This window comes from Marmota monax, unplaced genomic scaffold (genome assembly GCF_021218885.2).
Source record: "Marmota monax isolate L192 unplaced genomic scaffold, Marmota_monax_Labrador192_F-V1.1 WCK01_AAM20220418_F8-fsc00186, whole genome shotgun sequence".
In the NCBI taxonomy this organism is placed as follows: domain Eukaryota; kingdom Metazoa; phylum Chordata; class Mammalia; order Rodentia; family Sciuridae; genus Marmota; species Marmota monax.
The window spans coordinates 2,781,050-2,853,138 of NW_026694725.1; the positions used below are offsets into that span (position 1 = coordinate 2,781,050).

Sequence of the window (72,089 nt, forward strand, 5' to 3'; positions counted from 1 at the left end):
TTTTTGAACTGCAGTGAAAACAATTGTTTAATTTTTCAAGATTCTTTTTTTCTTTTTTCTGTCACATTTCTACCATTTTTGAAACTAAGTATTTTGCATATATCAGTTTATTGAGAACTGGGATGTCTGAATAGTATGTTACAGTTTTATTGTGTATTCTTTTAGTTTTACTTTTTTCTGTTCTTTTTAATTAAAAAATTAGTTTATATATATATTTTTTACTATCACTTACTGGTTTCTCTTTCTTTATTTTCTTCTGCTAACAACCAACCTCTATTAATTCCTATTTCACTCTTCCTATCATTTTTACTTCTATCTTCTTTCCTCCTACCTCATAAACATAACATCCCACACCACTTCTATTCTTTCGTTGTCCACCATTTAAAATTATAAAACACTTTTGCAAATTTACTATTTGTATTGTAGACAATAATTGAACACATATTTTCTGCTCATTGCAACAAAATTATAGACATCTTTTTCTAAATATTATTTTTTAGTTTTAGGTGGACACAATATCTTTATTTTACATTTATGTGGGTTCTGAGGATCGAACCCAGTGCCTCATGCATGCCAGGTGAGCACTCTACCACTGAGCCACAACCCTAGCCCCAACTGTAGACATCTTAATAGGAAGTAATTTTTTAAGGCTGTATACTGTTTGCATTGGGCGCTGTTATTATTGGTCTCCCCCTTTAAAAGCAAGGTACTAAAACCCTTCAGAAATGGTTTAAGTCTAAAGAGAAGAAACTGTATTACCTCAGGTCCATACTGCCAGATGGGCAGACACATAAACAACATAAAAAACTAGGTAATAACAAAAACTAAGATGCTCCAATAATAAAATCCATTGACAACACAGTAGAAGAAATGTCAGAGAAGGAGTTTAGAATGTGCATAATTGAACTGATCTGTGACATAAAAAATGATGTAAGGAATGGAATCAGAGATGAATTTCTGGAAGTGAAAGATCATATCAATAGAGAGAGATCCTGAAAAGAAATCAAGCAGAAATCCTCAAAATGAAGGAATCAATAAACCACATTAAGAATTCAATTGAAAGCATCACAAACAGATTAGATTACTTGCAAGATAGAGTTTCAGGCAATGAACACAAAATATATAATGTTGAAAATAAAGTTAACCATGCCAAGAAGATGGTAAGAAACCATGAAGAGAACTTCCAATAATTATAGGTAACATGAAAAGACCAAGTTTAAGATTTATCAGGATAGATGAAAGCACAGATATTTAAACCAAAGGAATGCACAATCTTTGCAATGAAATAATATCAGAAAACTTCTCAACTAAAGAATGAAATAGAAAATCAAATACAAGAGACTTATAGTATCCCAAATGTAAAAAATTAAAACAGACCCACACCAAGGCACATTATAATGAAAAGGCCTTACATACAGAATAAGGAAATAAAAAAAGTGAAAATCAGCAAAGGGAGAAACTACATTGAATGAATAGTCAATCAAAGGATAAACTAATTCAAATTAAAAATGAGAAATAAACCAAATGACCAGGAATACAAATAATATCCCAGTAATATCCTTGAATGTTTATGGCCTAAACTCATCAATCAAAAGACATAGACTGGCAGATTGGATTAAAAACAAGATCCAATAATATGCTGTCTTCAATGAACACTCCTCTAGGCAAAGACATCCATGAAATGAAGGTGAAAGGATGGGAAAAAACATATTCCTCACCTGGATCATGTAAACAAGCAGGTGTTTCTACCCTCAGATAAGTTAAAGTTGACCTAAATCCCAAGTATATCATAAGGGACAAAGAAGAATATTTCATACTGCTTAATGAAATTACATATCAATAAGACATAGCAATTATAAATATTTATACTCCAATGAAGCATCTATGTACATTAAACAAACCATTCTCAATTTCAAGAATGAAATAGATCACAACACAATAATACTAGGTGACTTTTGCTTTATTTATTAATTAATTAATTTATTTTAGTATTAGGGGTTGAACTAAGGGGCACTTGACCACTAAGACAAATCCCCATCCTCATTTTGTATTTCATTTAGAGACAGGGTCTCACTGAGTTGCTTAGCACCTTGCCAACATCATTATAAATGGAGAAAAGTTGAAAGGATTCCCTCATAAACTGGAACAAGACAAGGATGCCCTCTTTAACCACTTTTATTCAACACTGTTCTTAAAACTCTAGCCACAGCAATTATACAGGAGAAAGAAATTAAAAGGATACAAATAGAAAAAGAAGGACCCAATCACTATTTGCCAAAGACACACATGATTCTATAATTAGAAGGTTCAAAAAATTCCACCAGAAAACTTCTATAACTAAAATGAATTTAGCAATATAGCAGGACATAAAATCAACACCATAAGTCAAACACATTTCTTTACATCAGTGATGAATCCACTGAAAGAGAAATTAGAAAAAGTACCCCATTCACAATAGCCTCAAAAAAAAAAATGGGAATCAATCTAACAAAAGAAGTGAAAGACCTCTACAATGTAAACTACAGAACACTAAACAATGGAATTGAAGAAGACCTTAGAAGATGAAAAGATCTTCCATGCTCATGGATAGGCAGAATTAATATTGGTAATACTACCAAAAGTATTATACAGATTTAATGCAATTCCTGTTAAAATGCCAATGACATTCTTTATAGAACTAGAAAAAGCAATCATAAAATTCATTTGGAAAAATAAGAGACCCAGAATAGCCAAAGCAATCCTTAGCAAGAAAAGTGAAGCAGGAAGCATTGCTACTAGACCATAAATTATACTACAGAGCCATAGTAACAAAAATTGGATGGTACTGGCACCAAAACAGACACACAGACCAATGGTACAGAATAGAAGACACAGAGACAAGCCCACATAAATACTAGACAAAGGAACAAAAACACATTGGAGAAAAGATAGCTTCTTCAACAAATGGTGCTGAGAAAACTGGAAATCCATATGTAGCAAAATGAAATTAGATCCTTATCTCTCACTGTGTACAAAGCTCAACTCTAAGTGGATCAAAGACCTTGGCATTAGACCATAGACCCCGTGCCTAATAGAAGAAAAAATAGGCCCAAATCTCCATCATGTTGGCTTAGGAACTGAATTCCTTAACAACACTCCTAAAGCACAAGAAGTAAAATCAAGAATCAATAAATGGGACGGAATAACACTAAAAAGCTTCTTTACAGCAAAGGAAACAATCAAGAATGTGAAGATAGAGTCAGCAGAATGGGCAAATCATTGCCACATGTACCTCAGATAAAGCAGTAATCTCCAGGATCTACAAAGAACTGAAAATACTTAACCCTAAAAACAACAAACAAACAAACAAACAAACACTCCAATTAATAAATGGGCAAAGGAACCGAACAGGCATTTCACAGGAGAAGAAATATGATTGGTTAACAAATATAGGAAAAGATGTTCGACATTTCTAGCACTTGGAGGAATGCAAATTAAAACTCAATGAGGTTTCATCTCACTCCAGTCAGAAAGACAATTATCAAGAATACAAGGAACAGTAAATGTTGGTGAGGATGTGGGGAAAAAGGTGCACTCATACATTTTTGTTGTGACTGTAAATTGGTGCATCTGCTCTTGAAAGTATGGAGATTCCTCGGAAAACTTGGAATGTTTTGTACCACCATTTGACCCACTTATCCCACTCCTCAGTTTATACCCAAAGGACTTAAAATCAGCATACTATAGTGATGAAGCCACATCAATATTTATAGTATCTCAATTCACAATAGCTAAGCTATGGAAGCAATGTAGGTACCTCTCAACATATGAAAGGATAAAGAAAATGTGGTATATATACACAATGTAATATTATCCAGACTTAAAGAAGAATAAAATTATGGCATTTTTTGGTAAACGGATGGAGCTGGAGAATATCATGCTAAGTGAAATAAACCTTTTCCAAAGAATTAAAGGCCAAATATTTTCTCTGATATGTGGATGCTAATTTGCAATAAGGTGACAGGGGGTTCTAGGGAAGAATACAGTTACTTTGGATTATACAGAGGGGAGTGAAGGGAAGTGAGGGTGTATGAGGGTAGGAAGGATAGTAGAATGAATCAGACTTTAGTACCGTATGTGTATATGATTAAATGATTGCTGTAATTCTACATCATGTACACCCAGTTGAATGAGAAATTATACTCCATTTATGTATTATGTGTCAAAATGCATTCTACTGTTATGTATGACTATTAGAACAAACAAAAAAAGAAAAAACCTCATTCAATTAAATAAGAAATTAAAATAAGCAAAGCTGATAAAATAGCACAAATACTCAACGATCTTACCTTAAAGGTGGTAGGTAATACAGTAGCTATAACCCTTTGAATTTGTAATAACCAATATATACCAAACAAACAAAAAATTTTCATATTCCTTGACTGTAGTTTTTTCCTCTGGGGAACTATCTTGACAAAAGTATTTTAAAAAGTAAAAAGCATTATGAGCCAATCTACTCATTGCCACCTTATTTCTGTTAACCAGTCTATGTAAAACAGCAAACCTTGTTGTCTTCTAAATTCTTTTCCCTGTTTTTTTTATGGCATTTATTAACACTTGACATTTGTTTATTATTAGTCCCTCTCAGAACCCCTAGCATTTAAGCCCCAGGAGAGTTTGCCAACTTTGTTCAGTACAATATTTTCGGTTGATAGTTGTTAAATGAAGAAATAATTCCAAACGTTTAGCATAAAGGGAATTGTTTTCAAAATTATGATTTATTCACTTAACACAATAGAATGAAACTATTAGGGATACTTTAAGAATAACAACATGTAGAAGTACAAACACTGAAATGATAAGTTTAAAAAAGAGAAATAAATTCTTATGTATACACAGGCATGCAACACATGATGTTTTGATCAATGCTGGATGGCATCATATATGATGTCGATCCCACAATGGAAATGAAAATCTCCTATTGCCAAGTGACATTATAGCTACACCACAGTGCAGCACATTACTCATGTCTGTGCTGGTAATGGAGGAAACAAACCTAGTGTCCTGACAGTTTTATAAAAGCATAGCACATTAAATTATGTCTAGTACATAATGCTTGATAATGATAGTAAAGGACCCTCTACTTGTTTATGTATTTACTTCACCATTATTTTAGAATGTATTCCTTATTGAAACATCTACTGCATATGTATTATTCCTATTAAAATTCAAAAGCTTAAGAAAACACACTACGAAACAAGTGTCTTCCAAACTAAAATTATTAGTAATTTTCCAGGATTATATTTCTGTGATCCTAATAGCATTATGACCATCACCTTTAAGAAAAAATAATTAAAGGTGTCCAAAGACTTGGCTTTCCAAACCATAATACCCTGATTAATAGATTGGACATTGATAACCTAAAATAATAATAACAACAATCTGCCAACAAGACAAATTTAACTGATGTTTTATGTATTCCATCTGATTTTCAAAACTATTATACAAACTGGATTTGCTTTGCTTATAATAACTTTGCGTTGTGCTTGCCTTGTAAAATATCAGTACCATTACCTTTTAGTATTTTGCAGAAGTACTAGCGCTAACAAAACAATCTGGGTAAATTTGAGATAATACACCCTCACCTACAGGACAAATAGAATATAATGCTGACCCTCAGTACTAATACTGACCCCAATTAATGAAAAGGGGTAACTGTAAAAATTATAGGCATTAAAGCTAAAACTATTACTTCCATTTCAAGAGTGGTAAAAGTGACCTCAATGTTTTAAACCAAATCTTGGAGACCAAAGCCATGAAAGTATAAGGAGTAAGGAAAGAGCCGCCAATGCCAATATTTAGGCCCTTGCATTCTAAAGTCATCCAGGATCCAGGGAATGACAGAACCCTTCTAAAGGCTGTGCAAACCTGGTGAATCATCCAATGTTCTGCTCAGAGGCGATCATGAGGATCGTGCACATCAGTAAGTCAATTAGTATACATTAGGCAAAGAGGAGGATTATTGAAGAGAGAAATATGCCTGATACTTCCAAGGGAAGCCAGGTGTGGTCAGCAAGATCCTGACCCTTCCTGGCAGACAGTACAACTAATAGAGAAGACAAAGAAGTCAAAAGGCTTTTCACAAGTTCCTACAAGGGACCTTAGAGGAATCTCAGGTGACTTTAATAGTAGATAGGAACAAGGTCAATTGTTGATCAGTTTGCTCTTAAACACCTGTTGGGAAAGTATAACCAAAACACAGCCAACATGGATGTATCAAAGGAAAGAAGGTCCTTTAAGAATATCTTCTTTTAATATAACACGAAATGCACAGTTATGTCAGCCTTACCAAAAATAAGTAGAGAGGCTATAGAGAAAGAGGTCTGATGCATGAGTGTCGGATAATAACTATCAAAGGAGACTCTGCTAAAATCATGTTTTCCTTGAATTAATGTAAGTCTGATCATGATTTTTTTTTAAATCCACATCCTGAGATGTGTAAAGGCAAATAAAAACTAAAGTTTACTTGCTAAACTTTTGGTTATAGCCATTATTGGGAACTCTGGTAAATCTATGTCTGCTCCTATTGCTCAACCCTCACCCTCTGAATCTTCTAATAAAGTCTACATCTTCCAGATTGCAACAATTGTATGTTAAGAAGATGGTAACACAACAATTCCAGCCCATCCCCACAACTGAAACCAGTTTTTCTTTGTCAGTTCATGGAGAGGCCACAAAGGAGGAACTGAACACCACCAAGAACAAGGTGAGGAGCTCATGGTGGGTCCTCCCCAACAGCTTCAGCTTGAGATGACTGCACACCAACTTGAGATGACTGTTGACTGTACCTACTGAGAAACCTGACCTAGATACACCAGATAAAAAAGGACTGGAGAGTACAGAGGGCCATTCCAGAGACATGTATGAACACAGATTTGCAGGTGTGTGGCCTGCAGAGGAGGATGTTGTCAATGTACTGGGTTGGATTTCACTTCCCATCCCGGGTAGTGAAGAGTGGCCTGGGAGGTCTGCTTCTGCAGACCCTCAGAGGTAGCACCTTGGCGATAGCCAGGCATTAGTTGCCATCACATTTTCTTTCTGGAGTCACTTTAAGTGTGGAGGTTTGGAAAGACCCAAGGATGATGAACCACCTCTTTTTTGTAGGAGAGAAATTCCAAAGGAAGTACAATGAAGTAGAATATTCTCTGTGTATTTCAAGTTCATCCAATCCTGGGGAACCAGTTACACCAACTTTGTAAATGTCTATAAAGAAATAAACCCTTCTCAGCAGCAAGTACCCACTGTCATTGTGAATCACACAGTGATTGGGACCGAGGCTCTGTGGAAGAGGAAGACTTGTTTCAGCTCTCTGGACTGTGGCTTCAGTCCCAAGACATAATTCTTGGTTGGACGAGAAACCCAGAACAGCAAAGGTCTATCTGAGGCAGTGCCACGTGCTGACTTGCCATCTGAATTGACTGTTGAAGCAAGGAGGATACTGGCAGCCAAAGCCCTGGAAAATTTAAATGAATTTGTAGAAAAGGAGCAAGTGAAAAGGAAGGTAGAAATGTGGCAGAAAGAACTAAATTTCCAAAATGGAGTATGGGAAAGAACATGTGGGTGGTAGAGCTCCTTTCATCCTGACTGCTTTGTTGTGGTCTTTGGTGGAGCAACTAAAGGAGCCTGTAATCACCAAAAAGGATGTGGACACGTTGGTTGACAGACACGCAGGTGCCACTGAAACCCTGTTCTTTTTAGAGAAGGGACAGCACCAGATGATCCTTTGAGTGTTGCAGTGCATAGTGAACGCACCAAATGATCCTTTGAGTGTTGCAGTGCATAGTGAACCTATAGACAATTCCCATGGAGGTGGAGGAAGCTTGCCTTGACCACACTGTTAAGGTTTTCACTAAGGTTAATTTTGATTCTGAAAATGAACCAATAGTTTATAATACCCTGAAGAAAAGATTTAAGCACATTTTAGGTGGGGAAAAAATGGCAAAAGACAGCCCCAAGCCAGGCCTCTTGTGAAGGTGAATTTCTCCTCATGATGAATATGTCAGGCCTAAATATCAAGATAACACTTCTGTTAAAAAAAGATAACATCTCTGTTCATCTGTGAATAAGCTGAAGTTTGTGGAGCTACTTTTTCTCATAGTACTTTATTTTTAATGCTATTGTCTTGTGCTGAGAATGATCATTCTTGTTTGGGGAAATTATTTGTTTAAAATATCCTTGAGCTACATCTTAGTCTTGAAAAATTGCCATAAAGTTGGTGCCACTTTCTTTTATTTATTCAACTGAATTAACATTGTTGTATTAACATTTTAAGTATGTGTGTTTGCCCTAATTGTTTTTGACATTCTGAAAAAAAGTAATCTCAAAACAATTATTTTCTTGATAGAACTTTTCCTAGAGATTTTACCAAGTAGATAATTTTAGTAGTAAAATCTTACTGTGTATGTATCCCACTGGAAAGTCACAAAGGGTCTTACACTGTTTCATATTTGTTACTAAGAAGGTTATTGATACATTTTTAAAGGACTTCTAAAAATGTTGTTTGAAATTTCTTGATCTGTTTTTGTAAATGTGTCAGAGTTTCAAAGTATATTATTTTTCAAAGACATTTTGTTTTACTTTAGTGGATAGGCTGTAATTTTGTCTCAGGCCACTTGTCTCAGGCCTCTGTCTTTGGCTGCTTTTTTGCTGTGAGAATTATAAATTTTCATTTTTTGGGGGTACCAGGGATTGAAACCAAGGTCTGAGCCACATCCCAGCCATTTTTTATATTTTATTTAGAGCCAGGGTCTCACTGAGTTGCTTAGCTCCTCGATTTTGCTGAGGCTGACTTTGTATTCAAGTTCCTCCTGCTGGAGACTTTTGAGCTGCTGGGATTACAGGCATGCACCACTGCTCTGGTTATAACTGGGATTTTTTACTTGTAGAAAGTGGGCTTGCTCTCTGTCAGGCTTCTAGATGACCTTCCCAGCCTTGGCTTTCAGGCCTATTCCCACTCTCCTAAGTTGCTGCTGAGCAAAATCATATTTTACAAGAGAAGGGGGATCAGAAGTGGGCAGTGTGTGGGCTGGGGATGTGGCTCAAGCAGTAGCACGCTTGCCTGGCATGCGTGCGGCCCGGGTTCGATCCTCAGCATCACATACAAACAAAGATGTTGTGTCCGCCAATAACTAAAAAATAAGTATTAAAAATTCTCTCTCTCTCTCTTTCTCTTAAAAAAAAGAAAAAAGTGGGCAGTGTGGGAAATTGTAAGGAACAGGACTTGCCTGTGTCCCTCCAGGGACTCCACAGAAGATACAGTCATGCCAGCCCTGTTGTCCCCAGATGCCACAGCCATTCTGTAAAGGCGACACAGCCAGAATCAGCCAGGACTGGGCCAGCCTGCTTGTACTAATACACCATCCACACAGACAATGACCTGGAATGGGCCCTATACTCCCCAATCTGCAGTTCCATAGGCCCACTTGTCTCAGGCCTCTGTCTTTGGCTGCTTTTTTGCTGTGAGAATTATAATTTTTTAGTTGAATTGGCCCCCAGGTTGCATTCACTGTAACTGGCTTCAGATAACGGTGACGTGACTACCTAAACTTGTTTCTTGCAGGTCAAACTATCACTCAGCACTTGAAGCCACAACTTTATTGAAATTAAATTAATATGTAGGAGTAGCAAAGGCCAAGCCACATCAAGGACACAAGCTTCTTCAGTAAAATTGATATTAATAAGGCCAAACAAACTAACAAAGGTATTACTTAGTTTTCAAGATGGAATTTCTGGGGAAGCAAGACTAATTTAAAATGAATGAAATTTCTCCGACACCTTCATTTCTGAATTATGGGTCTAGAAAATATATTGTGTTGTCTTTACAGAATGGCTGTGGCATCTGGGGAGAGCAGGGCTGGCATGACTATACTTTCTGTGTAGTCCCTGGAGGGACACATCAGAAAATATTTTAGTCATTATGGGTCTTACTATCTCTAATGGCAAAGGCTAATGTCAGTGTTCTTCCATATTGTTAAAAGTTTCTTAGGAAATCAAATCCAACAGCAATAAACAAACAATCTAGACCACTCCTGAAATGTCTCATTTTTCAAGTGCCCACCCTAGGAAAGAAAGAGAGGAAGCAGTTAAATTTTATCCAGAGGTACATTAGATTTTTACCCCCCTCCCCCAAAATGCTTGTCTTTGCTTCCTTCATTCTCAAGTTGGCAAGTGACATCACAGTGCTTTTTATCAGCTCTTTTTCTTTCTTTTTTTTGACCAAAAACCCCCAGTTACTTGCCTGTGTGTCCAAAATACTTGTTTCAGATTATAGAATAGTCATGTTTTGACCACAGCACTGCACATCTGAAAATCCAGGTATATTAACTTGAAAGGAGATATGATCAGTCTATGTACAAGTATTGTGTTTATTTGAATAAAAGTGAAAAGAACAACAACAAAACAAAACAGATTTGCAAAAGTGTCTGATGTGTATAGGACATAGTTTGTTATTGCTGACAGTTGCTATTGCTCTTTCCTAAAATGACTGTAAGTGTATATCTAATGAGGTCCAATAATGAAGGTAGACCTCCAAGTGTGGAGTCTTTGTAGTCTAAAGTAAGGCCTTTGCACTTTCTAATATAGCTAAATGATTCCCAATTCTGAATTACGGAAGTGCATGGGAAGTTATCAAAAAAATAACTGTACATATGGTTCATAAATGTCAGAACTGTTAAAGTAACTTTATGTATATTATGGTAGGAAAATACATTTTATTTTTAAATAAAATATTTAAGTTGTAAAAGTAAAGAAAGCCAGACTCAGGTAGTCAAAGGTCAAATACTTTCTCTCATATGGTAAAGATAGAGGGAAATAATGTTCAAAAATAGAGGATCCATGAAAATAGATGAGAGTTCAGTGGAGCAGAAGAAAACAATTGAGGGGGACAGTGGAGGCACATAAAATGTGAGGAACTGCAGGATGAAATTGACAAAATTATGCTATGTACATTTATGGATAAACTAGAGTGAATTCAACCTTTATGTGTATCTATAAAGTACTAAACAAAAAACAACAAAATATAAGGGAGGACAGTAGAGTGGAGTCAGGGGAGCGGGGGAAGGGAGGAGAGGAGGGAGAGTGGAAGGACTGGGGATGGGAATAGAGCAAACTATATTAAATGCAAGTGCAAATTTGTCAAAATAAATCACACTATTATGTATAACTCTAATGCATTAATAAAAACAGAAGGGGATGGGGCTGTAGCTGAGTGGCAGAGAACTTGCCGAGCATGTGTGAGGCACTGGGTTCGATTCTTAGCACAGTATAAAAAAATAAATAAAATAAAGGCATGCTGTCCATCTACAACTATAAGAATATTAAACAAAATAAAAACAGAAAAAAACTCCTAAAGAAAATAAAGGAATCACAAAACAGAGTAAATAAAATCTTGATTTAAAATTATTCAGTTAGAATACAAATGTGGAAACATTCATTTGTTTGCATGCAAATAACTGAATATTGCTATAGATAACAGTGAGTCTGTAGAATAGAGAATTGCAGAGTTTGGCTCACTTACTCAGTCCTTTACAACTCAAATAAATATGTGAGAATGGTCTGGGATGGGAATAATTCACAGTAAATACATCCACTTAGAAATCTTTTGTAATTCTGGATGTTAGAATCATTGGCTGTTTAAAGAAAGAGAGCCAGAGAAAGGAGAACAATGAAAAATGATAAAAACAATAGAATTTAATGAGTAATAGTTCAATTGTATGGAGAAACATGAGATTCAGAGAATTGTGGAATAATAAGAAAGGAGAAGAGGCTGTTAGAGTAAAAGACTATTAGGCAGTAGTAGAATTTAGTTATTGATATTATATAAAATATCAGGCAAAATTAGAAACATAGCCATTTTCCATCCACCTGATCCACCCAATCAGTAAATATGGGTTTTAGTCAAGCATGAATGGATGTTTTTGAATATTAAGGTTGTTTCTAAGTTAATTTTTGTAAGACTAAGTTCTTATTTCAGCTCTGCATTTCAGTTTTATGCTGTTCAAGAGAAGAATAGACATCTGTCCATCTCAAAGAAGCAAGTGTGTAGTGTGTGGGTGATCCTATGTGGGATCCATTCAATTTGAACACTAAATTTTCAGAGGTTGCTGTGGGTGAATGCATTCACATTAAGACAATGGCACTGGTATTTGAGGCTCAGAGTATTTATTTTTAATAAGGGATACACATAGAAACTTTCCAGTAATGAAGAAGACAGAACTCTCTTTTATCAGTAAATAATATCATAAGGAGCTCTCTACAGACTTAATTGCTCCCAAAACAACAACAACAAACAAAACAAAAAGCACTACATGGTGTTAGGCTCAACATCATCATATCCAGGGTACTCTTGTCTCAGGACCAATAAGGATGTTGTGTCTTCCATGTTAGAATTGTCAGCTTCTTTGAGGGTCTGAAGAGAACTACCTGAAATAGTAAGAGGATCCTGGTTTCAGTGGTGACAAAAACGACAGTCCAGTGTCCTCTTGCAGAATGAAAAGACTAGTAGAGTGGCTACAAAATATCTATGGGTAACCAGAATTTTTCTGGAAGGAGTGATAGAGCTATATCTTATTGACTATGTCCTGTGCAAATGTCTTGATTTCAACAATGAGAAGGAGGATGGGTTAAAAATGGTGAGGAGTGGCAAAGAGATGCAAGTTCTCTCTTCCACACCAGGCTGGTCTGATTCCTTAAGCACTCCAGGCAGAAGACGACCTCCCTCAATTCCTCTGTACCTCAATAACAGACTACTCTTGACTTCAGTGTATTCATGACAACAATTTGAGTCCTTTGGAAGATGCGAAAGGATGGCAGCTCAAATGAATTCAACAGTTTCCTTTTTCTATGGCCCACATGACCATGCACAAGTGGAAAGCCCACTTCTAAAATATGACACCATATATTATTTCAAACAATAAGAGAATTATTCTTTCTAGCATGTAAATTTCAATATATCTATTTAAGGCTATTGTACATTATATGATTAAAGTGTGAAGTGTTAATAAAAATAATGAGTTGCAAGCTTCCGTAAAAATAAATTTTTACATATGCAAGGTTGGCTCAGCATATGCAAATCAATAAATGTAATCCATCACATAAATAGAATTTAGAACAAAAATTACATAATTAACCAAATAGATGCAGAAAATTTTTCATCAACAAAATTTAGCAATCTCTGAAGACACTAGGGATAGAAGAAAATTATCTCAATCTTATCAAGGCTATCCATGACAAACCATACATCACATCATAACGGATGGTGAGGAAATAAAAGCATTTCCTTTAAAATAAATCTAGAGTAGGATAAGTATTCTTACCCCCACCTCTCCTATTCTATATAATTTTATAATATTAGCTATATCAGTTAGAAATTAAAAGGATACGAGAAAAAGAAGTTGTCAAATTATCTCCATTTGGAGATGATATGATTCTATGCATATAATCTCCACCAGAAGAGTTTTAGAGCTGATAAATAAATAGAGCAAAGTAGCAGGATCAACAAACAAAATTAATAGTTTTGCTATATGACAGTAGTAAACTCAACAAAGGAAGAAAAGTATTCCATTGAAAATAACCTAAGACAAAACAAAAACATGAAAATAAACCTAGTGGAGAAGTTGAAAGACCTCTAAAATAAAAATATAGATCACTAAAGAAAGAATTTGAAGAAGGCTATAGAAGATGGAAAGGCATCTGTTGTTCTTCGATAAGCAGATTTAATATTGATAAAATGATTATACAACCAAAAGCAATCTATAATTTTAATCAGTCCCAATCAAAATATCAATGACTTTCTTTACAGAATTAGAAAAATGAGTCCTAAAATTCATGTGGAAGAATAAAAGATCCAGAGTAGCCAAAACAATACTGAGCAAGAAGAACAAGGCTGAGGCATCACAATTCCCAAGCTCAAATCATGCTGTGGGTATGTGCTAACAAAAAGAGAATGACATTTTTATAAAAACCAACATGAAAGTCAATGGAATAGAAGACAGAGAGATAAACCCACACAGGTATAGTCATCTGATCGTGACAAAATCAGTAAAAACACACATTGGAAAAAAGATGGATGTTATGGTTTGGATGTAGTGTGTCTTCCAAAAGCTCATGTGAGACACAGTGCAAGAGGAAAAACAATTGGATTGTAAAAGCCTCAATGCAATCATTGCATTATTCCCCTTATGGGGATTAACTGCCTGGTAACTGAAGGCCAGTAGGGTGTGGCTTGAGGGGGTGGGTCCACGAAGGCATGGCCTTTGGGTATATATTGTGTATCTGGCAAGTGGAGTCTCTTTTCTTCCGGATCATCTGCAGGCTGTTTCCCTCTGTCACACTCTTCCACCAAGATGTCCAGCCACACCTCCAGCCTCAAAGAATGGAGCCTGCTGTCTATATATAGAGACCTCTGAAACAGTGAGCCCCGGAATAAACCTTTTCACCTCTACAATTGTGCTGGTTGGTTTTTTTTTTTTAGCCACAGAAGTGAAAAAGCTGACTAAATGGACTTTTTAACAAATGGAACTGGGAAAACAGGATATCCATATGTAGAAGAATGAAAGGGGCTCCCTATATCTTACCCTGCATAAACATCAACTAAAATGGATCAGAGGCCTAGTAATTAGACAAGAATTAGACAAGTAATTAGACAAGAATCTTTACAATTGCTAGAAGAAAACATAGGGCCAACTCTCCAAAATACAAGCACAAACAGAAATAAAACTCCCAAAGCTCAAGAAATAAAACCAAGAACCAACTGGGGCAGCTTCAAATTTAAAAATTTCAAACATAAAATGAAACAAGATGATAAAAAGAGAGCCTAAGGAATGGGAGAAATTCCTGCCATTTATTCTTTTGATAGAGGATTCATATCTATCATATATAAACATCAAAATAACCCAAATAACCCAGTCAATGGGCTAGTAAGCTAAACAGATATTTCTCAGAAGATGACATAAAATGGCCAAGAAATACATAAAAAACTGTTCAACATTCTTAACAATAAAGGAAATGAAATAAAAACTACACTGAGGTTTAATCTTACCCCAGTTAGAATGTCAAGATTCAAGATAAATAATAATTATTTTAGGTTATTGTGAATGGAATAGATTTTCTGATTTTTTCTCAGCATATTAATTATTGGGATATTGATAAGGCATTGATTTTTGAATGCTGATTTTATATCCTACTTTCCTGAATTTATTAATCAGTATTAGCATTCTTTTGATGGAGATATTAAGTATAATACATAAAGGATCCTTTCTTCAGAAAACAGATAATTTATCCTCTGTTCATATTTATATCTCTTTAATTTCTTCTCTTGTCTGATTGCTCTGACTTTAGTTTCAATAACTATATTGACTAGGAGTGGTGAGAGTGATTATCCTTTTCTTGTTTCTGATTTCAGAGGAAATATTTTCAATTTTTCTTCATTCAATAGGAAGTTGGCTTTGCATTTGTTATACATAGTCTTTATAATGTTGAGATAAGTTCTTTCCATCCCTAATTTATTCAGCAGTTTTAATATGAATGGATGCTAAAACTTATCAAAAAATTTTCAGCATCTATCAAATTGATCATGTGATTCTTATCCTTAGATGTATTTTTTTGGTGAATTAAACTTATTGATTTGCATATGTTGAACTACCCTTGCATCTAACTTACATGAAACCCACTTGATCATGGTGTACTACCTTGTTAATGTGTCTTTGAATGTGCTTTAGAAATATTTTAATAAAATTTTTCAGACTATGCTTTTCAGGGATATTGGTCTGTAGTTTTCCTTCCTCAATGTGTCTTTATCTTGTTTTGGTAAAACAGTAATATTGGCTTTATAGAATAAACTTGGAAGTATTTCCTCTTTTTCTATTTCATAGAGTAATTTGAGAATGATGGGTATATTTCTTTCTTAAATATTTGGCAGAACTTCTTTTTTTGTTGGAAGGCTTCTAATTGCTACTTCAGTATCATTTTTTGATATTGATCTGTTTAGGTTTTCTACATTTTGTTGGTTTGATTTCTACCTAGAAATTGGTTAATATCTTCTAGATTTTATAGTTTTAGTATAAATTTTCAAAATAGTTCCTAATGAGCCTCTGGACTTCTGAAATGTTTGTGATGATATCTCTTTTTCTCATCTCTATTTTTTTTGATTTGGGTCTTCCCTCTCTTTTGGTTAGTTTGGCTAATGAGAGAGCTGTAGTAACAAAAACAGCATAGAACTGGCATCAAAATAGACATGAAGATCAATGCAATAGAATAGAAACACAGAACAAGCCCAAACAGATATTTTCATCTGATACTTACCAGAGGAACAAAAAACATACATTTAAAAAAGAGCCTTTTTTTTCTTTTTTAAAATGGTGCTTGGAAAACTGGATATTTGTATATAAAAGAATGAGACTAGTCCCCTATCTTTCAACTTGCACAAAGGTCAACTAAAATGAACCAAAGACCTAGGTATTAGACCAGAAACTTTGTGATTGACAGAAAAAATAGGCTCACTATTCCAACATATTGACACAGGCACCTTATCAAGACCTCTGAGGCTCAAGAAATAAAATTAAGAATCAACAAGTGGGATGGTATCAAATTAAAATACTTCTGCACAGGAAAGGAAAAAAAGGGAACAATAGGGAGCCTATAAGATGGAAGAAAATCTTTGCCAGCTATTCTTTTGACAGAGGATTAATATGCAGAATATATAAATAACTCAAAAAAGTTAAAACAATTAATCTAATTAATAAATGGGCAGTAGCGCTAAAAAGATATTTCAAAAAAAGTAATACAAATGACCAAGAAATATATGAAAAGCTGCTTAACATCTACACCAATCAAGGGAATGAAGATCAAAACTACATTTTTATAATGGCAATCATCAATAATATAAATAATAATAAATGATCATGAGGATGTGGGGAAAAGTGTACTCATTCATTTTTGGTGGCACTGCAGATTAGTACAATCATTTTGGAAAACAGCATGAAGATTCCTGAAACCATTTCATCACTATCTCACTCCTTGGTTTTATCCAAAGAACTAAACTAAGCATACTGGAGTGATACTGGCATATCAATGTTGATGGAAGAACAATTTACAACAGCCAAGTCATGGATACAGCCTGGGTGCCTGTCAACTGATGAATGGATATAAAGAATGTGGTGAATATGCACAACAGAATTACACTCAGCCATAAAAAAGAATTAAATTATGGCATTTGCATATAAATGGATAGAACTGGAGAACATCATACTAAGGGAAATATACCAAATTAAGAAAGTCAAAAGTTAAATTTCCTCTCTTATATGCAGAACTTGGAGCAAAACAAGGCTTGAATGGGAAAAAGTGGGTGGAACTCTGGAAGGAAATTGACTCATGAAAGAAAAAGAGAGACCAGTGGAATAGAGTAAGGGGGTTGATGCGGAAGGAGGAAGGATGTGAAAAACGAGGAACTGTGGAATGAAATTGACCAAATTATGTTATATATATATATAAATATAAATATACTGAGGTGAAGTGTGTGTGTGTGTGTGTGTGTATATATATATATATATATATATATATATATATATATATATATATATATCACTGATTCATTAAAAAACTATGTTATATGTATTTATGAATGTCAAAATTAATGCCACTATGATGAATAATTATAATGCAATAATAAAACACTAAAATGCTCTCCAAATTACTTCTCACAGGCTTAAAGACCACCATACTTGTTGTTCAAACATAGGTCTTGGTTTGCTGTGTGAAAATTGGAACAAAGCTACAAAATCTCTGCAGCTCATCCAGAGATGTCTCTATCCCATGGCCTGTGTGTGCAGACAGAGGACACAATATGTACTGCCTTTCAGAAGAAATAAAACAGCTTCAATAAACAGAAAAAGGGAAGAGATGACATCTTCTTGGTTTACAAGGCTACTTAGATTCTTGTGTTAAAGGAAAACTGATAATTGAAATGTCCAAATCCATCTTTACCATGACAATAATGCAAGACTACTGGAGAGATAGCTATCCACTTACCTGTCTTAGAACACCTGGCACCACTTCCCTCTTCTGGGAAAAACCTGTTCTCTTTCATTCCAAAGGAAGAAGGAATTTCAGGAACTGGTAACTCTTCAACATCATCATAACCATTGCTTGTGGCAACTGCATGCTGTCCTCGAGGTTCTGAAAACAGGGAATAAGAAGGAAGAGCAAGATATTTCTTAGTCTAGGTGATGTCTTCAGTCTCTTTTAATGCAGAGATTCTAATAGCTGAGAAATACAGGCACCATATTCCAAGGCTGTCCCAAAGGCATACATTTGACTCTTTGTATTCTTGTAAAGCATGTAAATCATCTAAATATTTCAATGTATGAAGTTCAATAATATTTTACTAACATGCCATGCCAAAAAAATCAATAAAAATTATGTTGTAAGTTTGAGGCACTCTTTTCAGGCATATGATAGAGGGCTGAAAAAATATGTACATTTTAGTGACTGAGGAGAACCCAGGCTGTTAATGTGGCCTCTGAAGCAACGGAGACACAGTGATGTCCAATAGAAAAGCCTGGCTTTCTCTCTCCTGCAGATAGGCTATTCTACCAATTTCAATCCCAGGAGGCATGGATTTCAACCTCCTTTAGTGCTGTGCTGTTCTTACGATTCAATCTTGAAAGAGCACTCCTGGACATGCTTTATCCTTGGAACTCTCCACTTTCACAATTTGGGGAAAGTCCAGGATGTTCTCTTTTCTTAGGTCCTTTGTAGAGAAGAGCTCCCAATGATTGATAAATACAGGCACCAAACATTCCTTGTGTTCCAGGGATTATAAAGTTCATTTTTTTGGTCTTAGTATTCACATAAACCACAAAATGGTTCATACATCCCTGTATTTCAGGGTCAAATCCATATTTCCCAAAGTTCTCTTACGCCATGGAATTTGTAAGATGATCAGGTTCAAATTTTCTTTTTTAGATTATGGCCTTGGATTTTATAATGATGTATTTGAGGTATGTCTGTGACCATACAGAAGAAGCTATGGAAACCAATAAATTAGAATCTCATCTTTCCCTTTCTGAGATGACAGAGTGGGTGGAGAGAAAAAGTAGTTGTGAACCTGAAGGAAGAGATCCTTCCCATCCTAATCAACAAAGTTCTTCTCAGATGATAACCTGTTCCTCACCCCCACCATGTAAGGGAAGACTTGTCTCTACTACATAGGGCAGATTCAGGGTCCCCTCATTTTCCCCTATGTAATAAGGTAGCTTACTTACTGAGCCATTAGAAATGGTTCCTAGTTGGGAGAAAACATAATAGACAAACACAGTAGGAGGTTCAATGTCATAGTTCAGAAGAAATTTTGAAGCTTCATACTTGTAGAGAGAGGCCTTGGAGCTCCTGCCATTGAGGGATGCTGATAATTGTTATAGTGGTCCAGGAATATCTCTAAAAGTTCATGTTTTAAATGGTGTTGGAAAAGGTAGAACCTTTAAGGTGTGGAGACTAGTGGGAGGTATTAAGTTGTTTGGAGCATGCTCTTGAAAAGGATTATAGGATGCCAATCTCTTCCTCTTTCTATTAAAGCAAAATAAATCTTTCTTCTTTATAATTTGATTATTTCATTCATTTTATTTCAGTAATAGAAAGCTACCAAATATGCCATATGAAGTTGGGTTAGTCATGTGATCTTTGCTTACTGAAGATTCCCATACTGATGGAAAACTCATACAAACAAAGGAGGCTATGGAACACACCTGAGCTGTTCAGCAGGCTCTCCTTCTCTGGATTTATGGGGTAATCTATCTCCTGGTACAGGACTTCATCAACAGCATCTTCAAAAGTGGATAAGGCTATGGAAAGCAGAATGAGTTCAGGCATTGCTCATGGAAGTCGCTGCCTTACCAACAGACAAAATCTTCTCCAATGCACACTCTTGGAGAGACTACTCTGGGCTTCCAGGATCCCTTTCTTTAGTCTTGTAATTCATTGGGATAGAACTAGATTTCTGCCCATCCCTTGATCTTAAACCCAGTCTCCACTAGCACTGTCCACATGGGAAATCATCGTATTTGAGGGCTCCATTTTTTAACCCAGGACAAAATCATGTCTTTTAAGTCTCCAAGTCCATGGTAGAGAAGGCAGTTTCTTATACAATGAGAATAAGACTAAAATGTGTACTTTAAAAAGCCCCACAATTGGTCCAATATTATCTGTGCATACTTTCATGTCACAGCATTCCCAAGCTCCACCTTGGCACTGTCGTCTCCATCTGAGCAGTTGAATTCCCAGGATGATGAGGACAAGAAAGAGAAGGGTTACCAGGACCATGCAGAGGATCCCAGGTAAGGAGAAGATGCCAGGGACAGTGGCTGAGGCTGAACTGGTGCCTGAAGAAGAAAAAGGTCATGAGTCTTTAGAGAGGACCATAAGCTCAGGAGAATTCAGTTATCATGGTCCTTGCTTCAGTCCTCAGGACCATGAAGTCCCTAGTTCAGAAATCATATATCATGAATCTCAGGATATTACCACCCTAGATCCTGCTCTGGGATGTGTCAACTATCTTCTGAGTCTGATTTTAAGAGATTTCTATAAAATAAATGTGGATGAGGCTTTGGAGCTCTCTGACTGCTCTAATTTAACACAAGTGATGGCGTCTTCTAACACCTGAACATCAGAACTGTGTAGACTCCATAGTGCAGAACACTGAAAATCTGCTTATCTCCCCCATTACCTGGTTCAGAGCAAAAGGACCACTTACTTCTCTGGTTGGGGTGAGCTGTTGTCCTTTCACCTGGGGACAAGAGAAGGAAAATGGAATCACTACACTGTGTTGGTCTGGGAATGTCTCTGGGTCCCACTCACCAAAACTGGCACATAGTTTTTTCCCAGATGCCAGGAATTTGGGCACATCAGAGCCAGAGCATAGGGTAGCAGGGCAGCCTGGGAAGCCCTCTGGATGCAAACACACTCCTTCAACCCTAGGCCCCCCACCTTGTCCTGCTACTCACCAGAGCACCTCACACCAGCGTCCTCCTCATGCTTGCAGTCACTCTGTCCCCAGGGTGCTGCAGCACAGGCCCACAGGGAGGGCTCCCTGCCCCTGCACTGCACCTCATCCAGCCAGATGCTTCCATTTCCAGGGCCAAATGCAGCCTCCCCTGGGGCTTCCAGGGCAGAGCCACAGCCCAGCTGCTGACACACCACCTCAGCCTCTGCCAGGCTCCAGGAGTCATCACACACAGTGCCCCAGGTGCCTTCATGCCAAACCTCCACTCGCCCTGAACACTCGCTGTCTCCTCCCCTGAGTTGGAGCTTCTCTTTGTCTGAAAAGGCAGCAGCCCCTCCTCTTACTCCCTGATGGGAGGAAAGGAGCCCTTGGAAGCCATGGGGAAGCTGGGAGGGGATGAGGTACCTGTGCAGGGTACAGTGGCTGGACAGCTCTTGGGTCTGTTTCCTGCAGGAGCAAACAGTGGGGTAGCACTGTAAGTGGCAGCTACGGAGATCCTGCCCCAAGACAAGGCTGTCTAAGGTTCTGGTCTCAGTTCAGGTGACAGGTGGAGGTAACAGGCTTTAGAAGTAGTCTAACAGGCTGGGTTACTGAGACATTCCCTGGAGCATATCCCTATCAGCAGCTAAAATTTTTATCAGTTTACTTGTTTTTTCTGTGCCTACTGCATGAGCAAACACAAAAATGATCATGCACATGCTTGTGTGTGTACACTTAAACACACACAGACACACATAACACAGAAAATTCCACTATAAAGGGACCTTGCCTCATTCTCCCTCTGTTCCTGCAAACAGGATAATGCCTGGTGTGTTGAATGTATTCATTAGAAGTATGTATGGGTGACTTTCTATGAATGCTATGAACAGTGGTTTGATAAATATTTGCTGATTAAATGAATATATGAGTAAAAATCTGCTGAAAAATATTTTTTTGAATTCATGCTAATCAGAAAGGTAATAAAAATGTAAGTTAATGACAATGTTTTGTGGTAATAAATATTAGACATTTAAAATATAAGTAGTGAGTAATCCCAAAAGTAATTTGTACTCAAAGCACTCATATTGTTAATGAAAAATTACAATATTGAAAGCATTTATTTAAATTAATTAAAACTATTTTTTAAAATAAATTAAAAGTATTTTGTACATAAATAAAACAAGTAGAATTCAAAGAAAAGTTAATAAGTGGATAATAGTTAGCTGGCAAGATAGAAACATTGTATAAACAGGTAGTACACTGAGGAAAATTAACTGATGAAAGGACATAGAGGTAACATCTAATCAAACAAAAACAAAACAAAAGAATACATATAAATGCAAAATAACACAGAGAAAACATACATGGCATTTTTTCTAAAATACCATCAGGGGTACACATTATCCCCATTATTCTGTCAACCTCCTATGCTATGCTGAAAACATTTCTAGAAATGATGGCAGGACCTCTCTTTGGTGGCTGCTCACTTTCATGATTCGATGTTTAACTATCTCTCAATATGTGGAGTCTATTGCAAGAAAAAACATCATCAGTACCTAATTTTATAATTTATTATCACTTCAGCCTCTACAGGTAAAGGAAAAAAATAAGGTGAGGAAAAGGAAAAGAGTAAGTCTTTTGAAACACCATTATTTATCATCACATTCTCCCTGGTTTTCAGGCTATTCCTAGCAGAGATTTGTGGGCTGTGTTCCTTTTTTGATTTTTGAGCTACACTGTGTTCTTTGAGTTTAGATTAACGGTTGAGTTATAAAAAATTCTTAGTGTTTTCTATTAAGATACAAAATATTAATTGAAAACAATTGCTCCTACAAAGTAATATGACAACATCTGTTCAAAAAGTAGATATCCTGTGATCTTACAACCATTGGCAGTCATCTTGTAGTAATAAACCTAAGAGTTTGGTCTTACTTGTGCAAGGTTATTTGTTACAATTTTGTTTATAGATGGGAAAAATATAAAACTATTATGAATAAATAGGAAAATTATTATGCAAACGATAATACTAATCTCTTAAAAATGTGACATTATGAAGGGTTTTTTTTTTTTTTACAAAATAGTGAGCTCTACTTGAGGAATATCCATAATATATTGTTAAGAAAGCCAATGTAAAAATAGTAAGCATAATATAATACCAATATTGTAAAACCAAATAAAAAGACACAATAAGATAAATACTTTTATCACTATATGAGGTTAGATACGAATTTATGAAAATGGAGGATTGGGAAAATAATAACTACCAGTCCATTAATCCTATTTACATTGTGGGAATAGACAAGGGGTTATGCAATGTTACTAATGTATCTTTTAAATTTTAATATGTCTTCCTTGATTTCAATGAGTAATTAAGGTTTTGGCAATTCAGTGTAATAGGAAAAATATTGTTTAACTACACCAAAAATAAACTAGAGGGAAGAACATAAATCTCCTAGTGTCAAGCATGTGGCCAATTCTGGGAAAAGAGCAAAAAAGACAGCACAGCTTAAGAGAAGGTAGGATGGCTATCTCTTCATGCTTCCAGTGCTCATTGCCCAGACAGAATGCATTACTCATTCCCTGGGGGTCCTCACATGGAGAGGTTCTTTAGTGTTATTTAAATTTAGAGTGAACCCAAACCCAACACATAGTAATCTGCACCCATGAGTCACATCCCCAACCCCTGGAGTGGCTCACAGCCTCTTCCCTCTTCCATGAGAAGTCCTTTAAAGTCTGAGAACAACAAGCTGACTACATAGTCCCTGGAATTTCTGCTAATTAGGCTAATTAAAGACTCCTGAGACATGGTTTACTGTTGTTTCCGCATCTGGGAGCCACAAAGAAATGTGCCAGTGTCACTTCTAAAGGCAGCTCACCTGCCACACAGCAACTCACTAGTCAATTTGGTAATCAAATGAGCATATTTCCAGCATTAAATAGACAATATGTTATAGACAACAAAGACCACTGAAGATTGCTGTAAGAGTTCAAGCAAGAAGTGATCTTTCCTGAACTAAGATGAGAGTAGAAAAGAAGGAGTAGAGGGATTTAGACACAGAAACTGCTACTACATTGGAATTGGAGGGAGAGTAAAATGGAGATGTGAATGTAGACTGAGAATAAGTAACTGAGCAACAACAGTGGCATTAACTGGGGTGGGGAATAGAACAGGGAGAAAAAGGTAGAGGCAGGGCTTGAAGGGGTGAAATAAAACACTCTAATTTGAAAACCAAATTTGAACTGCCCATTATATATTCAAGGGAGGGCCCATTGGTAATGAAATATATGAGTTTGGATTTAAGGTCAGAGATCAGGTATGGAGTTTTGTACTGGGAGCTATCAGTGGAATGATATCATCATTGAGAGAAGGGATGGAAAAGAGCTAAGGAAGAATACAGAGTCTAAAATTTAGATATTGGACAAAGAAGTTGCATCACTCCAGGAATAATAATTAGTAAGTTAGAGTGACCATAAGGAAAAAACAAAAAAGAATATAGCTGAAAGTTACTATTTTCCAGGTAAGTTTGAAGCAAGACCATCATTTGTATGATGTAGTTTAAAGAGCAGTGTGAAGGAGATCAGGGAATTTGTAAAATGTCATGTTAGAGAGAGGGTAAGAGCATACATGAGAGAATCACACCACTATATGAGGACAGTGTGGAGGATCCATCAGAGATTGGGTCACATATTCAGAGACTAGCAGGATAATTTCACAACATAACAAGATACAGTACTTGTCCATGATTCAGCAATCCTTGTCAATCTAGTACAGGCAAGAAAGAGTTAGGTAGTTGACAAAACCATTCTTGTCTTGGATTGATAGAAGAGACCAGGGGAGGTTCTGAGTGGGGAGGATTATAATGGGGCATTGTGTTGTCTAATCAGGGTAAGAAGAACATGTACAATCATGAGGAGAGTGGAAAACTGAAAAACATTTGGAATCTGTGTGAGGATGAAATATCTAGAAAAGGAGCATCAAGAATATGTGCCATAGGAGAAGAGGCAACATTCAAACAAGGGAACAAAGCAATCAAGATCTCAAGCTGGACAGTTAGTGATGGTCAATAGTGTGGCCATACACAGAGCTGGGATGCAAGGGAGTAGAGTGCTTCAAAGGGAGAAATTCAGGAATGGAGAGGCCAGGATGTTATCTCAGTATGTTCAAGGATCCTGGCAGCACCAGGAACAGGAGACAAAGGAGCCTGGTGAGCCTGCTACTGCATCTTTCCTGGGTGAGGGGGTGTGACCAGGCTGGAGAGTGACACCAACAGAAGTGGTAGCTGGTGCCACCTCATGGGCCATATTTCAAGTAGCTGAACACAAAGAAAAAGAAAATAAATTGTTGAAAATGACAAAGGAAAGCAGGAATATTTTTATTCTAAGATTTGGCCCAGAAATATCCTTTTGAAAGGGAAGCACAGAGCCTCCAAATGATAAGGACATCATTGTTTTCAGTGGACAGCCAGGTTTTTATCAGAACATGAAATTGAAGGGGGCATTACAGGTCTTAAGGAATTGGAAGACGGATTGCCTCCAATTCCAACAGGCCCCATGGAATGTTTTCTGGGCGAGGGATGAAGTGGGCATATTAGTTTGCAGTAGCATATGGATAAAGGCTCAGAGGAGGTAATATCAACCAAGACCACTGGGACTCTGAGGAGATCAGTTCAAGAGAAAAATAAGGGGAGACCAGTCCCCTCATCTCACAGGAGTTTCCCATGATGTGGCAGAGGAGATTAACAAAGAGCTTTTCAACAAGATTGTTACTGGAGCCATACATTGGAGAGGCCTCAAGCTCTTTTTACCCTTCCAAGTAATCAGGCATCACTCTCCCACCCTCTTCCTACTCTGCTCCTGATGGGAATTTATCAGTAACTCTAGGTCACCATGCTTCCCGCACCTCAGAATTAACACTGACTAAATGCTCTCAACCTAAATATAATTCCTCTTTTCCTCAAATTACCCATTTCCACAGCACCTTCCACTTCATGACAGTCACATTACGGCTGGTGTGTGTAGTCATGCTCTAGGGTAAACTCAATGAGGACAAGGACAGTATTTTATTCTTGTCTCTTCTCCAGCACAGAATTAAGTTTCTACCTACAAGTCACAACAATCTGACCTGAGAGTTTGTCTGACTGATGTTGATGGATTTCAGAGTAAAAGACAATGAGCTCAAAGATAAACCACTAGTACTGGATTCCCCAAGTTTTCCCACACTGTCTTGATGATATTGGGTGGATGAAGTATTTACTCCTAACCTTAGTTTCCACATCTGGATTAAACGATCACCATAATACCTATGAACAGATTGCTGAGAGGTTTAACCTTCATTACATGTGGGAAAAAATAAACTAACACAATGATAGGACCTAGCAAGTGATTTACCTGATTGAGGTCAAGTTCCTCACTCTTCTAAGGAAATACAGGTTAATTGCTATAGCCTGCACTAGCCATTTGCTTACATGGTTTTTTGGAGGGTAAGTTCATGCTTCCACATGCTTAGTATAATATCCATGGCATTTCTCACATAAATGAGGTTTACTTATTTCTGTCATTGAAACAAGATTGTAAGTTGAGGCTTAAATAATCTCTTTTCAAACTTTCACCTTGTAGACTTATTTGAACTCACTCCTTTGGTTTGAAAATATGAATTTCTCTGAAAAGAACCTCCAGAGTGAGGACACAGGAATAGGGAGTAAGTCACCTGAACACATGATATAAGCTTCCTCCTTTGCAGAGCAAGATCTCTATTTCCAAGGGTCAGAAAGACACTGCCAGAGAGAGGTGTCCATTTTCCTACACTGGATTCCATCCACCCAACGAGGTCTAGAACCTTCTCTGAGAGGAACAGAAGTGTTGAGAGTCCCAGTGTCCCCACAGCCAAGCTGTCTGCAGATCACGGACAAGGTCACAGCTTCCATGGGGCTGTGGCAGACACTGCCCCAGGTGTTGTTGTAGAAAACCTCCAGCCACCCAGCACACTCCTGGTCCTCGCTCACCAACCTGAGGGCCAGGAACTCTGAAACCAAGAGGAGGGAAACAGAACATAGTGAGTATTTTATCCTTAGTTTGTTTTTTTCAAATCCCTAGATAGAGAGTACTCATTGTTAACTCTGCTGAATAAATGCCCTCTGAGTAGAAAGACAAAATTTTTATCCTTTTTACCTGTTTTACTTACTTGTATGTCTCTTTCTATTTCTGTGACAATGGCATAGTGGAAAATGAGCAGGCAGGAACACTGAGATGGGGCTCTTGCAGGGAGAGAAGAAACACTACCTGACCAAACATCTGACAGACCCTGGGAAAGAGGGTATGGACAATTCATTGACAGAATAGTGAAGTCCCAGATATGTCAGTTCCTGATCCTGAGAGCCTGTAAATAGGTTACCTTATGAGGAAAAGGGGGTTTGAAGACACGATCAAGATGAGGATTTTTAAATGGTGAGATTATTTTCAATTATCCTGGATTAATCATGTGAGCCAATCTAACCATATCCATATACCCATATTCTCAAAAGCAGATAATAGTTTCTGAGCCCTGGTCATAGAGAGATGTGAAGTTGAAAAAAATGGTCAGAGGTGTGCCAGGTGGTCAGTTTGAAGAAGGAAGGGGAATACAGGCAACTTTTAGATGCTGGAAAAGGCAAGGAAGTGAGTCTTCCCAGAGCCTCAGCTGAATGAAGCCCAATGACACCATGTTGATAGCTCAGGTGGACCAGGGTCAGACTTGAATTTGTGTTGTTTTAAACCACTAGCTCTGTGGTAAGTTTTTACAGCAGCAATAGGAAACTATACAGTGGGTCTCAGGATGTTGCACCCAGAGTAACTGAAGCATGAGGTCTGCAGTCAAGTAGACACTGAAGAGAAAGATTGTCATGAGACAGGGATGAGAAGGAAGGAGCAGAAGCTCAGCTGCTGCATTAGGAATGGTAGCATCTCATCTTCTCTGATAGAGTGACAGGCAGTGTGGGAGGAGCCTCCTCCCACTTCACTCTATCAGCAACTCACCCTCCTCTGCCCTAAGGCTCAGATACCATCCTGAACACCCTCCTCACTTCTCCCACCTGTGCACAGTGTGCACCACAGACCTGAACAGATGACCCCAGCATCCTCCTTGTGCCTGCAGTCGTGCTGCCCCCAGTCCTGGGAAGGGCACTGCCACAGGTAGGCCTCCTCTCCTGTGCAGTTCAGCTCATCCAGCCAGATGGGCCCTGATCCCTCTCCAAAGTGAGCAGAGATGGTGGCCTCCAGGGCTACTCCACAGCCCAGCTGTCTGCACACCACATGGGCATCACTCAGGTCCCAGCTGTCATCACAGATGGATCCCCAGGAGCCCTGCTGCAGGATCTCCACTCTGCCTGCACAGCAGCTGCCCCCATCCACCAGGCGGAGCTGTCTGCTGTCTGAGGAGAGACAGGGTCATGTCAGTGGGCATTTGCACAGGGAATGGGACAGCTCTGGTGCTGGAGCCTTGCTCACCGGAGCAGTTGGCAGTGTGTCCCTCTGAGGCTGCAGAGCCTGCTGGGTCTGACCAGGAGTCATTGCACTGGGGCAGCAGCTGGGTCTGGTTTCCTACAGAAAGGGATAGAAAGCAGGAAACTAAATTTAAATACATAATAATCTAGTAATGGCATCTGAAAGCTGTAGGTCATTTTGTCAGTAATTTCTTATCTTCAGAGCTAATCTCCTAATGGAGATTTCTGCTTCTGATTTTGGCAGACTCTTGTGCTTTATATCTAGATCTAGAAGTGATTTTAGGAAAAAGGGAATGTGTCAGTGCTGGTTGAGAGCATTGTACAGCTCCCAGGACAGCAAGACTATTGGAGTTAATTTCAGAGAAAAGTAAAAGTGGGATCAGCTATTTTCCCTGGGACGCATTTGCCCATTCAGAGGTAGAAGGTGAAACTGCAAATCTCAGCATGTTTGCTGGATTTTCTTGGGAGTACACAAATATAATTTAGGTTGGACCAAAGAGAAGAAATCATATTAAACAACCATGAATATTGTATCATATTTTGTGAATTAAAAAAATTTTGTAATAGGGATGGTGCCTAGTTTCTCAAAACTTCAATTGTTTTTGTGTAAAGTGTTCTACCTTAAATAAAGTACTTAAAAGAGGCAAAATAAAATTCTTTCTAAAAGTTTTGTTCAGTGTTTCAAATTCAATGTTGATCAAAAATACCACATAAAATAGAGTTTAGATACAGAACAAAGAGGAAAAAAGAGAAAAAATGGGAAATATTTTTATATAATTAGTATTGGTGTTTCTTTATAGGTAATTTAAATAATAATGATTAAATGATGTGCATCTTGGCAGAGAAATTATCACAAAAATCTAAAAAAATCAAGAGTTAAAAAATCAACACCTAAAAACCAGAACCCAGAAGATGAGTTTAAAAACAGTAGATTACCACAGAATAAATATAGCCAAATACAAGGACATAAACTACACAGAATAAAGCACAGAAAGACAAGGATAGACAATATAAATAGGGACTTGAACGACATGGTGACTATGTAGTCTATAAGTTTTAGGTATTTAAGACCACTATTGTTAGTGCTAAAAGTATTACTTATAAAATACACCAAATCAGATATTCAATACACATTTAGTTTTAAAAAATATTCAGAAAATTTATGATGCTGTATTCATTGATCTTTGGAGTCCATTACTCCTACCTTTGAATCTGAGCTGACCATGATGACTTGACTATAAGCAATAGAATGTGGTGAAGTCCACATGAACATGGCTTGACTTAGGAATGTAGCTTATACATTCATGCCTCCTTCTCTTTAGGATGTTTGCTTTATGGGAAATCTACTGAATCGAGAATATCATGTGGAAGAGAGTATTTGCAGGTGGTTCTGTCAGCAGCCCCAGGTAAACTTCAAGCTGCTAGCCATGTGAATGAACTATCCTTGATTCCCAGGTTGGTCAAGCTTTCAAGTGACCTCAGCTCCAGATGACATTCAAGTGCAACATTATGACAGATTCCAGAGGCGACTGCCAAGAGCCTTTCCCAAATTTATGAGTCAGGAATCATGAGAAAAATAAAATGTGTTTTTCATTTGTGTTGCTATTTTATTTACTTGTTTATCTATTTATTTGGAGAATGTATCATGCAGCAATAGCAGCCAGGACCATTATACTTACTGTGAAATAGAGTAATCTACATTCACATATTCATTGTGGCACTATTCACCATACCTAAGATATGGAATCAACCCAGGTGCCTTTGAAAGATAAATTCATTAAGAAATTGTGGCATTTATATACAATGGAATATTCCTCAGCAATAAAAAAGAATAAGATCATGGCATTTGCAGGGAAATGGATGGCATTAGAGAAGATTATGCTAAGTGAAGTTAGCCAATCCCCCCAAAAACAAATGCCAAATGTCTTCTCTGATATAAGGAGGGTGACTCAAAATGGGGTTGAGAGGGAGAGCAAGGGAGGAAGATTACCTCTAGATAGGGAATAGGGGTGGGAGGGAAAGGGAGGGAGAAGGGGAATAGCATGGATAGTGGAAGTAAACCCTCATCACTATACAAAATACATGTATGAAGATGCGAATTTGGTGTCAACATACCTTATATATAATCAGAGATATGATAAATTATGATATAATGGTGTATTAAAAATTGTAGTGCAAAAAAAGAAATAAATAAATGTACCAGGACACACACACACACACACACACACACACACACACACACACAAAATAAAATAAAATAAAAATAAGATCCGTAACTGGTCATAATTCAAGATATAAAATGGTGAGTGCTTGTTGCAAAGCATTCTTCATCTTTCTTTAGAAATATACATTTTATTTCTGTAATAAATTTATTCATGATACTCCAGTAAAATGTCTCTACTAAGGAAAAAAAAGAAATTGTGGTATCATAGCCATTAGGAAGAATGGAGTACTGTCATTTGCAGCAAAATGGATGGCATTGGAGGACATCATGCTATGTTAAATATCCCAGACACAGAAAAACAAGTACTCCATGTTCTGTATCATATATGAAAGCCAAGTGAGTTCACCTAAATGGAGAGTAGTGATTGCTACAGGCTGTAGATAATACTTATAGCACTAGCTCTTTGCAATACCAAAAATTCATGTGCAAAAAGTTCAGGAAGACTTGTGTTCTGTGACTAATTTTTCTGACATATATAGTTTCAATTTCTACTTTGTAAAAAAGTCAAAGGCAATTTTCACTTATGTAGAGGAATCTCAGGTATCAATTTAAATATACTTTAGTACTTAACCATTTTGCTTATTGCCACAGCTCAAAATGGGGACTTTCTATAAAATTATTGACTTGTATTAAAAAATATTGTTATAAAAAGCAAAGAAAAATTCTAAGAGTTTCATAATAAAAAGATTATATAAATATGAGAACTTAAATGCAGCACATTACTGTATCCTTTTTGCTGTGAATATCATATTTAGAAAAATGATAAAAATATGATCAAGGCTAATGCACTACACAATATTATAATAAGTCTATGGTATTTAGCTACTATACTGTGGTCATGTAAGAAATTCTTGAATGTATTTTAGGAGTAAAGGGGAACATCATATTATCCATCTACTCTTAACTAGTCATTCAGAAAGATTTTATATATTCATGGATAAATGAATGTATCAGGACACATGTGGCAGAAGGAGGGGAGAATATGGGAAAATAGTAGCATTGTGGAATCTGGGTCAGGGTTACCTGGAACTTTTATACTATCCTAGCTTTTTCAGAATTCTCAAATTGTAAAAAAAAAGAAAAAGAAAAAAAAAATGAATGAAAGAAATAAGAAAAACCAGCTCATAAAAACCCCAAATGTACTAGGAATAAGAAAGACAGTGGAATGAGTTGGACACAATTTTCTTATGTACATATAAGAATACCTCATAATGAGCCTCCACATCATTTCTAACCACAATACTAGGACCCCAATTAGAATAAGATATACTCCATATTTGTATAAATATGTCCAAATATACTCAACTGTCATGTATATCTAAAAAGAGAAAATAAAAAATAAAATAGAAAACAAAGGGAATTCATTCCTAGGACATTTCCTAAGAGAAACACTAACAGCATTAAAAACATAAAATACCTAGGAGTACACCTAGTAAAAGTTATGTATAAATCTCTGAGAGATATTAGAGATATATCTTTTAAGTCAATTATTTACACATTCATGTGTAGGCCAAAGCCAATATCAATCTAAATGTCATCATATTTTTTGTGTTAAATATATCAAAATGTTTCTAAAATTTATGTGAAGTGCATAAGACCAAGTATGATCAACACATTAGGCAAGAAAAACAACACAATAAGAGCAGTTACTTTAATCTTTAGGGAAATTTACTCAGACACAATATAACCATATAATAATTAAGCAGGTAAGCATAGCTGCAAGGTAATGGAACAGAACAGAGTGTAGAACAAGATTAAGAAATATCTGCATGCTGTTTATTTCCAAGCAGTAATGGCTAATGTACTGTGACCTTTTCGGTAAACATTCTGTATTAACTGGATGTCCAGAGGAATAATGTTAATAACTATTTTTCAAACAACACACAGCATAATACAATACCAATCCCAGAAAGATTGCACATATATGTAAAAGAAAAGTAATTAAACATGTATAAGATGTTTTTGTAGATTATTTTTTTCTGATTATATTGTAGAAAAGTTCTATTTTAAAAGGACAAGAATATTTTTACAGGAACAGTTTGTAAGTTGTGCTTTATTAAGAATGAGTATTTTACCCCTGAAAGAATACCATGTTAGGAGAGTGAAAGTAAAAGAACAGGGGTTAAAAACCTAGTACAAACATATGTGCACCAAAAGATATCATCATGGTAGTTTGTAGGATCATTATTTGGGAATTTATGAAGTGTCAAATCTCCACATGAGTTGAAAGAATCAATACATTGTCATGTGGTCATTTGGCAAAAAACTCTACAGCAGCAAAATTAAATGAAACTCAGATACAAATAACATCATGGGTTAATTTTAAGAATTATGTTGTGTCCAAATAGACACAAAAAGAGAACGTACTGCATGATTTTATATAAGGTCAATATCTGACAAGAATTTTTTTTGGCGGCAGAAGTTAGAGTGGTATTCTTTCAGGAGAGGAGGTCATAGTGACTGGAGGGATGTGCACACCATTTCTGGGAGCTGCCAATATTCTTTGATGATCCAGTTGAAGTACAGAATGGAGCCAGCATTCATTGATATACATTGTTCTCTATAAATTTCAATAAATAATAATGCTTACTTAAAAATATTCCTCTGAGAGGATACTAGGATGATGGCAGAATAGAGAGGTTGCTTCCCTGGCCACTCCATGGCATGAAATCAAGAAAGCAGACAGGCAGATTTTCAGCAAGGTGGGCGAATGAAATCTTTATTGAGGGAGGCTTTACTGTAATTTTTTATTAGGGGAAGCTTTACTGGAATTTAATACTGGACACTCAAAATAGATCAGGGACTCAGGAGACCAAATATAATAAAATAAAGAAGAAATACCCAGCTCTCCAGCCATGGTATTGGCTGGAGGCACGAATCAGCATGTACTGCCACAATGAAGTAAAGCCATAAGGGAATTAAATGAACCTCCATTATCAGGAGGACTCAGGCATGTCAGGGTACAGAATGTTTAGAGATCAACATTCTGCCCAACTAAATAGTCAGGGACTCTGAACAATAACCTTATACAGGAAAGAAACTGCATTTTCTCTCTCAGAAGTGGCATGTGGATGACAGCAGAAGAAACTATTTTGCAGCTTCAGTGCAGGGACTGGCAGCTGAGGGAGCTGAATTCTGGAAGACTGAGTCTGGCTTAAAAAACAAGCCAGGCAAACCCATGCTGCATGACAGAGAGCATGCCTAAGTAACCAGGAGAAACTCAAGAATGGAGAGATGTTTATATTGGGGAATACTAGTTGTGGAAACCCATCAGGCTTCCTCCTCCAATCTAGCAAGAATGCAGGACTGGAAGACTGAGAATTTGATAGTGCAGGGATGGGAGAGATTGTTTGAAAATGGAATCAGAAGCCAGGAATCATGGGGTCTGCAGGTAAAATGGGGGGGCTAAGAACTGGCTCCTACATCATATGAGTGGAACCCAAAGAAGATTTCTGGGGTGCAGGCTTCTATGCAGGAGAGGAGGTCCCAGTGACTGGAGGGATGTGCACACCACTGGGAATTACTTGGCACTGGAGGTGTGGTGATTTAAAATCTCCAGACCAATTGTCATTCAGCAAAGATACTGGAGCATACTTAAGCCTAAACCCCACCTTCAGGTGTTCCACCTTCAGGTGTTCCAGAATTAACTTTCTCACCCTAGCAACCTCACCTGAGGCAAGCATCATATTCCAGACAACTCCTCCTAATTGCTTAGAAGGGAAGCTGAGAATCTTTTGAACTCCAATGGAAACAATTGTTCAACCTTTTATCAAGATTTTTTTCTTTTTCTTTTTTTCTCTTACATTTCTACCATTTTTGAAACTAATTATTTCTCATCCATTTGTTTATAGAGGACTAGGATGTCTGATTAGTACATTTTAGTTTTGTCTTGATTTCTTTCATTTTTTATTTTACAATTTTTTTAAAAAAAATTTTACTATATATATATATATATATATATATATATATATATTCTCTCATTTATCTGTTTTCTCTGATTATCTTTCTCTCTTTTCTCCTAACAGCCAACCTCCATTATTCCCTCTTTCACTCTTCCTTTAATTTATTACTTCCATCATCTCTCCTCCATCCTTATAATCATCACATCCTACACAACTTCTGTTCTTTCTTTACTTACCATTTGAAATCATTTTTAATGTAGGCAATAGCTGAATATATTTCTGTTTATTGTGAAAAAACTGTAGATGTCTTAGTAGGAGTTATTTGGTTTAAAGTTGTATATTATTTGCATTGGTTGCTGTTATTACTTGTCTCCCCTTTAATGGTAAGGTATTGAAAACCTTCAGGGACACTAGAAGTCTACATGGTGTAAACTGTACTGCTTCAGATACACACTGCTGGATGGGTAGACATATAAACAACATAAAAAATTAGGGGAACAAAGAACCCAAAACAAATAAAGATGCTCTAATATTATATTGAATACATTGACACCACAGTGAAAGAAATATCAGGGAAGGAGTTTAGAGTGTACATAGTTAAACTGATCTGTGAGGCAAAGGATGATGTAAGGAGTAAAAACAGACAAGAAACTCAGGAGGTGAAAGATCACTTCAATAAAGAGATTGATTCTGAAAATAAATCAAGCAGAAAATCTCAAAATGAAGGGATCAATAAACTAAATTAAAAATCCAATGGAAAACATGACCAACAGATGAGACCACTTGGAAGACAGTTTCATGCAATAAATACAAAACATATAATCATGAAAATAAAGTTGATCATGGAGAAAGGATGTAAAGAGACCATGAACAAAACTTCTAAGAAACGTGGAATAACAGGAAAAGTCCAAATTTAAGATTTATTGGGATAGATGAAGACACAGAGATATAAAGGCATGCAGAATCTTTGAAATTTAATAATACCAGAAAGCTTCCCAAATTGAAAGAATGAAATGGAAAATCAAATACAGGAGGATTACAGGACCCCAAACATACAGAATTACAACAGACCCACACCAAGGCACATTATATTGAAAATGTCTAACAGACAGAATAAGGATAGAATTTTAAAGGCTGGTAGAGAAAAATGTCAGGTTACATTTAGAGGGAAACCAATTTGGATCTCAGCTGATTTCTCAACCCAGACCCTCAAATACAGGAAGTCTTGGAATATTATATGCCAAGCTCTGAAAGAAAATGGATGTCAGCCAATAATAATATACAAGCAAAATTAAGCTTCAGATTTTAAGATGAAATAAAAACCTTCTATGGTTTAAAACAAGTTAAAAAAATTCACAACTATAAATCCTGCATTACAGACCATTGTCAACAAAATATTCCTTGAAGAAGAAATAAAAAATAAAAGTGAAAACCAACAAAGGGAGTCACCACACTAAAGGAATGGTCAATAAAATGATAAACGAATTCAAATTAAAAACCTGAAATAGAGATACAAGATGGCGTGCTAGAAGGAGGTTGCATTCTGTGTCACTCCATGACCTGGGATTCAAGTGGTGGTAATGCTGTCTCTCTGCAAGTGATTAACATAACAGCTGCTCCCACATAGGTCTCCAGGCCTCAGCATCAGTATAAAACCTCTTGACACTTGCCCACACATGACCTCTGGGTGCCCAAGCAGGAGCACTGTCATCAGCACCCATGCAGAACTCCTGGCTGCCACTCCCAAGCAGGACACCCGGCCACTGACCATGTGCAGAAACTCCAGCTGCCACTCCTGGTAGACCCCAACTACCAACACGGGTCTCCCCCAGTTGCCTCCATCTTGGGATACTGCAACTATTGCCATAGTCCACTACATGTGGAAGCCTGCACCTGGGAACAGCCATCAGCCACAACACATGCATGCCACAGAGCTGCATCTCCAAACACCCCACCCACTGCTACCACCCGGCCCCACTGCATCCGACATCCTATCACCGAAAGCAGCCGCCTCAATCTTGGGACATCTTCATGACTATCTTTAGTTGGGACAACCCTCAGCTTGGAACAGTGGCTGGGACTTAGAATCAATATCAAGGTATCTTTAGTCCCCCAATCCCTCAACTCCCCAGCAGCTTATAACCTGGCACAGTGCTTGTGGCTATGCAGCTGGACCCTAGCTCACAAAACCTGGTTTTGAACTGTGCAATACAAAACAGTTCTCTGTGACAGGTGCACAGCCCCTAGAGCCCAGCCTACAAGACCTGCAGAGAAATGTTCCTGATTGGGAAGTAGAAAGGGTGGGGGTGAGTGAGATAGAAGTTAGAGATTAACTTAGAGACCAGGAATTGTGAGGTTTACAGTAGTTACAATAAGATAAGTCCAGGCACCCACATCACATGAGCAAGCCTCCAAGGACATCCTTTGAATGCAGCCTCCCATTGGTGACCATCAAGTGCTATACCCCACATCTAGGAGCTCAAGCCACAAGACCAGCCCTCCTACCTTAATAACCTTCACCATCCTGAAGGTGGAGATACCAAACAAAAGACAATTCTACTTATTGGATGAGAAGGGAATCAGGAAAGATACTGCTCTCCAACAAAAACAATCCTTGTATCTATCTTCCTTTGAGAATTTTTTCCCCCTCTTCCTCTCTCTTCTTCTGCCCTCACACCTCTAACATTTGTGGAACCAAGTACTTTTCATGAATTAGGCTACTGAGGACTGGGATGTCTGAATAGTATATTACAATTGTGTTGCATAGTCTAATATGTCCTATTTTTACATTTTTAAATTTTTCTTAATATTTCTGTTTGCTTGTTTTATGTACTCTATTTAGTCTTGTCGTGTACTTGTCTCCCCCAAATCACTTTCTCTCTCTTCTGTTACTAACCAATTTCTTTAGATTCCTCCTTCATGCTTTCTAAGATATAATAACTCTATATCATCATCTCCTACCCTCTCAACATCTTATCCTACTCCTCACACCTAGTTCTTTGCCCAGCATCAGACACTGTAGACCCTTTTTGTAAACCTACACTTTATATTGTAGATAATAATTGAACCCACTATTTCTGTATATTGTGACAAAACTGAAAACATCTTAATAGCAGCTATTTGGTTTAAGGTTGTATATTGTTTATATTGGGATCTGTTAATATTGTTCTCCCCCTTAAAGGAGAGGTATTGGAATACTCCAGGGACACTATAAGCCTATAGGGTAAAAATTGTAATGCCTGGATCCACAGTGCTAGAAGGGGAGACACACAAACAACATGAAAAAAAAAACAAGAGAAGAAAGTGCCCCAAATAAACCAAGGTACTACATTTTTAGAATCCATGGCCAGCACAAGAGAATAAATGACAGAGAAGGAATTCAGGATATACATAGTTAAAATGTTCTGTGATATAGAACAGCAAATACAGGCAGCAAAAGATCATTTTGATAAAGAGCTGCATAAGCAAATACAGGAAGCAAAAGATTACCTCAATAAGGAGATAGCAGTTTTGAAAAAAAACAACAAACAGAAATCCTTGAAATGAAAGAAACAATAAACCAAATTAAAAACTCAACATAAAGCACCACCAAAAGATTAGATCACTTGGAATACAGAACCTCAGGCAATGAAGACAAAATATATAATCTTGAAAATAAAGTTGACCACACAGTGAAGATAGTAAGAAACCCTGAGCAGAACATTCAAGAATAATGGGATAACATAAAAAGATCAAATTTAAGAATTATCGTGATAGTGGAAGGCATAGATTTCCAAACCAAATGAATGAACAATCTTTTCAATGAAATAATATCAGAAAATTTTCCAAACATGAAGAATAAATTGGAAAATCAAATAAAAGAGGCTTACAGGATACCAAATGTATGAAATCACAACAGATCCACACCAAGGCACACAGAATAAGGAGAAATACTTAGAATAAAGAATAAGGAGAGAATTTTAAAAGTCACAAGAGAAAGGAATAAGATTACATATAGGGGGAAACCAACTAGGATATCTGTAGATTTTTCCACCTAGACCCTGAAAGTTAGAAGATGATGGAACAACACATGCCATGCTCTGGAAAAAAACAGATATCAACCAAAAATCTTATATTCAGAAAATTAAGCTTTATATTTGATGATGAAATGAAAATCTTCCATGATAAACAAAAGTTAAAAGAATTTACAACTAGAAAGCCTGCACTACAGAACATTCTTGGGAAAATATTCCATGAGGAGGCAATGACAACAATGAAACTCTACAAAGGGAGGTGTTACAATAAACATAATACCAATCAAAGGAGAAATCAAGTTAAGTTAAATACCAAAAATAAACAAAAATGACCAGGAAAACAAATCAAATCTCAATAATATCCCTAAATGTTAATGACCTAATCTCATCAATCAAAAGACATAGACTGGCAGACTGGATTAAAAAAAGAAAGACCCAACAATATGCTGCATTCAAGAGACTCATCTTATAGGAAAAGACATTCACAGACTGAAGATGAAAGGTTGGACAAAAACATACCATTTACATGGTCTGCAGAAAGAAGCAGGGGTTTCCATCCTCATATCAAATAAACGTAGACATCAAGTAGATGTCAAGTAGATGTCAAGCCAAAGTTAATCAAAAGGGACAAAGAGGACATTTCATACTGCTTAAGGGGAACATACATCAACAGACATAACAATTATAAATATATATATGCCCCCCAAAATGGAGCATCTACGTTCATTAAACAAACTCTTCTCAAGTTCAAGAGTTAAATAAACCAGAACACAATAATTCTGGGTGATTTTAACACACTTCTTTCAAGACTGGATAGATCTTCCAAACAATAGCTGAACAAAGAAACTATCAAACTCAATAATACATTCAATAACTTAGACTTAACAGACATATATAGAATATTTCATCCATCAATGAGCAAATACACTTTCTTCTCAGCAGCACATGGATCCTTCTGTAAATAGACCATATATTATGCCATAAAGCAACACTCAGCAAATACAAAAATAAAATAGAGATACTACCATGCATTCTGTCAGATCATAAGGGAATTAAATAAGAAATAAATGATAAAATAAAAATAGAAGCTACTTCAACACCTGGAGACTAAATAATATGCTACTGAATGAACAATGGGTTGCAAAAGACATCAAAGAGGAGATTAAAAAATTCTTAGAGGTAAATGAGAGCACTGATACAACATATTGAAATCTCTGGGACACTATGAAGGTAGTACTAAGAGGAAAGTTCATTGCATGGAATTCATTCCTTCAAAGAAGAAAAAGTCAATAAAAAATGATATAACATTACATCTCAAAGCCTAGAAAAAGAAGAACAAATCAACACCAAAAGCAGTAGAAGACAGGAAATAATTAAAATCAGAGCTGAAATCAATGACATTGAAACAAAACAAACAATTCAAAAATTTGACAAAGCAAAAAGTTGGTTGTTTGGAAAAGTAAATAAAATTGATAAAATCTTAGCCATGTTAATGAATATAAGGAGAGTGGAAACTCAAATTACTAATATTTGTGATGAAAAAGAAAATATCATGGGGGCTGAGATTGTGTCTCAGTGGTAGAGCACTCACCTCACACATGTGAGACCCTGTGTTTGATCCTCAGCACCACACAAAAATAAGTAAATAAAATAAAGGTATTGTGTTCAACTACTAAAAAAATAAATATTAAAAAAGAAAAAAGGAAATACCATGACAAACACTACAGAAGATAATTAGAAATTATTTTGAAAATTTCCAATAAAATAAAAAATATTGAAGGCATTGACAAATTTTTAGAGTCATATGATTTTCCCAAACTTAATCAGGATATAAGAGACCATATATGCAAGTTGTATATACACAAGTATATACAATTTCAAGAAATGAAATAGAAGATGCCATCAGAACCACACCAATCACGAAAAGCCCAGAACCAGATGGATACACAGTTGAGTTCTACAAGACCTTCAAAGAAGAACTAATGCCGATACTCCTCAAATTATTTTATGAAATAGAAAAAGAGGGAATACTTCCAAACTCATTCTATGAGACCAATATCATCCTGATTCCAAAACCAGACAAAGACACATCAAAGAAAGAAAAATTCAGACCAATATCTCTAATGAACATAGATGCAAAAATTCTCAATAAAATTCTGGCAAATCAAATACAAAAACATATCAAGAAGATAGAGCACCATGATCAAGTGGGATTTATCCAAGGGATGCAAGGTTGGTTCAATAAATGGAAATCAATAAATGTAATCTATCACATCAATAGACTTAAAGATAAGAATCATATGATCATCTCAATAGATGCAGAAAAAGCATTTGATAAAATTCAGCACCCCTAATGCTCAAAACACTAGAGAAACTAGGGATAACAGGAACATATTTCAGCATTTTAAAAGCTATCTATGCTAAGGCCTAGGCTAGCATCAATCTAAATTGAGAAAAATTGAAAGCATCCCCTCTAAAAACGAAAACAAGACAGGGATGCTCTCTTTCACCACTTCTATTTAACATAAGTCTTGAAACTCTAGCCAGAGCAATTAGATGAAAGAAATTAAAGGGATATGGATAGGAAAAGAAGAACTCAAACTACTAGTATTTGCCAATGATATGATTCTGTACCTAGATGATCCAAAAAATTCCACCAGAAAACTTCTAGAACTAATAAATGAATTTAGCAAAGTAGCACAGTATAAAATCAAGGCCCATAAATCAAAGGCATTTCTGCACATCAATGACAAATCCTCTAAAAGAGAAACTAGGAAAACTAGGGATAATAGGAACATACCTCAACATTGTAAAAGCTATGTATGTTAAATCTAAGGCCAACATCATAAAAATGCAGAAAAACTGAAAGTATTCCCTTGAAAAACTGGAACAAGTCATGGAAGCCCTCGTTCACCAGTTCTGTTCTACTTGAAACTTTTTTTAGAGAGAGAGAGAGAGAGAGAGAGAGAGAGAGAGAGAGAGAGAGAGAGAGAGAGAATCTTTTTTTTTTTTGTAGATGGACACAACACAATGCCTTTATTTTTATATGGTGCTGAGAATCGAACCTGGGTTGCGCCTGTTGCTAGGTGAGCACTCTACCACTGAGCCACAATCCCAGCCTCTGTTCTACTTGAAATTATAACTGGAGCAATTAGAAGAAAGAACTTGAAGGGATACAAATAGGAAAAGAAGAACTCAAACTATCTCTATTTGCTGACTACATGATCCTATATTTAGAAGACCCCAGAATTCCACCAGAAAACTTTTAGAACTAATAAGTAGCAAGTTATAAAATTAATACCCATAATTTAAACACATTCTTATAAATCAATGATGAAACCACTGAAAGAAATAGGAAATCTACCCCATTGACAACAGACTAAAAAAATTAAAATATTTGGGAATTAATCTATCAAAAGAGGTGAAAGTCCCTTACAATGAAACCCACATAATACTAACAAAATAAATTAAAGAAGACCTTAGAATATGGAAAGATCTCCCATGTCCTTGGAAAGCAGAATTAACATTGTCAAAATGGCTGTACTCTCTCAATAGTGCAGTACAGATTTAATGCTATTACTATTAAAATTCCAATGCTATTCTCATAGAATTAGAAAAAGCAATCCCAAAATTCATTTGGAAAAATAAGATACCCAGAATAACCAAAGCAATCCTTAGCAGAGGGCATCACAATACCAGATCTTAAATTATATTACTGAGCAATAGTAACAAGAAACGGCAGTGTATTGGCAACAAAACTGACATGAAGACCAATTGTACACAACAGAAGACACAGAGACAAACCCACATAAATACAGTTATCTCATATTAGACAAATGTGCCAAAAACATACATTGGAGAAAAGATAGCCTCTTCAACAAATGATGCTGGGAAAACTGGAAATCCAAATGTAGCAAAATGAAATGGAACCCCCTTTTCTCACCCTGCATAAAACTCAACTCAAAGTGAATCAAAGACTTAGGCATTAGACCAGAGACCCTGTACCTAATAGAATAAAAAGTAGGCCCAAATCTATGTCATGTTGGCTTAGGAGCTGACTTCCTTAAGAAGACTCATAAAGTGCAAGAAATGAAATCAAGAATCAACAAATGAGACAAAATCAAACTAAAAAGCTTCTTCACAGCAAAGGAAACAATCAAGAATGTGAAGATAGAGCCTTCAGAATGGGAGAAAATCTTTGCCACCTGCACCTCAGATGGAGCTGTAATCTCCAGGATATATAAATAACTCAACACCACAAACAACAACAACAAAAAAACAACAACAAATAACCCAATTAGTAAATGGGCAAAGGAACTAACAAGCACTTCACAGAAGAAGAAATATGATTGGTCAACAAATATATGAAAAATTATTTAACATTTCTAGTAGTTTGAGAAATGTAAATTAAAACTACACTAAGATTTCCTCTCACTCCAGGTGGAATGGCAATTATCAACAATACAAGTAGCAATAAATGTTTGTGAGGATGTGGGGAAAAAGGTATACTCATACATTGTGGTGGGACTGCAAATTGGTGCAACCAATATAGAAAGTGGTATGGAGATGCCTCAGAAAACTTGGAATGGAACCACTATTTGACTGTTATCCCGTTTCTGGGCATATACTCAAAGGACTTAAACCAGCATGCTATAATTTCTCTGAATAACCTTTGACAGGGCCTGAAAGATGAATGATTATTGAGTATGTATTTATACTTAAAGAAAATAATGTCATTATCTTTGCAGAGCCTTCCATCTAGTAGGGAGAAAACCAGTTTTAAGTTGTTTGAAGCTTGTGAGCCACTGGGTGGAAAAAGAAAGAAAAATTGCATCTGCAGAAATCTATTGATTCATATGAATCATTCTCAGTCAAATAAATTAAAAATTGCAGTAATATACATCCTTGTCTGATCTTTTGCTCTGTAGACACATTGCTCCCTTGGGCAAGTTTCAAATTTCTTATGAAAGTATCATCCAAGGGAACTTATCTTCCTTAATACGTCAACTTTGAGTCAATCCTCCAAATCATTTTCCTCCTTTTGTGCAGGAGGGATGTGCTGAGGGATGGATTGAATTCACACAAATGTACACAGATTGACCACCCTACACCTGGGTCTTAAGTGCTGTTAAAGTAATCCTTATGTACGCTTTGTCAATTCTCCAAGGCCATCCCCAAGATACTTTAAGCTTATTCTTTTTTCTCCAGAAAATTCTATTTGTCTCCTCGTCCTCTTCTTATCCAACTTATATGCCAATATACACTTCTTGTATCATTGTTTCCATCAGATAGAAATATTCTTCCCCATATCTTGTCACCTTTATATTTTTCTTTGTTTTCATCCAAGTAAATTTATTTTAACTGATACCCAATAACATAGTGTACATATTAATGGAGTGCTGATGCATGTGTACATCGCATTTCTTTGTCTCCTCAAAAACTTTTTATTTCTTTTTGGTGAAATCTTCCAATATGCTTTCTTCTAGCTTTTTGAAATGTAGTTCATTATTGTTTTCTATACATCCTCCTGTGCCACAGTGCACCAGAACTCCTTGTTTCTACTTAAGTAAAACCCATTATTCATTGATCAGTATGTTGCCTTCCATTCCCATTCCCTACACTCTCTAGTCTATGGTAACCACAATTTTACTCTCAACATCTATGAGGTCAACTATTACATATTTGACATACAATGAGGTTATAAGATATTTGTCTTAATTGCCTGACTTATTTCATTTAACCTAATGATCTCCTGGCCCATGCAAGTTATGTCAAATGAAAGGATTTAATTCATTTTTATGACTAAATAGTATCCCATTTTATTTCATTTATTTATCCATTTATCAGCTGATGGGCATTTAGATTATTTGCTTTTCTTAGCTACTATGTATAGTGCTGCCATAAACATGGGAGTCCAGATGTCTCTTTAACATAGTGATTTCACTTCCTTTGAACATGTGCTCAGCATCAGGATTACTGTATCATATGGTATTTTTTTTGGGGGGGGCAGGATGTTTGATAATGTCTCAATTACATTGAGGTACATAATTTTTGATTATGTACCTCCTTTATTTCTAAAGGATATATTTGCTGGATTCAGTATTCTTGATTGGAAGGTTTTTCTTAATTCTATGAAAATACCATGGCACGCACTTCTGACCTATATGTTTACCATTGAAAAGTCTGCCATCAGGTGAATTGGGACATCCTTATATGTTATTTCTTTTTTTTCTCTTGATGTCTGAGAGTCTTCATCTTTCATCTTTGAGAGTTGTATTATAATATATAATGATAAGAATCCGAGGCTCCCAGTCACAACTGCCCAACTAACTTTTCACCTTCAAGCAGAGACTTAACTAACTCCATGTTAAGCTGCCAGGGGTTGAGGAGAAATGAGGTGAGTAGTCCTATGGCCAACAATGGTGTATTGCTATATCACACCCTGAAGCCACAGCCTGCTAAGGTAACACTGAAGTGGGGAGGGATCTAGGCCCTCAGTGCTATGAGCTGCCTACTGCTGAGGTGGACTTAAGGCTCCAGACTCCTGCAATCAGCCACAAGTGCTGCAGGCTCTTCTTGAGTCTGTCCCACCAGCACACAGGTCTTGCTCAATTATCTCTGTTCAACATTTGAGGCCTCTAATTCCTATTCAATGCTGTGTATGATCATGGTTGGTCTGGCACTGAATTCCAAGACAAAGTCCTTTGCCAGCACTGTGCCCTGATCCTTAGAGAGTCTTGCTTTCCCCTTTTCTGCCAGAGGTTGGAGGTGTGGTTGCAGAGACAGTCTCTTTTCTGCCCAACAAAACAGTTCCAGAGTCTCAGTGTGAGGTTACTGGTATGAACATGACAGGGTTTTGGGGTTCTGTCATGCCCAGGTTTCACTGTGGCAGGCCTTGTCCTGGGTTTCAAGTCTGAGGTCTGGGCTTATTCCCTTTTCATTTCCCAAGAAGAATGCATTTCTCTTCATCCTGGGTGGCTTGAGGTTGGGGGAAGGGCAAGTCTTATCTTCCTTCATCCTTCAATGTAACTTTTCATCATAGTAAAAGCATGCACTTACCTGGTTTTGTCTCTTGTGAAGTCATTTTGGTGAGTGAATAACAGTAATGTGGTGTATTTGTGGGAGATCACTGAACAACCATTCTAGTATGAGTCCTAAACTATATAACATCTTACTATGATACGTATGCATTAATATTTTATTGAATATAACATTAATTTGCCAGTATAGGGCTAAATTCATCTCCCAAGTATGAGTTTATACAGGTTTTGCTTTGAAAAAGAAATGTAGAGAAAATCTATTGTAGTAATGATGGAAGGAAAATCTGTGACTCAAAGCATTTGACTCACAGTTCTTTGGCCCTTCCTGCCAATGAGCTGAGAATTCTGATGTCTGAATATGGAAAGGAGAATTTCAACTTTGCAGTAAGCCATAAATTTCCCTGTGATGCATTTAATTCCATCCCTGTGCCCATTAATCTACTAACCAGTGCAAAACTAACTCTGGCTATTCATATATAAACACTCATTCAACTTAAAAAAAAAACAAGCTTCATTCTTGTCTGTCTTTTCAAAAGAGGATATGTGTGGTAATTTATGGGTAATTCTACAAATAGTAAATTATAAAACAAAATTATGAGATGATTTTAATTGTAATGATTCTATAAAAAACCTATCTTGTCAAATATAACTGCAGAGAAGGAAAAGACAATACATGAGATTTACAATAAATCATTAAATAAAACCCATAATCTGCTGCTATCTTGAGTACCCAGTGTCCATGGGGACCTCTTAGTCCTCTGTGGCTAATCTGTCTCTTTTTTCCCCCAGGATCAGATATACACTTTTGGTCCTTTCCATTCTCTTAGGCTACTGAATGCACAGACCCTACCTGAGCAGATGACACCTGCATCCTCATCGTGTGTGCAGTCATGATGCCCCCAGCCTTGAGCTGGGCACTTCCACACTTGGTCCTCCTCTCCTGTGCACTTCAGCTCGTCCAGCCAGATGGGCCCTGATCCCTCCCCAAATTGTGCATTGTGCATGACATCAAGAGCCACTCCACAGCCAATTTGTCTGCATACCACGTGAGCATCATTTAGGTCCCAGCTGTCATCACAGACAGTGCCCCAGGAATGTTTGTGAAGGATCTCTACTCTGCCTGCACAGCGACTGCCCCTATTCACCAGGCGGAGCTGTGGGGTCTCTGAGAAAAAAATAAACATGTTAATAGTTGTATGTACAAAGAAAATGAGAAGGGTATTCTTGTCCTGTGGTACTCCCTCCCTCAACCAATCAGTTTGCAGAATTCATTTTCAGATTGCAGAGCTTGTTGTGTAAGACATGTAGTTGTTTATACCAGGGTAGCAGCTAAATAGTAAATTATAAAACAAAATTATGAAGATGATTTTAGTTTTAATGATTCTACAAAAAAACCTATCTTGTCAAATATAACTGCAGAGAAGGGAAAGATAATATATGAGATTTACAATAAATAATTAAATAAAACCCATCATCCAAAACCCATTCAATTCTTACCAAAGCAAGTAGGAGAATTAATTGTGTAAAAAACAAGAAATGATATTAAACACAATATAATCTAGCTAGATGTATCAGCTAGAAGTTATTATGTAGTTGCTATCAGAGTTAAACTTATTATTTAAAGAATTCTTCATAGGATTTGATAACACAGTTCTAGAAATGTCAGAGTAGTTAAAAGTGTCTTTTTTTTGAAGACAAATCTAAAAGTGAATGGGCTAGCATCTGATTGGTTCTTATACAGCACACATTCTTGAGTGCCGATGGCTTGAGACTTGGAAGGATCAGAGCACAGAGGATAGAGTAAGGGATGAGATCATCAGAAACCTTAGGTAATAGCCATGAATTCAGGAGAAAATCATAATCATATGGTCATTGAGACTGGAAAATGAATGGATCATTGTTTGCCTTAAAATATTTCACTAATGATTCTAGGCTTCAGAGTTCAGATTGGACATGTAATGTCATAACTTGACTCACTTTAGATATATTGAGCAAGTTCCCAAAAATATGATGTTTGATATCAACATTGCTCAACTCTAGTAGGAATCATAGAACGTTACTTTTTTCTCCTAACAAATTGAATCTATGCTTGGAATTCCTTTTAGGAGTTGTTATTATGCAAAATAGGAGTTTTTGGTAAGGAGGTAAATAGCAGAAAGGAGGTACTTTTGTTGGGACTCTGAGTGAAAAAGGTTAGGGAACAAAGGAATAATTGTATTTTGAGAAGAGAAAGAGAGGAACTAATAAAGAAGTCAAGAGAAATCTAAATAATATGGAGAAGCAGAAAGGCAGCCCAGAGAAAAGTACAAAGCAATTTACAACTTCATCTTCAGCTGCCTGGGTGAGGAAGACAACCTCAAGCATAAGGTAAGCTGGACAGTGCAGACAACCCAGATGATATCAGAAGACTCCCAGTCTTACCTGTTGGAAAAACACATGGTTCTTACTAGATTTAGATCAAGTTTGGGGCATTGTCCTGAGAGGGAATACTCATGAACAACAAACAAACTTTAGAGAAAAAAATTATCACATTGCTTAGCATGCTCTCAGAGTGCTATAACCAAGAGCTATCTTAAATGGCCATTGTTAGGGAATAAACTGCTCTGGGGTTTAGACAATATGGGGTAATCACAATTTTAGTTCCCTGGGCCACTCTGCCACAGTAATTTGGTAGAAGTTAATGTTCTACACTCTCAGATAAGAAGAGAACCTATCACAAATATGCTGAGAGCATTGAATTGCAGGGGAGGGATGGAGGTCTCATTGGTAAGTGGTCCCACCCTCTGTGAAGAAGAGCAATTCCAGTTGCACATGATTGTACATAGGGACCAGGTCTGAGAACTCAGAGAAAATGTTTGGCAATTCACAGAATTCCCATGTAATCTCTCCAGGGATTACATTTTTTCCCACAGGCTCCCCAGGGATGCACCATGGCAAGGACACTTGGCACACCCCAGTGGGGACCTGCTAGAGGCCTCTGGAGCAAGTATTAGCTCTTCAAACCACTGGAAGCTGACTTGACTGTTGACATGCCTCCAGGTTTCCAGACAAAACCCCTGCAGGGATATTATGACCTGTTTTATCAATACTCCCTTAACCTCCTTGACAGCAAATGAGGAGTGAAGGATAGCCAACATATTACCCCCAATCCCAGCATGTATGTTGGGAAGAGAGCAGAAATGCAACTGGTTTCTTTTGCACTTTACTGACCCCCACATACCAGGTGGATTCAAATGTTGGATGACCTGGAAAAGGTGTTTCCAATGCAAACACTTTGGCTGGGAGGAATTTTTGACTATTTTTCTATATGTTTTATTTTATTTTCTTTACTATTATATGTTTTTTTAATTCTTCAAATGGATTTTTTCTCTATTCTTTTTTCTCATTTTATTTTGTCTCTCTGTCTCTGTCTCTCACTTTCTCTTTATTGATTGTACTGGTGATAGAACCCAGACACACTTTACCTCTGAACTATATCCCTAGCCATTTTAAATTTTAATTATTTATTTGTTTATTTACTTATTTTTAAAAAATTTTTTATTGTTGGTTGTTCAAAACATTACATAGTTCTTGATATATCATATTTCACACTTTGATTCAAGTGGGTTATGAGCTCCCATTTTTATCCCATATACAGATTGCAGAATCACATCAGTTACACATCCATTGATTTACATATTGCCATACTAGTGTCTGTTGTGTTCTGCTGCCTTTCCTATCCTCTACTATCCCCCCCCCTCCCCTCCCCTCCCCTCTTCTCTCTCTGCCCCCTCTACTGACATTCATTTGTCCCCCTTGTATTATTTTTCCCTTTCCCCTCACTTCCTCTTGTATGTACTTTTGTATAACTCTGAGGGTCTCCTTCCATTTCCATGCAATTTCCCTTCTCTCTCCCTTTCCCTCCCACCTCTCATCCCTGTTTAATGTTAATCTTCTTCTCATGCTCTTCGACCCTACTCTGTTCTTAGTTACTCTCCTTATATCAAAGAAGACATTTGGCATTTGTTTTTTAGGGATTGGCTAGCTTCACTTAGCATAATCTGCTCTAATTTTTTGAGTAGGGGAGGGGATATATATATATATATATATATATATATATATATATCAGAAATTTCCTTCCTGTTATACATCACTATGATCATAACTGCAAATGGGTATAATGATGAGCAGAAAAACATCCTGCACCTTAGGTCATATCTGATTACCAGTAGTTCAGGAGGACTAGCTTATCTGTACTTGGCAGTAAATTGTGGTGTAACTTGTTTATCTGAAATATCTACAGCATCTACATAATTTCCTAAACTACCAGCCTCACCAATGATCAATTAGAGATAAAGGGGCATTTAATTTTAGAAATTTTAATTTGATGTGTTAATTGATAGCTTTTCATGTAGTTTGGCTGAAAGGTGACAATGATTTATATCATGTTCTCTAAATATTTTTTCTTAAATGAAATAATGTGTTTTATTGGCAATGTCTCCATATTTCTGCCAAATCAGTGAACTATCAGGGGCTTCCCACTTCCATAATCAACTCTGGAGTAATATTAGTCATAATAAGAGTAACTATCCACAGTATTAAGCACATTAGAATAAATTCGTCCTTGAGTAGTTGAAGCCTGTATTAAACTGGTAAATAAGGGTTATGAGTGATGAAAGGGTTTTAGTCTGAGAAGAGGACTGAATCCAGGAGGCAATGACAGTGTGGATTGTAAGGAAGTTCTGATCATGCATTTCCCCAATTCATTTTATCACTTATATAAGTGTTATACCCACAGGCATTTGTGGAAGTCATCAGAGCTAGTCCATGTGTCCATGATGCATCAGGGAAGTACAAATGTTACTAAATTAAAATGTTAAACAATTAAAAAATTAAAACAGGGTGAATATAGTTGAAGAACAAATTTTTTAGTTGAAATGTCAATTTATCAAGAAGGTAAGAAGAAAGTATAGAAGCAGAACTTATTTTTGAAACATTAAAGGTTATACAGCATCTATTTATCAGAAGTCCTAGAAGGAATGAAACATAAGCCTGGAGAAGAAAAATATGAAGAACTATTAGTTGAAAATTGCAGAGAAGTAAAAAGCAAGTCTTATTTTGAAAAGACTTGTATATTGCCACTTAAGTATAATAAATAATGATAATCACAGGTAAACAAATTAGAATAAGATTTATTCCATGCATGTATAATTATGGATTCTACTGTCATTTTTAACTAAAAAGAACCAATAACAAATGTACTAAAGTAAAATTTCCAAAAAGTGGGTATGTGATCTTTTAGGATGCAAGAATCAAATTGACTCTAAACTTTTTAATAGCAATGTTGCTTACAAAAAATAATAAAGTAATATCTTAAAATAATAAAATCCAACAACTTTGAATTTAGAATTCTATTTATAGCAAAAATATCATTCTTAAGAGAAGAGTAAATATATTATCAGTTAAATAAGTCCACAGCTTTATAAAATATATATCATGCTTCCACTAACATAAAAAGAAAGAATAAACTCAATTTAACAGTAAGTATAAGGAAATTGTAATGTTTTTCTTTTTTTTTTAAATTTTTTTTATTGGTTGTTCAAAACATTATAAAGCTCTCGACATATCATATTTCATACATTAGATTCAAGTTGGTTATGAACTCCCAATTTTACCCCAAATACAGATTGCAGAATCACATCGGTTACACATCCACATTTTTACATAATGCCCTATTAGTAACTGTTGTATTCTGCTACCTTTCCTATCCTCTACCATCCCCCCTCCCTCCCCTCCCATCTTCTTTCTCTACCCCATCCACTGTAATTCATATCTCTCCTTGTTTATTTTCCCATTCCCCTCACAACCTCTTATATGTAATTTTGTATAACAATGAGGGTCTCCCTCCATTACCATGCAATTTCCCTTTTCTCTCCCTTTCCATCCCACCTCATGTATCTGTTTAATGTTAATCTTTTCTTCCTGCTCTTCCTCCCTGCTCTGTTCTTAGTTGCTCTCATTATATCAAAGAAGACATTTGGTATTTGTTTTTTAGGGATTGGCTAGCTTCACTAAGCATAATCTGCTCTAGTGCCATCCATTTCCCTGCAAATTCTATGATTTTGTCATTTTTTAGTGCTGCGTAATACTCCATGGTGTATAAATGCCACATTTTTTTTAAAGATCAATCTTAGTAAAACACAAGACTAGATTGTTTATTGTTGACTTGCATCAAACTCCCATAGAATATTTTCTCTTTTACACAAAAAGAAAAACAGAACAAAAAAATAGTGGAAAAAAATACCCATCTTGTTTAGTCTTGGTAATTCTTGTGTTTCTATGAATTTATATATTTCATCTAGACTATCCATTGTTTTGGTGTGAAATTGTTCATGTACTCTAATAGCATTTAAAATTTTTCATAGAATTGGCAACAATGCCTCTATTTTCATTTCTAACTTTAGTAATTTTTGTCTTCTCTTTCTATTATTTCTTTACTTAAAGGTTTGTTGATCTTTTAAATTGTTTTTGGCACTGGGGATTTTAACCCAGGAGCTCTTTATTACTGAGCTACATCCTCACCCTCTCCTAAACCTGTTTTTTAAAACTTTCAGAGAGGGTCTAATTAGGCAATGTAGGGCCTCCCTAAATTGCTGAGGCTGGTCTTGAATTTGTAATCCTCCTGCCTCAGCCTCCCTAGTGGCTGGGATTATAGGAGTGCACCAGGGCACCCTGCTACAGACTTACCAGTCTTGCTGGTTTTTTCAAAGATAAGGTAATAGTATTCTCTGTTTTTTTTTTTTTCTGGACTCTATTCAGTTAATCCTAGATCTAATCCTTATTAGATCTAAGATTAGATCTATACTTCTGCTTGATTTGAACATAGCTGGTTCTTTTATTTCTAGGTTTTCTGGATTTCTATTTCTAGATGCAAATATACATTGCTGATTCGAGTGAGAATTTTTTTTTTCATATATGTATATATAGCTGTAATTTTTCCCCTGTTCTCACTAAATGCCCTAAATTTTGTCTTGCTGTGTTTTCATTTTCATTCATCTTAGAAGTATGTTCTAATTTTTCCCTGATTTCTCTTTGGTCCATTGGTTGTTTAAGTGTGCTATTTAATTTCCACAAGTTTGTGATTTTTCCAGTTGTGTTTCTGTTATTGATTTCTAATTTTATCCCATTGTGGTTGAAGAAGATATAATAGTCCCCTCTTGTCCACATGAACAACTTTTTAAGACCCTCAGAAGATGCTAAAAACTGTGGATAGTACTAAATCCAAAATATACCACATTTTCTCCCATATGCATATGCCTCTGATTAAGTCTCATCTATGAATTAGTCACATTAAAAGATTAAAAATGGCAATGAATAATCAAATCAAACAATTATAAAAATATAATATAAGAGTTATGTGAATGTGGTCTCTCTCACTCTCAGAATTCCTTATTTTACTGTATGCTGGACAAAGAAATAATTGACATCTTGTTGGGATAAACAGGAATGCTTCAAGATTTATTATGTTACTCAAAATGGCACGTTTTAAAAATTGAAAATTGAGTATTTTTACTCATAAATATAGAGTGTCTCTTTTTTTGTCCCTTATTTTATATAGGCAATACAGGCTAATTTTAATTAAATTGAAAGTAATCTAGTAATAAAGAAAATAAAAAGATGATAGAGTATCTCTTTATTCAGTTCTTTGCTATCTTTCTTTAGTTTTAGTTTTCCATTTTAAATTCTTATACATATCTTGCTAAATTTATACCAGAGTTCTTAATTTTTGAGGTGCTTAAGTACATTGCTAACGTGTTTTTAATTTCCAAAGCAACTTGTTTTTTTCTGGTATACTTGAGTGATTGACTTCAGTGCAGTAACTTTACATCCTGCAACCTTGCTGTATTCATTTTGTATTTCCAGGAATTATTGCTTTTGTTGTTAATTCTTTTGATTTTTTTCTACACATAATCATTGCATCTGTAAACAAAGATTTTTTTTTTCCTTTCAAATCTGTACACCTTTTATTTCCTTTTCTTGTCTTATGTCATTAAGGACTTCTCAATGATGCTAAAAAGCATGTTGAGAGGGGACATCCTTTATCCTTGTCTGTTTCTGATCTTAGTGGGCATCTTTGTTTTTCCTACCATTACCTGTAGGTTTTATTTTAGAACTTCTTTATCAAGTGAGGAAGTTCCCCCTACATCCCCAATTTTCTGATGGTTTATTGTTTTTATCATGAGCAGGTGTTGAATTTTTCAAAAGATTTTCTGCGTATATTGATGTGATCATGTGATTTTTCTTTTCTGTCTTGTTGATGTGATGGATTATATTTATTGGGTTTTGAATGTTGAACTAGCCTTGTACAAGTAGAATAAATCCTACTCACTCATTGTATATAATTCTTTTAATACTTCACTGGACTCTATTTACTAATATATTTTGTTAAGAATTTTGCTTCTACATTCATGAGGGATGTTGAAATGTAATTTTCTTTTCCTGTAATACCTTTATCTTAGAATAATGCTTGCCTCATAGAATGAGTTAGGAAATATTCCCTTTGTTATTATTCTTTGAATAAGAACCTTGAGAAATAAGTGCTCACTTTGTTATTCGGTTGCTATATTTAGTAGTAGCCCAAAAGGACTAAGGGTTTTTTTTTTTTTTCCTACTGGGAGCAAATATCTTTGTGTTTGAACTAATGGTGTGGATCTTCTCAGCTTCTGTGTTCCTCCTCACGCATTTGATCTCAGAAATGTGTCTGTGGTTGATCTTTGGTGGTGGTTTTGTGCCATGTCCTCCATATTTAGGAGACTTCTATTTGGTGTTAATAATATTGGTTCATAGGGCCAGGACAGTTCCCTGCCCTTACTTCAGAGGTAGAGTTTTTGCTTCATTTTTAGAAGAGAATGAGTCTTTGTACCTTGGAAAGAAGAGGCAGTTATTTTGCTTCTATTCCTTCCTTTGAAGCACTGAGCTTTTTGCTACACCCTAGAGTGAAAAGGTTGCTTTGCCTTATCTGGCAACTTAAGACTTTTGCTGCTTATAAGAGAGAGTTTTAGAGAAGACAGGACTTTGTCTTTCTCCATCAGCAGTTGTCCATCAACTCTGTGAGACTGAGGTTTCTTTGTCATCTCCTGTGCTGCTCCCAATCTTTCTGATGGAAGCCTAGGAGGAAGATACTTGAGTGTGAAGTACCCTTGTGTCTCTGACCTCAACAATTCAAAACTGGCAAGGAAGCAACTCTTTCAAATTGTATATTATATCCTTTATTTTAGTGGATTGTCTACTTGGGATCAGGATTACTTGGGTAGCATATGACTTCAATAAAATAAGTTAAAGGAAGAAAAAAGTTATGCCTTTTTACCTCATCTACCTTTTTCTCAATGTTGAAGAAGGAGAAATAAATATTTTTTGTAATTTTCTATATTCTCAACAGAAATGGTTGTTTCAAAAATTGTTCTTTTAATGTTCTAGCATGCTTATGACAGAATTTTATCATCTGTAAACCTATTTATATTGTCTGTTTTCTCCCCCTTTCATCCCGTCTCTTATTATGCCTGAAAAGTTTTGATTGAATGCTATGTTTTTTTAAATTGAAAATTTTGTTCTGACTTGACATAATCTTTCTCCATAAGTCCACCTTTTATTTCTTAATGCAGATACAATCAGAAGAAATTTGTTTGAGTGGTAATTTTGTTAGGGCTAAGATTACTTCTGGGTTACTCTCTTTTGAGGTTATAGCTCTCGAGAAAATTTCAATTTCATCTAGAGTTCAGAAGGACTCAGAATGCCTGGAAGAGCACGAGTTCAAACCTTATTTTCCACAGTTTTATGAACCTGTTGAAAAATAAGCACTATCCTTTTTTTGTTAGTGTAATTTAATTTACCCAGAAGTCCACTTTAATTCAGATTTTGAGTTATGTTCTCTTGGTGTGTCTGTTACTTAGGCGTATTTATTTTAATTAATCTTTTATTTTATGTGTTAATTCACACTTATTTTAAATTTCAAAATTAATAATAATTTTAATCAATTTAAAAATTTAAAAATCAATTTAAAAACCATTATATTCAAAATGGATCTGGAATATTCAACTAACCATGAGACCCTTCTGATCCTGAGCACTGTGCAATTCTTTGTATACAACCAGAGATATGAAAAAATGTGCTCTCTAGATGTAATAAAAATTATAATGCATTCTGTTGACATATATAAATAAAAAAATTTCAAAAAAGCACTGGGCAATTCTGTAGGCTACATGCCCATGAAGCTGTCTCTGTTCCATAGCATTTCAGAGATGATTGGCCCAATAAACCACAGCCTGTGTGACAGTGGCCTAATCCCTTGGGAGAAGAAAAATCATGGCAGCTGCACCCAGTTGACAACTCTCAGTAAAAGCTGGTATTAACTCTGTGGGCATTTGAGAAGTCAGAATCTGGTCGCTAAGTATGTTTATGGATGATGGTAAAAGAGCTGTACCTTTCTGCCACCAATTTCCTAAGATTTTTCCTAGGAAAAATGGGATGGAATATTCACATTTCCTGTCTCTGATTTTATGTGGTTAGTTATAGAGACTGAGAAATCATACTTTACAATTTCTCTTGTCTACCAATAATTCCCTTGAGAGATATTTCCAAGATAATGAACTGAGGGCAAAAGTTTTTGTTTGCTAGGTGTTTAGTGTTGTTTGATATTATTTCTATATGGGTTCCTCTCCATTTTGTGCTTTTGCCTTGCCCATGATTCTGATGCCTTTAGAGGGCTCTACTTTGTCTCTGACTCTTAACTTTAACTTGATTCTATATTTGCTATTTTTGGTTGCTTTTTACATGGGTTAGAGGAGGACTATCTTAAAGAGGAGAAAGTAGTGAATGAATAATAAGACTGTGACTCAGTGGTGGAGGCAAGTGCCTGTCATGTGTGAGGCACTGGGTTAGATCCTGAGTACCACATAAAACAATAAATAAATAAAATGAAAGTAAAAAAAATAGGATCCTGGAAATGAAGATACTGCGCTTAAGGAATCTGGAATATTACACAAAGAATCAGCATGTTTAGCTGGGTGTGGTGGTGCTCGCCTGTAATCCTAGTGGCTCTGGAGGCTGAGGCAGGAGGATCTGAAGTGAAAGCCAGCCTAGCAAAAGTGAGGTGCTAAGCAACTCAGTGAGACCCTGTCTCTAAATAAAATATAAAATAGGGCTAGAGATGTGGCTCAGTGGTTGAGTGACCCTGAGTTCAATCCCCAGTTTAAAAAAAAAATCAGCATCAGCATGTTTGTATTGAAACATGTAAAATTTTGGTCCAAACTAGAGGTGCAGAGATGATCATAGTTGTATCCAGATCGAAGAACACAGGCTTTGTTCCATTTTAAGATGTCATTCATACTTTGACCATTCTGACTGGTTTTGTTGAGAAATGTGTTTGAACATCTAGCAATGTCAAATGTACTGCTTTTACAACATTCATAACCTGGCCATTTAAGTCCACAGATAATATTGTCTTTTTCAGGGTGAAACCCTCGGTGAGTGACTTGTGTTCAGAATGAGGGGGACACTAGCTCCAGCTCTGGATGGAGCTAATGTTTCTCTCTCCATATATTTCCTTGCATTTAAAATGCCTGAATAGTCCAGAAATGTTTTTGTTAATTATACATTCTTTTTATCATGTCATTTTGTGTCCTACCACAATGACTGGAATTTGGTTATATGGAAAAAGATGCAGTTGTGACAGAACTAAGTGAAAATCATTAATCCCCAAATAATAGACATTTAAAAAAATCTCAGACACTTCATTGGAATAAAATATGCCAAAGTCATTTGGAATCAGAAGATTTTTAAATTCTTAACTTTAAAATGTTGACTGTGGAGATCTCAGACCCCAATTTATTTCCAAGACTGATTTTGTTTTTTCAGGTCTAACTACAGTGTTTGGCATCTGTGTTTTTAAGTAATAAAAACATTTTGTTTTTTCTTTGCTGGGAATAAAACCTTACACATTGTATGCAAGGACTCTAACTCTTAGCAACAACACTAGAACTACAGTGATTTTATGATGTAAAGAAATTCAGTTGACATCACAACACACATAGATTTTATATTGGGCAACAATTTTTGATTTCTTCTTGTCATTTCCTCCATGGGGAAAAGTCATAAAGTCTGTCTCTTAGTGAGTGAAAATATGGTTAGACCAGGTGTGGTGGTGCATGCCTGTAATCCCAACAGTTCCAGAGGCTAAAGGCAGGAGAATTGCAAGTTCATAGCCAGCATCAGAAATTTAGTGAGGCCCTGAACAACTTAGCAAGACATTGTCTCAAGATATAAACAAACAAAAAACAAACAAACAAACAAACAAACAAATAAATAAGGCAGGAGAATATGGCTCAGAGATTAAGCTCCCCTAGATTCAATCCCTGGAACAAAAAAAAAATAGTGCTAGAAATGGATTAGGACTGGGGTTAATGATGTTCTGTTGGGTCTAGACTAGTCTTGTTCCCTCATTTATCATTATAACCATGATGAATTTGGATATCCTTCTCAAGTCATATTCTGGAAGATAGTGATGCAAGATTTTTTTTGGAAAATAATTCTATTGTAAGAAGTTATACTCTCTCTAAATTATTCTATATCTTATATGAATTATGTTTTGAAGAAATGAAGTAACCTTCTATGTTCAAGCTGTGGGTACAGAAAATTCAAACAATCAACTCTTAAGTACTAAAAGTGCTTACTTTTATCCCCAATTCCATTCCAACATGTGCCTGTCAGTGGAAGAGAAGGAGAATTAGGCTGTTTATTTCTGACCTGCTGTGGTAGTATCAACAGGATGACACAATGTACCTCTGAGTTTCCTGAGAAAATCATTTGAGTTCACAAGTTTACTGGGCATAAACTTAACGTCTGCAGATAACAAGTCCAAATTATCTTATCAATTTCACAAGATTTAAAGTAGTTGAAGCATTAGCTCTCTGTACACTCTGGAGTATTTAAAATGGCTCCTTGGTGTGCCCCAGCTGTTGTGCATCTAACACAGCCTGTAAGTGTTTTCTGGATGAATTCTCAAACTCTATCTGTTTTGTTTCCTATGCTCCTATTTTGTTTCTGCCTGATTTTACTTGATGTGTGAACATTTTGGGTTTTTCCTTCTTCAAAACATTATTCTGGGAAGTTTATTTTATGTTGTGGACATTGATAAATATTTACTTTTAAATGGAAAGTGCAATGTAACTATAAGCACATGGACCTAATTTTAATTTTCCACCTCTGTTCTTTCACATTTCTTTCTTCTGAGGGGATTTCTCTTCCTCTTTCTTTCCATTTCACCCTAATTGTGTTCATAAATTTGTATAGATTTCCCTCTCTGTCTCCCAACCTTGCTTGGTTTCTTTGTTTTACAAGGTTTGAATTGGCTCTCACAAGTCCTCTTGAATTAAACATTCTTGGCTTGGATATAGAGATTTAACAGGATAGTAGGCCAATAAAATATTATTCATCCATTAAAGTCAGAATAGAAGTTTATCTACTCCTGGTCATAGTGTTTGTAAATACTTTATTAATGAAAAAACATTACTCACAGTAGGCTTATTATTAGAAATATGATTCCATATTATTAGAAGTATGATTCCAGTCATAATGATTGGGCACAGTGTGACCTCCTGTAGTTCAGCAAACATAGTGTAACTATGTGTAACTAGTGTAACTCTTACTTACTATTACCTGCAACTCACCCCCATTTCCTGAGTGCAAAAGCAACTTATGTTTTTTCTCGTTAGGGCAAAATTTTCCTTCCTGCTATATATCACTATGGTGACAAACACAAATTGTTGTAATGACAAAAAGAAACACATGCTGCACTTTTGGTCACATCTGATTAACAGCAATGCGGCAAGCCTTGATGATCACCACTTGGCAGAAAATTGTGATGTGGTTTGTGTGTTTTGGATCACTCTAAAAGATCCATGGTATTTTTGGAATCTTCTAACAAAGCAGCTTCACCATTGATCAGTCACAGAGATAAGGGGGAATTTAGTTGTAGACATTTAAATTTGATTTATTAACTGATTATTTTATTTAGTTTGGCTTAAAAATTATAAGTACTTGTATTATGTTCTCTAAATATTTTTTCTTAAATGGGACAATTTGTGTTCTATGCCATGGATCCTTGTTCCTGAGAAAACAGTAAATCTTGTGATCTTGCATTTCCCTATTTATTCCTTTTTCTATAGCCACAGAACACTGGTAGCAATCTCATTGCTGGGTCTATGAGTCATATTAGGGAAGTACCAATTATTACTAAGGTAAGAAATTAAACAATGAAAAAACAAAAAGTAAAAAAATTAGTGACTTGAAATAAATTTTACAAGATGGCAAGGGAAAAAATGAGAGAAAATATCACTAAAATCCTGAAGGACAGAGAGACAGCATCTACTTAGATAAAATTCCAGAAGAACAGAAATAAAGCTGGTGAGAAAGAAAGAATTTAGAAATAGCAGATTAAATTTTACAGAAGGAAAAAAAAGAGAGATGCAATCTCAGTTTGAAAACACTAGTACATTGCCATAATTAAAAATCAACATACTTGGCCAAATTATAGAGAAATCTGAAATGTACCAAATTAACATCTAAGTGAAAGGGAATGTGATCTGCCAGGAAGTGTGAATCAGATTGACTCTACATAGCAAAAGTGTTTATAAGAAGATAATAGAGAGAGACTCATAAAATTTTAAAAACTAATAACTTTGCACTTAACTGAGGTATATTATTAGTATAATAAGTTCACAGTTTTATAAAATATATATGATGCTGCTTTTAAAATAAGTAGAATTAGTGAGCTTAGTTTAACAATAAGTATCAGGGAATTAAAATGTTTTTGAAGGTTTACCTTTAGTAAAACATCTGTCTAGATTTTTATATGATTCTTTTTCATCAAGCTAGCAAGGAAGAAGTACTATTATATAAGAAAAGAAAAACCAAAAAATTGCATTTTTTGAGAATAGAGAAAAGATTCCAACATATTTCATTTTGGTAGCTTTTGTGTTTTTAGGAATTTATCCATTTTACCTAAGTTATTCAATTTTTTTGGTTGACAATTATCTATAATACTTTCACACTATATTTGTGTAGAATTGGCAATAGTGCCTCATTTTCAATTAAGCTTCCAGTAATTGATGTTTTCTCTTGTTTTTTTCTTCATGTTGCTACAGGCAGGTCAGTTTTGTTGATCTACTCAAAGTAGTAACTTTTGGTTTCATTAGTTTTATCTTGCTTTTCTAGTTTCTACTTATCTTTGCTCTAATCTTTACTATTACTTACATCTTTTTGTTATATTTTGATTTAGTTTGTTTTTCTCTTTCTAGGGCTTCATGTTGTAATATTAAGTCATTGATTCGAGTTCATATTTTTTTTTTAAATTCATTTTATAGGTATAACTTTCTCCCTTAGCACTGTACTCACTGATTCCATCATTGTGGCATATTGTGTTTTCATTTTCTTTCATCTCTGAAGATTTTTAAATTTCCCTTCTGATTTCTTCTTTCATTCATTCATCAAGTGTGTTGGTCAATTTTGACAAATTTGTGAATTGTCTAGTTGTGATTTATGTTATCAACTTCTCACTTCATTCTATTATTTGAGAAGATACAATAGTGCCTCTTTATCCATGGGGCCACATTCCAAGAACCTCAGCAAATGCCAAACTGGCATATATATTATATTTCCCTATATGTGTTATATTTCCCTATATGTTATATTTCCCTATATGTACATGCCTATGATTACATTTAATTTATACATTAGGCACAAAGAAAGATTACCAGCAAAAACTAATAATGAAATAGAACACTATAAAAGTATAGTGTAATTCAATTTATATGAATGTGATCTCTCTCAGTCTCAAAATATCTTGTACATTGCACTGGAGAAAGGGATGATTCATATGCTGGTAGGATTAATTGGAATGATTCAAAAATTTGTCATGCTAGTCAGAATAACTATTTAAAACTCACAACATTTTTTTAAAAAAATCCATTAAATATTTTAGATTCTCACTAAACATGTGGAGAATCTCTGCTATTTAGTTCTTTGCTATTATTAATTAAATTTGTATGGTTTCTCTTTATACATCTACTGCGTATTAGATCTATATCTAAGTCTTAGTTCTGTTGGTGCTTAAGTAAATGGTAATGTGTTTTTAATTTCCAATTCCTCATGTTCTTTCCTGGTAAATAGGAAAGTGATTGGCTTTAATGTAATAGTATTGCATCCTGCAACCTTGCTGTAATCACTTTTTAGTTCCAGAAATTAGTGTTTTTGTTGTTGATTCTGTTGACATTTTTCTACACAGATAATCATTTCATCTACAAACAAAGAGAGTTTTATTTTTCTTCCATATCTGTATACTTTTATTTCACTTTTTTTGTCTTATTGCACTAGCAAAGACTTCCAGGAGGTTTAATAGGCATCATGAAAGGGGAAATCCTTGTCTTTTCTTCTATCTCAGTGAGAAAGCTTTGAGATTTTTACCTTTAAAGATGATTTGTGCTCCAGGTTTCTTTTGTAGATCTTCTTTATCAAGTTGAAGAACTTCCCACTCTATGTTTTTTTGGCTGAGAATTTATTTGTTATCCAGGATGAATATCAGGTAGGCATAGTGATGCACAGCTGTAATCCCAGTGTCTTGGGAGACTGAGGCAGAAGGATACTAAGTTCAAAGCCAGCCTCATCAATGACAAAGAAGTAGGCAACTAAGTGTGAACTTATCTCTAAATAAAAACAAAACAAAATAAGTATGAGGATGTGGCTCACTGGTTAAGTACCCCTGATTTCAATCCCTTGTATTTTTTTAATTATTTGTTTTAATTAGTTACACATGACAGTACAATGACCTTGACATATCATACATTTGAATCAAATGGGGTATAATTACTCCTTTTTCTAAGTGTACAGGTTGCTGAATCACATTGGTCATACAGTCCTGCATATACATACAACAATAATAGTGTTTATTTTATTCTGCTGTCCTTCCTACCCACCCTCCCCTCCCCTCCCCTCACTTCTCTCTACCCAATCTAATATGACACATTTCTTTTTTTTTTCCGCTCACATCATCATACATGTAATCTGTGTAACAATGAGGGTCTCCTTCCATCTTCCATGCAATTCCCCTTCTCCCTCTCTTTCCCTCCCCCTCTATTTCCTATCTAGAGATAATTTTCTTCTCCTGCTCTTCCTCGCTACCCCATTTTGAGTCACCTCCCTTATATCAGAGAAGACATTTGGCATTTGTTTTTTGTGAATTGGCTAACTTCACTTAGCATAATCTGCTCTTATGCCATCCATTTCCCTGCAAATGCCATGATATTGTTATTTTATAGTGCTGAGTAATATTCCGTTGTGTATTAATACCACATTTATCCATTCATCCATTGAAGGACATCTAAGTTGGCTCCACAGCCTAGCTATTGTGAATTGTGCTGCTATAAACATTGATATGGCTGTGTCCCTGTAGTATGCTGTTTTTAGTTCTTTTGAGTATAGTCTAAGAAGAGGAATAGCTGGGTCAAATGGTGGTTCCATTCCCAGATTTCCAAGGAATCTCCATACTGCTTTCCAAATTGGCTGCACCAATTTGCAGTCCCACCAACAATGTATGAGTGAACCTTTTTCCCTGCATCCCCACCAGCACTTGTTGTTGTTTGACTTCATAATGGCTGCCATTCTTACTGGAGTGAGATGGTATCTTGTAGTAGTTTTAATTTGCATTTCGCTGATTGCTAGAGATGGTGAGCATTTTTTCATGTATTTGTTGATTGATTGCATATCCTCTTCTGAGAAGTGTTTGTTCAGGTCCTTGGTCCATTTGTTGATTGGTTATTTGCTTGTTGTTGTTGTTGTTGTTGTTGTTTAACTTTTTGAGTTCCTTGTATATCCTAGAGATTAGAGCTCTATCTGATGTGTGAGGGGTAAAAATTTGTTCCCAGCATGTAGGCTCCCTATTCACTTCACATATTATTTCTCTTGCTGAGAAAAGAAAAACTTTTTAGTTTGAATTTGCCCCATTTGTTGATTCTTCGTTTTAATTCTTGTGCTATAGGTGTCTTATTAAGGAACTTGGGGCCTAACCCCACGTGATGGAGATTAGGGCCTACTTTTTCATCTATTAGATGCAGAGTCTCTGGTTTGATTCCTAAATTCTTGATCTATTTTGAGTTAACTTTTGTGCATGGTGTGAGATAGGGATTCAATTTCATTTTGTTGCATATGGATTTCCAGTTCTCCCCGCACCATTTGTTGTTATTAAAAAAGAAAAACAAAGAATCAGTATTAGATTTTGACAAATACCTTGTCAGCATATGTTGACATAGTTGTGTTTTTTTTCTTCTCTATCTCTTTGAACTGATGTAATAATTTGATTTTTTTAATGTTGAACTAACTTATAAACCTGTGAAAAATTTCACTTGGTCATATTCTTTTAATACATTGTTGCACTCCCTTTACGATATTTTATTGAGGATTTTACATCTATATTCATGAGAAAGTTTAGTCTGTGGTATTTTTTTCTGCAATGTCTTTTTTCTGGTTTTGGTATTAGAGTAATGCAGGCCTAATAGAATTAGTTAGGATGTATTCGTCTTCTCTGATTTTCTGGATTAAGAACTGTGAGGGAAAAAGTTCTGTAGTTAAGCCACCTGTTCTATAATATTTTATAATAGCCTTAGCAGATGAAGGCTTCTTTCTTCCCTCAGATCTCATTCTTATTACTTGGAGTTAAGTTTATTGTGGGAACAAATACATTTTGTGTTTGAATTTACAGGGTGAATTTTTTCAGCATCTGTGCTGCTTCTCCCCATGGGAGCCAACTGAAATATACCTGTGGTTGATCGTTGATAGCTGTTTTATGCTACTTCCTCAGTGGTGAGCAGACCACTGAGGTTAGTATTCACTTTGGTTCCCAGATCCAAGGTGCTTTTCTTACCAACTCCTTTGTAGAGAATTTTTACTTCACCCCTTAACAAGAGAAAAGAAGCAAGAGGCAGACTTGTTTTGCTTTTACTTCACCAGAGTTTGTCTGTACCCTAAAGTAAAGGTTTGCTGTTCTTCATTTAGTGACATAGAACTTTTGCTTCCCATAAGAAGAAAGTTTCAGGGCTTTGCTGTTCTCCCTCAGCAGTTGTAGATCACCATTTGCACTCTGTGACATCAAATGGTTTCCTGTGCTTCTTCATGTGGTTTCCTGTGCTGCTCTTTGTGGTGAGCTGTCAGTGGAGCCCCAGGAGGAAGACTCTGTGGATGAGCATGAAGTACCCTGTTGTAATATGTCTCAACTATTCCAAACTGTCAAGGCAGCCCAAACATCCTGAAAAATTCATTAGAACTTTATCTTACATCCTATTTGTCCATCTTGCAAATTAGATTACTCACTCAGGTGACTCATAACTTCAGTTAAGAGAATAACCTGAAAACAGAACAAGGTATAATTTTGTAGCTTATCTACCTTTAAATGATGCCAGTATTTTCCTCATACCAAAATATGACAAATACTGCATGAGAAATAAATACACCTGACTAATATCCCTGAAGAATATATGTATTCTATATATTTGTGTATACACACACACACACACACACACAGTTTCCTTGAAAAAGTACTAAGATATTGAAATTAGTTGTGAACGTATAGATTTGTATACATCATAACCCTGTTAGATTTATCTCAAGAATATAAGGTTTGAAAATCAATGTGACATACAATATAAATTGAATAAAGGAAAATATATCTTTTTATTTATGATCTTTTGAGTTTTGAATAGGTATCAATTTGCTTTCATGGAGAAGGAGTAGTTTGATTTTACTTTTAATACTGCTGGGAAAATAGACAATTCATGAGCAAAAATATAAAAGGTGATTCATACTACACATCATATACAAAAATTAAACCAGTGAATGAGAGAACCAAGCCAAGTCTATAAAAACCTTGGTAGAAAACATGGGTGTAAATATTCACAGCCTTGGATTTGGTAATGTGAAGCAAGAAATATGATACCAAAAAATCAAACAATAAAAGAAAAAGTGGATCAATTCAACTTCATTAAAATTAAAATGTTTCCTATTTCAAATTACAATACTTCCAAATGTCATAAGCAATACATAGAGAAAAACAACCCACATTATGGATAGAATTTTCCAAATCATGTATTATTTAAGGAACTAGAATGCAAAATATATAAAACCTATTACAACTCAACAATAAAGGGACAAATAAACTACTTAAAACTCAGCAAAGAAATTGAATTGAGGAGATGGAAGACGGTGGGTTAGTGTGAGGCAGCATTTCTCTTAGCTCAGCTACCCAGAACTCAAACACAAGGAATACCATGTCTCCCCAAAGATTAGAGTGAAAAATCCCGTGTCTTGAGGGGCAGACTGCCCTAGCTGAGACTGCATGACTCACTAATCAAAAAAACAAACAAAACAAGACAAAACCAAAATCCAAAAGCCTCTCCACCAGAGTTTATCAGTTGTCCTCAATCCAGAAGCCATTTGGGGATTAGAGTTTGGAGGAGCCTATGGAAACTGAAACCCAGATCCATGAGTTTGCCACTAGGTTGGTGTGTGCCTGTCTCAGCTTAGCAATCTTGGGGAAAGTCAGAAACTGGGGGCATGTTGCCCAGGGAAAGACAGGCTAGAGATGCTGGAGAGAGCCAGGCTCTCCCCTCTCAGTCCAGAGGCAGGTCCAGCACCCATTGGGTACCTGGGCCCACGCAGGTTGGCACTCCCTGGGTCCTTGCACAAACCTTATCCCTGACTCCCTCCCTCTTCCAGCACCCACCAGTCCCTTGGTTACACCCTTGGCATCATTCCAGCACCCAACAGGGTCCACTAGATACCCAATTTCCAGTTTCCCAAACTCTCCATAGACCTAGACTAACCCATCTCTTGCAGCTTTGCAGCTGGCCTACAGGTGTCAGTGCCTGGTCTTGATTCACCCAACAGAATAACTGGACCCCTGATGTGACTGGGCCCCACATACCTATTAGCTGCCTGGTTCAGCACACAGCTCTGCAAAGGGTACACAGATCCTGGCACCCAGGCCTCAGGACTGGCTGGAAGACAAGTGCCTGACCAGGAATTCAAAATGATAGTGGCCCAAGAGATTGAGTTGGGAGACTAAATCAGAGACCAGGAATTGTGGGGTTTGCACGTGATGTAAGGGGCTAAGAACAGGCTCCTATAATATACAAGCGGAACCCAGAGGAGATTCCTGAGGTGCAGTCTTCCAACATGGACTGGCAATTGCTGGGCCCTGGAGATGTGCTGACATAAAATCTCCAGACCAATTGGCACACAGCAAAGAGACTAGAGCATACCTAGTCTACACTCCACCTCCAGGAGTTCTGCCTACAGAACTAACCCTCCCACCATACCAACCCCAACAATCCTAAGGGTAGATTTAGAATCAAACTCTAGACCTTGCTGCTGAGAAAGGAAATTGAGAAACTCTTTCAACTCCAATAAAATCAATTGTTTAATTTTTCAAGATAACCTTTTTTTTCTGTCACATTTCTACCATTTTTGAAACCAAGTATTTTTTATATATCAGTTTATTGAGAACTGGAATGTCTGAATAGTATGTTACAGTTTGGTTGTGTATTCTTTTATTTTTACTTTTTTTTCCTTTTACTTTTTTCTTTAAAAAAACCATTTCATATATATATATATATATATATATATATATATATATATATATATATATATATCCCTTTCCCTGGATTTACTTTTCTCCTAACCAACCTCCATTAATTCCTCTTTCACTCTTCCAATCACTTTTACTTCTATCTTCTGTCCTCCTACCTCATAAACATAACATTGTACACCACTTCTATTCTTTCTTTGTCCACCATTTGAAATTATAAACCCTTTTGCTAACTTACTGTTTATATCATAGACAATAATTGAACACATAATTTCTTCATTGCAACAAAACTGTAGACATATTAAAAGGAATTATTTGGTTTAAAGCTGTATACTGTTTGCATTGGGTGCTGTTAATATTGGTCTCTCCCTTTAAAGGCAAGGTACAGGAAACCCCCAGGGATAGTATAAGACTACAGGAAAGACACTGTATTGGCTTTTGTCCACACTGCTAGATGGGCAGACACATGAACAACATGGAAAAACTAGGTAATAATGCAAACTAAGATGCTCCAATAATAAAATCCATTGACGACAATGTAAAAGAAATGTCAGAGATGGACTTTGGAATATGAATATTCATAATTAAAGCAACCTGTGACATGAAGAATGATGTAAGGAATAGAATCAGAGATAAATTTCAGGAGTGAAAGATCATATCAATAAAGAGAGATCCTAAAAAGAAATCAAGCAGAAATCCTCAAAATGAAGAAATCAACAAATCAAAATAAAAATTCAATTGAAAGCATCATGAACAGACTAGATCACTTGCAAGAAGCAGTTTCAGGCAATGAACATGAAATATATAATGTTGAAAATCAAATTGACCATGCAGAGAAAATGGCAAGAAATCATGCAGAGAACTTCCAATAATTATGGGATAACATGAAAAGACCAAGTTTAAGATTTATCAGGATAGATGAAGGCACAGAGATACAAACCAAATGAATGCACAATGTTTACAATGAAATAATATCAGAAAACTTCTCAAACCTAAAGAATGAAATGGAAAATCAAATAGGAGAGACTTTTAGGATCCTTAATGTACAAAGTTAAATCAGACCCACATTAAGGCATATTATAATTAAACATGACTTACATGAAGTATAAGGACAGAACTTTAAAGGCTGGGAGAGAAAAATATCAGATTAAGCATAGGTGGAAAATAATTTGGATCCCAGCTCATTTTTCAACACAGACCCTCAAGGTTAGGAGGCCCTGGAATAATATATACCAAGCTCTGAAAAAAATGAAGCCAACAAATAATTCTATATCCAGCAAAATTAAGCTTTAGGTTTATAGATGAAATAAAAGCCTTCCATGATAAACAAAAGTTAAAAAGAATTCACAGCGAGAAATCCTACATTAGAGAATATTCTCAACAAAATATTCCATAAAGATGAAATTAAAGAAAATGAAAAGCAGCAAAGGGAGAATCTACATTGAATGAATAGTCAATCAAAGGCTAAACTAATTTAAATTAAACATGAGAAATGATGAAAATGACCAGGAATACATATCATATCTCAATATCATTGAATGTTTATGGCCTAAACTCATCAATCAAAGGACATAGACTGGCAGATTTATTAAAAACAAGATCCAATAATATGCTGTGTTCAATGGACACACCTCATAGACAACGACATCCATGTACTGAAGGTGAAAGAATGGAAATAAAACACCTCACCTGGATTATGTAAACAAGCAGGAGTTTCTACCCTCAGATAAGTTAAAATGGATCTAAATCCTAAGTATATCATAAGGGACAAAGAAGAATATTTCACACTGCTTAATGAAATTGTACATCAAAAAAACATAAATTGTAATTGTAAATATTCATGCTCCACTGAAGCATCTATGTGCATTAAACAAACCATTCTCAATTTCAAGAATGAAATAGACCTCAACACAATAGTGCTGGGTGACTTTTGCTTTTTTTTGGTTTTTTTTTTTTTTTTGGTATTAAGGGTTGAACTCAGGGGCACTTGACCACTGAGCCATATCCCCAGCCCCATTTTGTATTTTATTTAGAGACAGGGTCTCACTGGGTTACTTAGCACCTTGCCAACATCATTATCAATGGAGAAAAATTGAAATCATTCCCTCTAAGAACTGGAACAAGACAAGGATGCTCTCTTTAACCACTTTTATCCAACACTGTTTTTAAATCTCTAGCCAGAGCAATTAGAGAGGAGAAAGAAATTAAAAGGATAGAAATAGTAATCAGAAGAACTCAATCACTATTTGCCAGAAATAAAATTCTATAATTAGAAGATCCAAAAACTTCTACCAGAAAACTTCTAGAACTAGTAAATGAATTCAGCAAAATAGCAGGACATACAATCAACACCCATAAATCAAATGCATTCCTATACATCAGTGATGAATTCACTGAATAATAAATTAGGAAAACTACCCCATTCATAATAGCCTCAAAAAAGTGGTAATCAATCTAACAAAATATGTCAAAGACCTCTACAGTGTAAACTACAGAACATTAAACAATGAAATTGAAGAAGACCTTAGAAGATGGAAAGATCTTTCATGCTCTTGGATAGGCAGAATTAACATTGGCCATACTACCAAAAGTATTGTATAGATTTAGTGCTATTCCTATTAAAATGCCAATGACATTCTTCATATAACTAGAAAAGCAATCATGAAATTCATTTGGAAAAATAAGAGGCCCAGAATAGGCAAAGCTATGCTGAGCAAGAAAAGTGAAGCAGGAGGCATCACTTTTAGACCATAAATTATACTACAGAGCCATAGTAACAAAAATGGCATGGTACTGGCACCAAAACAGATACAAGACCAATAGTACAGAATAGAAGAAACAGCGACAAACCCACATAAATTTGTCTAGTGACAAAGGAACAAAAACACATTGAAGAATATATAGCTTCTTCAACACATGGTGCCGAGAAAACTGGAAATCCATGTGTAGCAAAATGAAATTAGATGCTTATCTTTTACCCTGCACAAAACTCAACTCTAAGTGGATCAAGGACCTTGGCATTAGACCAGAGGCCCTGTGCCTAATAAAAGAAAAAAAAGGCCCAATTCTTCACCATGTGTGCTATGGATCTGAATTCCTTAACAACACTCCTAAAGCACAAGAATGAAATCAAGAATCAATAAATGGGATGGAATCACACTAAAAAGATTCTTCACAGAAAAGCAAACAATCAATAATGTGAAAAGAGAGCCTACAAAAGGGGAGAAAATTATTGACACATGTACCTCAGATAGAACATTAACATCTAGGATCTACAAAGAATTGAAAATAGCTTACCCTAAAAAAAACCCAAAACCAAAACCAAAAACAAACAAACAAACAAACAAAAAAACCCAATAAATAAATGGGCAAATGAACTGAACAGGTATTTCACAGGAGAATAAATATTATCAGTCAACAAATATGTGAAAAAATGTTCAACATTTCTAGCAGTTGGAAGAATGCAAATTCAAACTACATTGAGGTTTCATCTCACTCCAATCTGAAAGGCAATTATCAAGAATATAAGGAGCAGTAAATGTTGGTGAGGATGTGAGGAAAAAGGTGCATTCATACATTGTTGTTTTGACTGCAAATTGGTACACCCCCTCTCAAAAGTAGTATGGAGATTTCTCAGAAAAGTTGAAATGGAACCACCATTTGACTCAGCTACCTAAGTCTTGGTTTATACTCAAAAAGACAAAATGAGCATACTACAGTGACTAAGCTATGGGAAGCCAGTCTGAAAGACCATGCCTTCCGGTCCTGAAGCATGAGGCTCTGAACAATCTTTGTGGCTTGGGTATTGACCCAGCTGGGATAGCAAGGCTAGTCTTCAGGTGTAAGTTTACCCCTGGGGTTGAATTACACTCACCTGCTCCCTTGTAGTCCTACTCCTTCTGCCCTTTCATGGATAGAACTTTCTAAGAATTCACATTCCTTGATGGTAGTTTTTATTACTGGGGAACTATCTTGACAAAATTGTTTGAAAAAGTAAAAACCATTATGAGCCAATGTACTCATTGCCCCCTTATTTCTGTTAACCATTCTATGTAAAACAGTAATCCTGTTGTCCTCTAAATTCCTTTTCCTGTTTTTTATGGCATTTATTTTGTATTGGTTGTTCAAAACATTACAAAGCTCATGATATATCATCTTTCATACATTTAACTCAATTGGGTTATGAACTCCCAATTTTACTCCAAGTACAAATTGCAGAATCACATCGGTTACACACTCACATTTTTACATAATGGCATATTAGTGACTGTTGTATTCTGCTACCTTTCCTATCCCCTACTATCTCCCCTCCCCTCCCCTCCCCTCCCATCTTCCCTCTCTACCTCATCTGCTATTGTTCAATTCTCTCTCTTGTTTCCCCCCTCTTTCCCCTCACAACCTCTTATATGTAATTTTGTGTAACATTGAGGGTCTCCTACCATTTCCATATGCTTTCGCTTCTCTCTCCCTTTCTATCCCTCCACTCATCTTTGTTTAATGTTAATCTTTTCCTCATGGTCTTCCTCCCTGTTCTGTTCTTAGTTACTCTCTTTATATCAAAGAAGACATTTGGCATTTGTTTTTTAAGGATTGTCTAGCTTCGCTTAGCATAATCTGCTCTAATGCCATGTCTGAGATGGCATTTATTAACATCTGAAATTTATTTATTATTAGTCCCTCTCAGAACTCCTAGCATTTAAGCCCCATGAGAGTTTGGCTACTTTGTTCAGTACAATACTTTCAGTTGATAGTTGT

At 36.0% G+C, this 72,089-nt stretch overlaps 1 protein-coding gene across 1 annotated transcript; it reads right to left on the reverse strand.

The window, feature by feature from the left end:
- Positions 1-12,294: 12,294 nt before the first annotated feature.
- On the reverse strand, positions 12,295-46,851 carry LOC124078965 (antigen WC1.1-like). The gene is given in 11 exon segments (XM_058572556.1): positions 12,295-12,459; positions 18,064-18,210; positions 19,779-19,874; positions 20,274-20,411; positions 20,783-20,815; positions 21,033-21,347; positions 21,437-21,478; positions 26,718-27,032; positions 28,102-28,416; positions 28,493-28,585; positions 46,518-46,851. Coding segments are annotated over 11 exon segments (1,947 nt in total). The 3' UTR covers positions 12,295-12,340.
- Positions 46,852-72,089: the final 25,238 nt, after the last annotated feature.